This window comes from Carassius auratus, unplaced genomic scaffold, assembly GCF_003368295.1.
Source record: "Carassius auratus strain Wakin unplaced genomic scaffold, ASM336829v1 scaf_tig00017285, whole genome shotgun sequence".
NCBI classification, from domain to species: Eukaryota; Metazoa; Chordata; class Actinopteri; order Cypriniformes; family Cyprinidae; genus Carassius; species Carassius auratus.
In genome coordinates, this window is record NW_020524767.1 from 1 (window position 1) to 65,141 (window position 65,141).

A 65,141-nucleotide genomic window follows, 5' to 3' on the forward strand; every position below is an offset into this window, starting at 1 on the left:
TTCTGGAAATCATAGAGAGACTATTTCTTTTTTTTTTTCATTCCCTTTTTCTCCCGTGGTTTTTAGGCCACCCGTGGTTAGTGCTTCACAACCCCCAGATTAACTGGGCAGAAGGCACCATTCTTTCTTTGGAAATTGTCCTGTCATGTAGATTGTCTGTCTTCTGCTGTGCCCCCTGTCTTGCCCGTAACTGTTTTTCAGGAGGAGCCAGGTGACTTGTCTGGGGTTCCGGAGGAGTATCACGATTTGCGGGAGGTCTTCAGTCGTTCCCGGGCCACTTCTCTCCCCCTCATCGCCCGTATGACTGCAGTATAGATCTCCTCCCAGGTACAACGCCCCCCCGTGGTAGACTATACTCATTATCCGCCCCCGAGAGGGAGGCGCTCGAGAAATACCTTTCTGAATCACTCAATGCGGGTACCATCGTTCCTTCCTCGTCTCCAGCGGGAGCCGGTTCTTCTTTGTTAAGAAGAAGGATGGCTCCCTGCGTCCCTGCATAGACTATCGGGGTTTAAATGATATCACTGTGAAGAATCGTTATCCATTACCCCTGATGTCCTCCGCCTTCGAGATCTTGCAGGGAGCTAAGATATTCACTAAGCTCGACTTGCGTAACGCCTATCACTTAGTACGTATAAAGGAGGGGGATGAATGGAAGACCGCGTTTAATACGCCCCTCGGACACTTTGAATACCGGGTTCTTCCCTTCGGATTGGTTAACGCCCCCGCGTTTTTCAAGCCTTAATCAATGATGTCCTACGAGACATGCTCAATTTTTGTATTCGTCTACCTAGATGACATTCTGATTTTTTCGCCGTCTCTCAGGTGCACGTCCAACATGTTCGTCGTGTTCTTCAGGTCTATATTAGAGAAATCTTTATGTTAAGGCCGAGAAGTGTTCTTTCCATGCTCCCTCAGTTACGTTTCTGGGCTCTATCATCTCGGCAGAGGGGATTAGTATGGACCCTGCTAAGGTCCAGGCTGTTACCGACTGGCCCGTGCCGATTCCCGCCTCGCACTACAACGTTTTCTCGGGTTTGCTAATTTTTATCGTCGTTTTATACGTAATTTTAGTCAAGTAGCCGCACCCCTTACAGCTCTGACTCCGTCAAGTCCCCAGTTTAGATGGTCCGCTTCTGCGCAGACTGCGTTCGACACTCTTAAATTGCTTTTACTACCGCACCTATCCTTCTCACCCCTGACTTCTCTAAACAATTTATAGTCGAGGTCGATGCCTCTGAAGTAGGGGTCGGGGCGGTGCTTATCCCAGCGCTCCTCTGCTGACGGCAAGATACACCCCTGCGCCTTTTTCTCCCACCGTCTTTCTCCTGCTGAGCGCAATTACGACGTAGGCAACCGCGAACTGCTCGCCATCCGTCTAGCGTTAGGCGAATGGCGACAGTGGCTAGAGGGAGCTCCCGTTCCTTTTATCGTCTGGACAGATCACCGAAACCTAGAATATATCCGCAAGGCCAAGAGACTAAATGCTCGTCAGGCCCGCTGGGCGTTATTCTTTACCCGTTCGATTTCACCATCTCGTACCGTCCGGGTACCAAGAACGTCAAGCCTGATGCACTATCCCGTCTTTTTGACTCCTCTGCTTCTTCTGAGCCTGAGGAGATTATTCCCCCGGGTCATGTTATTGGCACGGCCGTCTTGGGGAATAGAGAGGCTGGTTAAGCGTACCCTTTCTCGTGTCATAGTTCCGCGCAACTGCCCTAGGGGCTGCTTTTTGTCCCTGTGTCAGCGCGTCGGGCCAGTCCTTCATGGGGACATACCTCTAGATTGACAGTCCATCCCGGCGTCCGGGGCACCATCGCTTTTATCCGTCAGCGTTTTTGGTGGGCCTCTTTAGAACGGGACGTGCGACGATTTATTGCCTCCTGCAATACGTGCGCTCAAACTAAGACTGACAGTTCTCCTCCGGCCGGTCTACTTCGTCCGCTACCGGTTCCGTCTCGACCGTGGTCTCACTTAGCACTCGACTTTATCACCGGTCTTCCTCCCTCAGGGGGTAACACCGTTGTTCTAACCGTGGTAGATCGTTTTTCTAAGTCGGGCCCATTTTATTCCTCTCGCCAAACTCCCTTCTGCCAAAGAGACCGCCCAGATCATGGTTGATCATGTTTTTAAGCTTCATGGGTTACCCACTGATATTGTGTCTGATAGAGGCCCCCAATTTTCTTCTCAATTTTGGAAAGAGTTTTGTCGTCTGATTGGGGCATCCGTTAGCCTTTCGTCTGGGTTTCATCCCCAGACGAACGGTCTAGCTGAACGGACCAATCAAATTGTCGCCCGTATGCTCCGCAGTCTCACCCATCAGAATCCCGCGTCATGGTCACAGCAACTCTCTTGGGCCGAATACGCCCATAATTCGCTCCCCTCCTCTGCTACGGGTCTTTCGCCCTTTCATTGCTGTCTCGGTTATCAACCTCCGATATTTGCGTCCCAAGACTCTGAATCTAATGTTCCGTCCGTGCAAGCTTTTATTAGCCGATGCAAACGCACCTGGAGGAGAGTGCGATCTGCTCTCTGTCGAGCTAGAAGACGCATGACTGTTACGGCCAATAGGCGCAGAGTTAAGAGCCCTCGTTACGTTTGCGGCCAGAGAGTGTGGTTGTCCACTTCAAATTTACCTCTCCGGTCCGATTCACGTAAATTGTCTCCCCGCTTTATTGGACCATTTCGCATTGTAAGAGTCATTAACCCCGTCGCAGTAAAACTTCACCTTCCGCCTAATCTGCGCCGGGTCCACCCCGTGTTTCACGTCTCTTGCGTTAAACCAGTCATCCGTCCCCCTTCTCGCCCTGTGCGCGTCCCTAGTCTTGTCGATGATACCCCTGTCTACAGGGTTCGCCGCATCCTCGACATGCGCCGTCGGGGACGCGGTCGTCAATATCTGGTCGATTGGGAGGGGTATGGTCCTGAGGAGAGAAGTTGGGTTCCCTCCCGGGATGTCCTGGATCCTTCACTCATCGATGATTTCCTCCGGTCCCGCCAGTTGCCCTCAGGAGCGCCAGGAGGCGCTCGTTGAGAGAGGGGTACTGTCATGATCCTGGTCTTTTCCTCTGTCTCTGTCTCCCTCTTGTGATCACTTACTCACTCTATCACGCACACTCCTCCGCTCATTATCACTTTCAGCTGTCTCCCCTTCCATTCCCTCACCTGTCCCTCTTTTGCCCTTGATTGTCTCTGCTTCTTATTCTCTCTTTCTAGCCCTGTCTCATTGTCGGATTATTCGATGACCTTTCGTGAGACACGTCTGTTTCCTAGTCCTGTCCTGTCTTGTCCGTGGATTGTTTAGTCTTTATTGCAACTGTGAGTTATACTGTCATTGGACTGTTTATTATCCGGCTGTGCCTGTTTGCAGAGAACCTGTGCAGCACCTGCCCTTGGCTTTTCACACCGTCAGCGGTCTTCTCTGTTTTGGACTGGGAGTTGGCATCCCGGGATCCCTGCCTCTCCTCTCATGGAGATCTATTGAAAGACTATTTTCTTTATTAAAGACTGTCAATTGCACCCCGCCCTGGTCTACCATCGTTCTTACCTCCTAACACTGGTGGTACCGTTTTGGCCCACTCATACATGGCGCTGTATGCCCTTAAGTGGACCCAATCTGGACCCAGTCCATTACCCTGTAGGGACCTGCCACAGGTTTATGTGGCTGCCATATCTGCTGAGCATTACCCATAGAAGTGTTTTAGAGGGATGTCACTGTAACAATATACAAATCTCCATATTCATCGGGAAGAAGGAGGCGGGAACCGGCGCACAATCAAAACTCATTTTAATATTCAAAAGTAAATACAAAACGGCGCACCAGCCCCTCACGGACAACTGGTGTGCATAAATAAAAAGCAAACATAAAATAATATCCCAGGCCTGGTCCTCTCTCATCCTTCACGGTCGTCGCTCCAGTTTTATATCCTTACATCTCCTACGTGGGACTCAAGACCGGCGGTGGGGGCGCAGGTGTAGCTCATCTCCAATCACTACACCTGGCCTCACTCCTCGTTCCCACGCCTCTCGGCCCCGCCCCACTCGCCACAGTCACCCTTTGGTTTCCCATTTATACAGGGACGAGACAGCTTAGGCCTTTCCACCGAGCACAGATCCTTTTTTGGACTTATTTTGGTTGAAAGGCCTGGCAGCCCATCCATTTGAGCTGTTTAAGTCTTTCAGATAACTTTGAAATTGTCCTATTCTCTATTAGACGTATGAGGATCTGTAGGCTCTGTCAGCTCCTCTTGTATGGACTGTTCCCCAAGATTGGTTAAGTCTTACTGCTTCCTAGGACTAGTATATCCTAAGGCTGCTTCGACACTGTTTGCTTTCAGCAAGTGGTTGGAGGTTTTCTCCCTTGCTATGCGGGGTAAGATAGTACTATATCTTTAGCCTATGAGGCACATGGTGTGACTTCGCCTCTAAGGTGCATGCTTGTTTTATGAAAGCAATGGCTTCTTCTCATGCTCTCTTTAAATAGTTTTTGATGGGAAATGTCTGTGCTGTGGCAGGTTAGTCCTCTACTAGCACTTTCATCAAGTTCTACTTGTCTGAATGTGAGACTGGCTCTTGGCTTCCGGGTCTCTTCCGCTTGAGCAGACTCTTTCCTTGGTCCCAGCTATCTTAGGTACGTCTGGCATTATGGTATATCATTCCCAAAGTGATGACGTCATTGCAGATTTGAAGTGAACCTAAGAAAGGGAACATTTCGGTTACATATATAACCTTGGTTCCCTGAATAGGAAACGAGATGCTGCGATGCTGGCTGTTCCGTAGCTTCGATAGCGCTTCCTTCGTCATAGTGTAAAATCGGATTAAATAGTGTGCAGCACACATTCATGATCATACGTACGTATGTTCGGGGCGGTGCTAAGTGCTATTGGCCGATTAATTGGTGTGATTGTAAAAGGGCTTCAGACATTCATCACACCGGAAGTGTTCCCAAAGCAATGACGTCATCGATGCATCTAGTTCCCTTCACATTTATCTGAAATTGTAACAATGCAAACAGGTTTTTTGTAAGAGGTAGGTTTAAGGTTTGGTTAAGGGATAAAAAATATTGGTTTATCAGAAAAGTTTAAAAGTAATCAAAGTCTATGGAAAGTCCCCAGAATTCACAGAAACAAATGTGTGTGTGTGTGTATGTGCCAGTGAGTGCAAAGCTCTACTTCCGTCTCAGACACAGAAACTAATAATATAGATTTTTTTATGATGATGTTTTGTGCTCCATGGCATTTTAGATCTCAGTCCAATGATTTATCAAACATGGATTTGTGCTTATTTCGGTTTATACTTTCTTTTAAATAATGGATTTACTGTTAAACTGATCTGATCCGAGAGAGTGAAGAGTGTGTCATTTGTTCTCTACAGGTTGAGTAAGTGTGGTATAACAGGTGAAGGTTGTGCTGCTCTGGCTTCAGCTCTGAGATCAAACCCTGAACACCTGAGACAATTGGATCTGACTGGGAATAAACTAAGAGATTCAGGAGTCATGCCACTGTCTGTTGTAATACAGAATCCTTTGTGTAAACTGGAGATACTGTGGTAAGATCAAGACTCTCAGACATGGAACACAATGTAAAATATTTTTAAGTGTTCAGCCTCATTCTGCTGCTGTGAGTTCAGCTCATTGAGCTGTAAATTCAGACTGACAGCAGAAGGTATGGGAACCTTGGATGCTTTAATGGTCAAAGAACACTCAAAAGGCCATGTGATTGACATAAAGCAGACAATCAGGTTTCGTTTTATTCCACATCATGTTTAGGGGCATGCAAATGTTTCCACAATAAAAGGATGGTGTGTAAATCTTTTGGACTATGTCATGAATTTTAAATATTTCACCTGCATTCAAATATAGACACACATCTGCTGTTCAAAGCAAGTAACAGTGAGTAAAACAATGGTAATGTGTGTTAATAGAGCATTAGCAATGTTTGCGAGATTAGCGGCAACCATGCTGGCGATGCTAATGGACTATAAGCTAATAGTGGACTCTGGTAATCAAAATAAAACTATTGATAAAGCACTTTGTGTTTGTTGTAGAATATTATAGGCAAGGCAAGGCAAGTTTATTTATATAGCACATTTCGTACACAATGGTAATTCAAAGTGCTTTACATAAAAGAAAGTAAAATAATCATGAAGAAAAATAATAACAAAAATAAAACAAGCAATTTTAAAACTTTTAAAATGATTAAAACTTTTAAAAACAGTTAGAAAATGATTTTACATAAAAAATAAATAAATAAAATAAAACAGTGAAAATATAGTGCAATCAGTTCGGACAGTGCTCATTCAATAAATGCATTGTGGGATATATCCACACCTTATAGAAATTAAAATGATGGTGTGTAAAAATTATTTTAAGATAAAAAAAATAGAAGATAAAGAAGTAACTTGACGTAGCTCAAACTAAAAAACATGGCAGCAACAAACAGGAAGTGACGTCATGTGAGCCCTGTCTGGCACGTATAAAAAACAGGCTAGCACTAGCCCGACTGTGGAAAAGCAGATAATGTAACAAACTTTCACAAACAATCAACATTTCAGTCTCTTGATCTTAAACAGGCTCGAGTTCAACACAGTCAGAAGAATGTACTAGATTAATTCTCATTTTTAATCACATTTATCTTTCAGCAGTGACTCTTTTTAAAATATTGTTTTAACGGTGCAAAATCACACTCATCACTTCTCCAACACTTTATTCCTGTGATTTCAAAGCAATGACAATTTTTTTTTTGCATCATTACTCCAGTAACATGATCCTTCAGAAATCATTCTAATATTCTGATTTGCTGCTCAAAAACATTATTATGTTGAAAACAGCTGAGTATATTTTTTTTTTAGGTTTCGTTGACGAATAGAAAATGTAGCTCCATTTATCTGAAATATAATTGTTTTGTAACATTATAAAAGTCTTTATCATCAGTTTTGATCAATTTAATGCATACTTGCTAAATAGAAGTATACATTTCTATAAATTCTTAAAGTATTCAACTTTTAAATATTGATAATAATCATAATAATGTTTCTTGAACAGAAAATCAGTTTATTAAAATGATTTATGAATGAGCAAATTATTTCTGATGGATCATATGACACTGAAGACTAGAGTAATGATGCTGAAAATTCCTTTGTTCACAGGAAATAAATTACATTTTAAAATATATTTAAATAGAAAGCAGTTATTTTAAATAGTACAAATATTTCACAATATCACTCCTTTTGCTGTACTTTGGATTAAATTAATGCAGGCTTAGTGAGCAGAAGAGAATTCTTTAAAAAACATTAAAAAGCTTACTGTTGAAAAACTTTTGACTGGTAGTGTAAAAGTTTTATGATCATGTTTTGTGCTCTGTGAGATTTTAGACCTCAGTTCAATGATTCTTAAAACATTGATTTGTGCTTTAAGTTTGTACACTCTATTTAAAGGGCTCTTATGATGCGATTGAACATTTTCCTTTCTATGAGGAGTGTTACAAGCTTTTGGTGCATAAAGAAGATCTGTAAAGTTGCAAAAACTGAAGTTTAATATCCAAAGAGAAAATCTTTATAAAAGTTAAGTCATCCACGCCTGGCTATAACGGCTCATTCTAACATGCCCCCACATGTCTACGTCACGATGTGGGAAGATTTGTATAAAGCCACCCAAATGTTCACACAAAGAAAGAAGATGGATTTTTTATTCTCGCTGTTACTGCTGGCGCCATGTTGTGGAGACACCGTAAGCTTCAGTCTGGTGCTTCTTGAGTTTAGAGCAGTGTAGAGAAGTGCTTGTTGTTTGTTGTTTCTCCGATCACAAATGCAGACATGGTTTTATGTTTATGCAGCGCGATATGTAACAGTATGTTAAGGGGTGTAACATTTCCGTCATGCGCTTGAGGCATTCTGCCAATCACAATGCACTGGATAGCTGGCCAAGCAGCATACATTTCACTTTTTCAGGATTTTTGGTTTAAAAAAAAAAAATGTTTGAGTGTACGCTTTGTCTCCTCGTTCTTCGCTACTTGCTGTAGTACACGTGTGACAATTACACCAAATAAACAAAATAATGTTAATCTTTTTAGCAACGTCATATGACCCCTTTTATAATGTATTTAACAAATCTGATCTGATCTGAAAGAAGACTGTGTCATTGTTCTCTACAGGTTGAATGAGTGTGCTCTCACAGATGAAGATTGTGCTGCTTTGGCTTCAGCTCTGAGATCAAACCCTGAACACCTGAGACAACTGGATCTGTCTGGGAATAAACTAGTAGATTCAAGCATGAAGCTGATCTCTGCTGTGTTGGCGAATCCTCATTGTAAAGTGGAAAAGCTGTGGTAAGATCATATACTATATAACACAATGTAAGAACAAAAAGCAGTAAATCATAGGCGCTATGGCAAAAACAAAATTACTCCTACCTGAAAAGGAATTGTTGGCAAATGGAATACTTGCCACTGATTGGGTAAGACATCTTACAATTAAGATATACTGAAAGTCAAAAAATTGTGACCAGCTTTGTTTCTTATACACAATGGACTTCTATCTACACATTAAAACAGTTTTTCTTTTCAATAGCAAAACATTCAAACATATTATCTGTGTACATCCAGTGAACCAATCTGAGTACGAATCTGTCTTTTCCTGAACCCCTTCTTCTCACTTTTTCCTTTGCATATTAGCTCAGAGAGGCATTTCTTTTAAAATAAAAATGTAGAAAATATTTATAAAAATGCAAATACAGTGTTTAATGGGTATTTAATGGGAAATAAATGTCAAAAGACTAAAAACTAATAAGATCAAGTATTCATTTTACAATGGACATTTTATTAGGTCTTAATAACACTATCCATACAGTATTAAGATACTTTGTCTTATTAAAGAGCTTAAAAGACATAATTGCAAGCATCAAGGTGACATGGTGACAGTCAGTGCAGTTACATTGTTTTTATGAGTGAGTAATTAAACAGTTCATTCATGAATGAATGACAAGATGTTGAAATTAAATTAACTTTGAGCACCACTTTACAAGGCTCAAACAAGAGCAACGCATCACCTGGGTAAAACCTGGGACTTGACATGAAGAAGGACAGATGTAGGTATTCGCACATGATTCAGTTTCACTGCATTTCACTGAGTGTGTGTAGATGTCAGTCCAATGTTTCACAAACACTGATTTTAAGTTTAGACCTTCTCTTAAATAATGGAATTAGTGCTGAACTAATCTGATCTGAGAGAATGAAGAGTGCATCATTGTTCTTTACAGGTTGGTTGAATGTTGCATCACAGATGAAGGTTGTGCTGCTCTGGCTTCAGCTTTAAGATCAAACCCTGAACATCTGAGACAACTGGATCTGTCTGGGAATAAACTAAGAGATTCCAGCTTGAAGTGTCTTTCGACTGTACTGGTGAATTACTGCTGTAAACTCGAAAAACTGTGGTAAGATCACACAGTAACACAATATGAAGTATTGAAAAGTAGTAAATCATAAGCACAATAGCAAACCTTGCCGCTGATTGGATGAGAATCTGCCTTTTCCCTATTCCATTTTTCTTTTTTACATCACATATTAGTTTAGAGACGCATTCATTGTGAAGAAAATTTAAGGATATTAAAAAAATGGAAATACAATGTCTAAAGTCTATTAATTATTGGGAATAAAATGTTAAATGAGTATGTAATAGGCCTACAATTGAATTGGATGTGGTAATATCACATTGATCAGATGGGCTGCACAGCAACCATGTGCAGCTCACTTTGTTTCAACTCTCAAAACCATGACCCCCTTCCTGGACCTTCACTGACACCTTTACTCATCAGCAGGATCAATATGGTTTGGTTTATTAGAAGCAGGTATTGGGCAGGACTTCTGGCATAGCGACAAGAAAGATCTCAATAAGGCAGCATCTGAATATTTTTAGAAATATATAATCATATACAGAGAATGTTATAACATACTGTTTTGTAATGCAAGTAGTATTCACAATCAGCATTTCAATCTCTTGACTTTAAATGGACTCAAGCTCAACACAATCAGAAGTGAGAACAGTGCAGTTGTGTTCTTAAAGATAAAAATAGGGAATGCTGTTTTTCAGTGCAGTATAACAATAATGAGTTTTAAGAAATTAGACTTTGAAATACTGAAAATAAAAAAAGAGAAAAGTGGAAATATTTTGGTGTAGAGGAAATGATTTTCAAAATATCAGCAACATAGAGAATGAATGTCAGATTTGAGAAACAACTACTGTAAGTGCTGACTCAGCTGAGAAAGAGTCCTCTGACTCGTCAGCTGTGAGTCACATGAAGAGAGATATAGTAGAAAAGTCAGTCTACTAAGGAGGTTCACTTTTCTGATCATTATTTTCTGATTTTCATTGATTCAAGTCAAGTCACCTTTATTTATATAGCGCATTAAACAAAATACATTGTGTCAAAGCAACTGAACAACATTCATTAGGAAAACAGTGTGTCAATAATTCAACAAGATTTTTAATGAGATTAAGAATGGTGGAGATTTTCTATCTTCGATTGAACCATCAGAAAAAATGTTCAAATATGCGATGCTCAAATAACTAAAGGAAATTCAAATGTCTAGTTTGCTTTATTCTCTCCTTTCAGTGACTTGTTTCAAAATCTCTCAAGATCTGTGGTCTGTGGCATTTTAGATCTCAGTCCAATGATTCATTAAACTTTGATTTGTGCTTTAAGTTTTACTTTCTGTTTAAAGGGGGGGGGGGGGTGAAATGCTCGTTTTCACTCAATATCCTGTTAATCTTGAGTACATATAGAGTAGTACTGCATCCTTCATAAATCCAAAAAGTCTTTAGTTTTATTATATTCATAAGAGAAAGATAGTCTGTACCGATTTTTCCCGGAAAAACATGACCGACTGGAGGCGTGACGTGTGGGCGGAGCTAAAGAATCACGAGCATGAATAGGCTTTTGCGTTGAGAGCATGTGGAAGCTGTGACATTACCGTGAGGAAAAACCCATCCTCCAAAACAAACCATGGCTAACAGTCAGATTCAGCCGTTTATTTATGATCCAGAATCAGATCCAGAGGCTGAAACTGAACGAAAGCAGCAGCAGCAACGACTCGCTCCGAGCGGGGCTCGAACCCGGGTCTTTGGCATGGGAGGGGACGCACTAACAAGGAGGCAGAGATATTTGAAGCAGTTTTACTCACCGCCTGCGGTTCCAACACACGATCGTGACCCTTTTTCCTTGGGACTGCATCATCCTTAAGAAATAAACGATACGCAAATCCATCGTCAAACTGGGCCTTGTTTATAAAACAAGCATCTTCGAAATGCAGGGAACAAACACAAACACTTGCACAACTCCGTTGATGCTCTGTAAAAATAAACTCCATCCACTGGTCCCTTAATGCTGTTTCTCTTTTGGTAATCTGTGCAGGGTTGTCTTGCCCTGGCAACCAAAAACACACTTCTTTTGTGACTTTTCGCGACGCTCTCGCTCTGATCAGTGAAGTCTGTTGTGCTCTCAGTGCTCTGCTATACGGGAGCGCGCGCTCTTCCGGCAGAAGTGCCTCAGGACCCATATAAGGAAATTCAGCTCCATCTAACGTCACACAGAGCCATACTCGAAAAAAACTTTTCCGAAACTTGTGACAAACCGGAAGTAGTATTTTGGGAACAAAAATACTCCTTCAAATGTACAACTTAATTTTTGAAACTTTGTCCATGTTTAGCATGGGAATCCAACTCTTTAACAGTGTAAAAAACTCAGTATGCTCAGTGTGTCCTTGTTCTTTACAGGTTGGGTTATTGTGGTTTCACAGATGAAGGTTGTGCTGCTCTGATTTCAGCTCTGAGATCAAACCCTGAACACCTGAGAGAACTGGATCTGTCTGGAAATAAACTAGGAAAGTTTGATTTGAGGCTTCTTGCTGCTTTACTGGCAAATCCTCAGTGTAAAATCGAGATACTGTGGTAAGATCATCACTCTAACATTCTTATAAGTAAATGTGTCCTTTAATGTCAATTTTAGGACTAAAATTAGCATTACAAAATAAATGTTCAGTTAACAATAAATCTCAGCATATACGGCACTTATGACATCTCCAACCTATCACATGACCTGCTGCTCCTGTTTGAGCCACCAGTGATTTACTGGAGCTTCAGTTACTTCCTAAGCCTCTCTGACGTACCTCTGACATCCAATAAGGAGATGGCGAGTCATTTCTTTCATTACCTTAATTTATGGATATCTAAAATATAAAAATAAGGAAAAGCCTAAAACATGCCTAATTATAATTTGCATTTTATTATATAATTCCTTACAATTAAAAAATAAAACATAAATTATAATGTCATATATAGGCTATGTAAAACTTTGTCCTATAATTGTATACTGTACTGTAGCTGCTTTTTCAGATTTTTTTATTGTTGCTCTGTTCTGAATACCTTAACACGTAAAGGATTTTCTGCAACCTGGATTAATGTGATTATTACGTTTTTAATATGGATATTTTTCTTACAAAAATGCATCGATTACACTACAGGAGGCCTTTGTTCAGGAGGCCAATTTTTTAATTGATTGTGCTTTTTATTATGAACTTTTATTGACTTCTCATGAACCGATGTAGTGCAACAGCCGCTTAGTTGCATCAAACAGCTTGAAAGATTAAAAACATTTTTTTTTTAAATAACTCTGACTGGATTAGAAATTCATATACGCCTAGGATGACTTCAAGTTGAGTCATTTATGGGCTAATTTTCATTTTTGGGTGAACTAACCCTTTGATGAAAGGGAAAGCCCCTTATACTGGAGAGCAGCCACTTACAGTATGAATTGTTTCTAGGAGGTTATAGTACATTGAAGAATAAATATATGACTTTTTACATATATTTGTGTGATATATCTATAGGAGTTTTAGCACAATTGACAGGTTTCCATTTATGTATTTTCAATTTGCAATTTGAAGGTTATGGAAACACAACAGTGGTGCATTTTTAACTTAAATGGTGTATTAAATAAAATATTTTATAAAATGTGTCTTATTTTATTTTTTATAAAATGTATTTTATTTTACATTTTATATGCAAATAACTGGCCCATAAATATTTTTTAGAACAATAAATGAACAATACAAGATGACTGCTGTGTGACACGCTTAAAACTAGCAAAATCAACATATATATAGAAAGACGTATCTGTAAGAATTAGCACAGAAGAGTTTCAGTCCTTCATCCGCAGTTTACTGTTCCTCTTATATCCTGAATAAAACATGATTTAAGGAAAGGAAAGTTGATCGAAGTGGTAACTTACATTTCTAATCAGTTCAGAAACTGCCAAATGGAAAATCATGAACTTGGTGTTTAAGGACAAGAGTTAATAAATAACATTTTAATGGGAAATGTGGGTCCGTGTAAATCAAATACCCTCCTGTAGGTTTTTAGTAGAAGTTACAGCAAAAAAAAAAAATAATAATTATCCGTCTTAAATCACTATTGAATAGTATCTTACATTCAGCTTTGTGTGTCTGTTCAGTTTCTGGAAGCACATGACAGTTTGAAACCGCACCACTGAGCATCAACATGCATATACATCTCATTCTATCAGCAGCAGCATTTAGCAATGTGTTATATGTTGTTATATCTCCTCTCCTGCTCTGAGACCAGAGTTAATAACAAACTACAGACACCTGAACTACAATTCACATCATGTCATTGTTGTCTACAGGTTAAGAGATTGTGATCTAACAGGTGAAGGTTGTCCTTCTCTGACTTCGGCTGTGAGATCAAACCCCTCACACCTGAGAGAACTGAACCTGTCTTGGAATATACTATCAAAATCTGATGTGAAATCTCTCTTGGATCTGAAAGATGATCCACATTGTAAACTGGAAAGACTAAAGTATGAATCGTGAGTATTTATTTAAAGCTTTGTATTGGATCAAGTTTAGTTACAGACCTCATAAGTGTGTATTGAAAATATAAGATAATATTTCAGCTCCACTTCAGTCTCTGTACCTTAAACTTTGTAAAATAATAGTTTAATTCTGCGATGTGACTGATTTATAAATATATGAATATTACTTATTATGAATATATGAATAAGTGTCTATGTGTGAAAAGAGTTGTTGATCATTTACTGATATTATTCTATGATCAGTTTTTCATTTTTATTCTGAAATGGATCTGCTGATGTGATGTGTCCGCAGTAATGTCTCATATGTGACTGTCTGTGTGTTTTACTAGGACTACCAGTAGCTAGTCTTTAGACATCAGGTCCGTTTCCTGTGAATCAGCCGATGGTGAATAAGGAACTGATAAAGAGACACATAGTCACACAATCAGAAGACTCAAGACTTTGTTGGTCTGTTCTTTTGAATTAAAATTTTGGTGTGAACTAACCCTTTAAGTGACAAAAGTAAGAGTGCTTTCACACTAGCACTTTTGGTGCGCACCCGGATTCGATTGATGTCAGAGTTCGGTTCATTTGGATGATGAGAACGCTGTCTTCTGTACTCGGATGCGCACCCGTGAACCGTACCCGAGTCCGCTTAAAAACGGTGGTCTGGGGTACGCTTCATTTGAACTCTGGCTACTTATGTGAACGCAATCCTAAATCGCGGAATTGAACCGCTATTAATGACATATTATTTGATGAAAATGTGTGTTTGTGTGTGTGTTTCACTCACTTTCCTGATGAATGTGACTGACGTGCTGCAAGCAGAGAACTGTACATTTAATTTCTGTTCGCCTTCAATGTTCTTTAGAGCATTTTCAGTACATTTGTAAGACAGACGCAAGTGCCGTTATGTACCGAAGCTTTATAAACAAAACGAACAGTTCAAAAACGTAATACATAAAAGTGCAGAGAGTAATGTTGTGCATTTGCCGCCTTCTCCTGCCAAGCAACGGGGTAAACAGCTGCTGGCTTGATGACGCAAGCTAACCGCGGTTTGGACTCAAATATTATAATATGAACACAGTCCAGCGGGGGCAGGGGAAGGGGGGAGCATCCGAACTCGGGTTCGGACCATGCAAGTGAACCAAGTGTGAAAGCATCTTAAAACGCATTTCAATTACCAAGCCATAGACTCTATAGGATATGTATTGTATACTATAGACAACTTCAATTATGGGAGAAAGAGTTTAATTTAAGTATAATACTTTCAGTTTACATAATACTTTTAGGGTACATTTAGTGTAAGGTGACATGTTTTAAATTAGAGAGCATCAAGTGCCTGACTACCAAAAAGAAGTCAGGAAATCTATAATATTATATTATTTACCTATTATTTTTGCCTGTGTTTTAATTAAGACAAGTAAAACTTTCATAACTAAACATTGTCCTTTATAACAGACACATTTACATTTTGGAATCTGAAAATTTAACTTGTAAATTACATAAAATATACACTTGTAAATAACATATCTCTACATTCAATAAAACAGCTTTTTTCTCTATATTCCTATTCATGTATTATATTGCATTATTAAATTTTTATTTTTTTCTTATGGTGTTATATTTAATCTATACTGTGTAATTCCTACAGTATGCATATCTGCACTATAATGTATGTTTGCACTATGTCTGTACTTTCTTCTGCAATGGAAGCTCCTGTCATCAAGTCAAATTCCTTGTGTGTGTACTTGCCAATAAAGTACATTTAAGTACAAAAATAAAACATACTTGCCAATAAAGCTCATTCTGATTCTGATTGTATTTTATATATGACAGTATATCTAAATTATCTTTTAAAATGGACAGATGGCCGAAGTTTATATTCCTTTTTTCCTATTTTTATTTTTTAATTCTGCTTGCTAAAGTGGAATCTTCTGCATGCTCTGCAAGTGGAGTCTATTATGTTCCCTTCCTTTTTCTGGCAAGACAATAATATATATATATATATATTTATATATATATATATATATATATATAAATATATATATATATATATATATATATATATATATATATACATAGTATTTTTAAATTATTTGATAAACTTGATCATTTATTTATATATATATATATATATATATATATATATATATATATATATATATATATATTGTATATGAAAAATATCAGATTTAATGAAAAAGTTTTCATCAAATAATAAAAAAATACTGTATGACCTGTAAGAATCTCTTTTAGCCTTTTTTTTTTTTTTTTTTTTTGAGATTGGAAGAAGAACAGAAGATCCAGCATTTCATAGAACGCACCTTTTGGTTCATAGTTTTATATACTTTCGCTTTCCTTTTAGATTTTTGAACAATTCAGCTTTAGGTCATGATGTGATGAATCGCCCAAAAGTCTGCTTTGTGTGAAACTGTGAAACAATTTAAAAGCATATAACGAATAAAAAAAAAAAACATGAACAAAGCTTCATTTGTTAAATTAATTTATTATTATTATTTTTGTATTCATAATTTGATACAAATATTATAATAATCATAATGCTTACGTATGCAGGCCACAGAGCAACAAAATATCCCTAAAAGAAGAATATCAAAAATATCCACAAATAGTGAGTTTGAAATATTTTTTGAGTGTAAATCCAGTCTAATCAACATTCAGCCTTTGACAAAAAGACCGTTAATAAAAGATACAAATGTGTGTCATATGACTTTACGTTTTAGTCGGACTCTTATTTTGAAATTACATTGTATTGAGCGTCAACCGGAAATACTCAGAGCAGCCGGTAAACATGCTTTACGACACAGATTTTTAATGCAGTTGGAGTTCGTTTCGCTACAAATTATTTAATTTAGGGAACTTGAATGGATGAAATTCCGTTTACATAGTTTTAAATGCATTTGGTAACTTTGTAAGTAGACTTAAAATGTCTTCGCCATGTTTGTCTTCTGAAAATAACAGCTGCTGCAGTTAATTTGTATTTTCAGTGGATTAAAAGTCCAGTATTAATTATATATTTATCACTTAATCTTTTAATTGATGACATTTTATTACATTTCTCAAAGTATTTTGTATCGGAGAACGTTAATATCTGATAGTCATAAACAACCTCATCACAAAAGTCAATCATTGGCCTTTATTTGATATGATAAATCTATTATATCGTATTATTATTTCTGTATGTGATGTTTATATACATGTCATGTTTTAACCCCATTCAGGTGCTCTTCTATAGACCAAAATGGGTAAAAAGAAGGGGAAAGACAGAAGTCCTCGAGCAGACAGCAGCACTGATTCAGCAGGTAACTTACTGTACATGTTTGACAGCTGCCCTGAACAATGAGATCCTGACAGTGATTTTAATCAAATGCTTCTCCTAATGCTTTGTTAGGGGTGTCCTGCACTCACATCCGTAAAGGAACAGAGCACAACTTGCTGAAGAAAGCCGGTCTGGATGAGCAGTGGAGCTCGTGTCAAGACTGTGAGCCGAACAAACCTGTTGAGCAGCAGATCTCAGAGGATGATACTGACAGAGAAAGCCCAGCTGTGTGGATGTGCCTGAAATGCGGCCACAGAGTAAGTGCTCAGCTGACTTATGACACATTGCTTTAGGCCAACTGCATATAAACAATGTTATGATCCTCATCAGGGCTGCGGAAGATCAGGAAATCAGCATGCAATCAAGCACTACGAGACGCCTCGCTCTGAGCCACACTGTTTAGTGCTCAGTCTGGACGTCTGGAGCGTCTGGTGAGTGACACACATCCACCTCTACACTGAAATGTGACCAGGTCTGTGTGTTCAGACCTCTTACCTTCTGCTCCAATGTGCTGCAGGTGTTACATCTGTGATGATGAAGTTCAGTATTCCAGCACGGGGCAGCTGGCGCAGCTGATAACACACATAAGAAAACAAGTGCTCACAGATCCTGGCAAGAGGAACTTCAACAGAAGTAGGTGTTTTAGAGCTTTTAGGGCCATTCACACTTATATAATGTTGTAGAAGCAAAATATCCACTCTCAAAATTGACCAGTGCATGAAATAGTAGCATGTTTTTGCCTGGAGTGTCTTTCCTTTAACAAAAGCATACGTTTGCATTCATACTCCACAGAAAGTAAGAAGGAAGAGATCTTGGAGATAAATCCTGCAGAGCAAACGCTGGATGAAGAGAAAGAGGGCGAGGAGAAGCAGAAGCAGAAGAGCAGCTCAAAACATGATGACAGTCCCAAAAGACAGAAAGCAGCAGCCGCAGGAAGCTCTGGTGTCGTGAGCGTCAGGGGTCTCAGTAATCTGGGCAACACATGCTTCTTCAATTCAGTCATTCAGGTACAGAGTCAGAGTTTGAGGTGCTTCACGTGAGAAAACATGTAAGTTCTGCAAACCCTGATGTTCTCGTCTTCCTCTCAGAATTTATTACAGACGCAGTTTTTGCGAGAACTGCTGAACCAGATCAGGGATGAGAAGAGCTGCTTCACCATCACACCTGCACTGTCTTCTGAGCTGGTACTGATGCTGAGACACATGATTTTCTTCTGGCATAAAAGCTTCATGTAACGATGTTTTCACATTATCATTATAATTTCAGGAACCTCTTCAGATCCAGCTGGAAAGACCCGGGTCGCTCACGCTGGCTATGTGTCATTTTATGAAAGAAGTTCAGGGGTCCAAAAAAAATGTTGTGACCCCTAATGATCTCTTCACACAAGTATGTAAAAAGTAGGTATCCAAAAAAAGTGTTCCCAGCACAGAAGCCTCATATAAGAAGAAAAGTTCTGTCCTTAAAAGATTTTATTGCATATGTTTAGTCTTTTGGTTGCTAGTTTGATTCACTTTTACAATAGATAAAATGACAGAAAGCCTCCAGAAATAATTAAAACGAATTCTACTGTTTTGAGTTTTCCATTCACCAAATAATTCTGAAAATGATCTCAAATCAGCATATTAAAATTATGTTTAATGATGCTGAAAATTCAGATTTCCATCAGAAGACAAAATTACATTTTAGAATACATTAAAATGGAAACATTTGCAATTGCAATAATATTTTACAATATTCATTAAATGTTATCTGTTGACAGAGCTCCACGCTTTAAAGGCTTTCAGCAGCAGGACAGTCAGGAGCTTCTGCGTTACCTTCTGGATGGCATGAGGGGAGAAGAAGTGAAGGTACGAACCTCTACAGGACATGAACATAGACCACCAGACGAAATGTTCATCATCTTAGCAGTGGACTCATGTCTGCTTGTTTTCTGTCCATTCCTGTGGTAGTAAAGAATGTTGGAGAAATGTTAGTGTAACCGAGTCCTTCTGCTGTTTGTTTATTCCCTGTATTTTCCAGAGAGTTAATTCTGGAATTCTGGAGGCTTTGAAAAACTCTGGCAAAAGCTTAGAGGCTGAGCAGATGAAGAAGGTTCTTAAAGGTACAAGTCATTGTCAGATTACCAAATTTAAATTTATATGTTTTAATGTAATGCTTAAAGCATGATTAAACACAAACTATAAGTAAAATGATATCTGTAACTTTCTCTTGCATCATTTTCACCAGAGTACGAGAAAAACGGTACGCCCAAGAACTTTGTGGACCGAGTGTTTGGTGGACAGATGAGCAGCACAGTGATGTGTAAAGAGTGCAGAACTGTGTCTCTGGTGACAGAGATGTTTCTGGATCTTTCTCTTCCTGTAGCTGATGAGGTGAGCTTCAATAGCCGCTTTACCCCTGATGTGAATATTCTGGGGAAGTGATCTGATTTGAGTGTTTCCTCCAGGCCCACAGGAAGAAGAACCAGAAGAAAGTCACGCAGTATCGCAGCAGCGTCAGTGATGATGGAGACCGAGAAAACACAGCATCTCTGGCCAATGGGAATGAAGACATGCCTACAGGAACAGGAAGCAAGTACCAGCAGAAGAAAGCAAAGAAACAGGCCAAGAAACAAGCCAAGGTGAAGACACACACACACACACAAACACAATATACAACATACATTTTAAATAAAATGTAAATAAAAGTTTAATTTAACCATTTATTAGTAATTTATTTGACCGGTTAATGCACAATTTCACATTTTAGCGTTTTTTTTTTTTTTTTTTGAGAATTTTGAGTACATTGGTAAATTATATGCTATAAAGTAGAATCCAGACCATTTGCGAAACCGATGTATTTTTTTTTTCTTTTATGTGCATAGACTCAGAGACGTCAGCAGAAACTGGGCAGTAAAGTCATTTTGGACGCTCTGACCAATCAGAGTACGGCTAGCAGCACTAATCTACCAGATGCCTCCAATCAAAGTCTATCAGTAAATGGCAGCGCTGATGAAGAACCAGGCGAAAACAACCAGGAGAATTTGAGCCCTGAGAAACCTCCTTCTCTCTCACAAAACGAGGATGAAGATGACCAGGAATCCGAGCAAGAACATGCTACCTCTGTCAACAACCGCTTTAACGCCTTATCTGAAGACCAGGCCTCTGAAGATGTGTCTGTAGAGGGAGAAAAAGCACAGGATGTGAATGCAATTGAGGAAGATGATGCTGCTGACCGGCTTTGTGCAGAAGAGGATCAGTTAACAGAAGAAATGAATACTCTGTCACTAAAAACAGAAAGTGAGATGGAGAATGGAGATGAGGGCTCAGACGATGTGAAGGAATACACAGTAGTAAATCAAGACCCTGAACTGGCCTTTCAGTCCCTGGCCAGCAGGACGGCGCCAGAGAAGCAGGAGTGTTCGCTGGAGTCCTGTCTGTATCAGTTCACTGAGGTGGAACATCTCACAGAGAACAACAGACTGATGTGTGTCACCTGCACTAAACACCAGGCTGGACATAAAGCCACAGACGGTACTCTGCTCAACTTTTATCATATCAACCATAAACTAGACTCAGATTAATAAACTAGACATAAAATATTTACTTGAAAAATATTGAGTTACTTAGAATTTCTCCAATTTAATAATATTGGTATTGTTAATGATATTGGATAATAGTTGCATGACATGCGAGTGAAAATAAGATATTACTTTTTTGTTTCTGCATGCCTTATATATTGTGATTTTGTCATATTATGATTTCTACATATATTCACTGCTGCGACATCCAGACAAAAACAACAAAGATTTGGTTATTAATGGAAATATGAACTTTTAATGGGTTTTTGGTTTAATCTCTTGAATAAGAAAAAAAAATATTATGACAAAAAAAGTTACAATACAAATATTTATTCTTCCACTTCAAATGCTCAAACCCTTGAGATTTTAGTTTAAATTATAATGCAAATTTTAATATTTTGTGGTATAAATGTTAATATGTTTATTTATATTTATTATATATAATGTATAATTTATTAAAATATCGCACAGTATTCTCTGGAGCACATTAGCATTTATTGCATAGGGATTAATTCATGCCTGACCAATTTCATATTTGAAATTGACAAAAAAAATCATTGTGCATCTTTTTCTCCGTATTTGCTGCTGTGCATTTTTTTTTTTTTTTTTTTTTTTTTTTTTTTTGATCTCCTGAAATGAGCTGTTTTTAGTGATTTAACACAACACTTCAGAAACCTCATCTGTGAAAGCAGATGGTCTAGACAGATTTTGTTGTTGTTGTCAGGTAAGAAAGCTGTTTACAGAGATGCTCTGAAGCAGATGCTGATCTCTGATCCTCCAGCAGTGCTCACGCTCCACCTGAAGAGATTCCAGCAGGTAAAACACCTTGTTCAGAAACTCATCTAACACCATAAACTCGAACAAGAGCCTTTATTTAGTCATTTCTTTGCCTGTAGGTTGGATACAGTGTTTGTAAGGTGAACAGACATGTGCAGTTCCCTCAGATCCTGGATCTGGCTCCATTCTGCTCAGTAAACTGCAAGGTGAGCAAATGATTGTTGGTTTTCACAACACTTCTCTCCATCTTTACATCACTCCTTGTGTTCAGAGTTTAGTAAACTTACTCAAAACTGGTTCAAACTCGCAGATCAGCAGTTACCCAGATGTGTGTTTGTGTTTTTAGGGAGTGAAGGAGGGCGAGATGCGAGTGCTGTATGGTCTTTATGGTATAGTGGAACACAGCGGCACCATGCGGTCTGGACATTATACAGCCTATGTCAAATCACGACCCTATACACGCAGTTATATAGAAAATGGACTCGATGCTGTCTGTGAGTATCTGTGCTGCTGAGCTGGAGTTTTTTCGATGACTTTATGGATTCATGTGAACATGCATTAATATCAGAGGCCCAAAAAATCTGTTTGTCTGTGCGTAATCCAAATTGCATTATAAAATGACATTTTGATTATTATCTATTTCTAACCGTCATCTCGTAGCAGGTCACGCCGAGGCCAGTAAAGGATCATGGTTTCACATCAGCGACAGCAGTGTTCATCCGGTTCCAGAGGCCAAAGTGCAGAGTTCCCAAGCCTACCTCCTGTTCTACGAGAAGATCTCATAACTCAAATAAGGAATAATCTTCAAAACAAAGGGCTGCTGCTGCTGCTTCATTCCGACTCGGTTGCTGCTGCACTGGGAAATCCTGTTTCAACACACTGCAAATGAATTTAAAACTTGAATCAAAGTCGTTTCTATGAGCATCATCTTTTATTTTTTTCTCTGTTATCTGCTGTTGTTCAAGGTAAATTTTAATTCATCCATAAGATACAGAACTTACTTGGGATCTGTTTTTTAATAGAGTTAATAATTTGCAGTGGTGATTCAAAAGCGATGAGATATTTTTCTTCCCTCTAGATCATGATGGAACGGTTTGATGAGGCTTTGGTGTGGTTCTTTGCCTCATACAGCGTTTCTCAAATGCCAATACTGATAGTCATTTTGCATGAATCTCACGAAGAAAAGTCATATTCCACCCCAACATTAAAGGTATATATAATTAATGTTCATTATAATAAAGAATTTTTTTTTTTTTTTTTTTTTTTTTAGGTTTAGTAAATGATCATGGATACATTAAGTGTTAAATCTGTGTATTTAAAAATGACACGATCAAAATAATGTTTTTAAGAATAGGCATTTTTATATGCAAAATATTCTTACTATATATTCGTTTTAATTTGGGGTGAAATATGACATTATTACAGAGATTAATCTTTTTTATTTCTTAAATGTAAAACTTAATTGAAATATATATTGGTACAATTTTATATTGCAATAAATACCTTAATGTCCTAAATGACAAATATAATGGCAAATGTTTCGTTTCATAACATTCTAAGAAGGCTTCAAATAAAAATAACAATTTCAGTTCTCAAAAGCGTTTGGGCGTCTTTTGTCAAAACAATACTATGTCTTGTAAAAGGAAACAGAATATTATCGGAAGGCACCATTTACTGCGCATTAATAACATATTAAAATTTTGCTTCCTCAAGGGGGCGCTTGATGGCTCAACAATCGTAGCTGTGCTCAAATATTAAGACGTTTTACGTTACTTAGAACAAACTTGTGTGCTAAAACTTTTGTTTTATCTGATAAATAATTTATAATGTACACCGATATCTGGAGCATCAATCTATGTAAAATTATATACTAAAAAACGTATCCTTTCATCAAAAACGACTGATTTTTATTAAAGGGATAGTTCACCCATACACTCTAATTTTGTCATTAATTACTTAAATTACTCGTTTCAAACCCGTAAGACCTTGGATCCTCTTCGGAACACAAATTAAGATATTTCTGATGGGATCCGAGAACTGTCTGACCCTGGATATAAATTGAGCTTTGCATTGTAAGGTCATTAATAAAACGACTGTGAAAAGTAGCAAAACCCACGTGGCATAGCTATTCTCTCAGCAGTAGTATGAATAAATATTTACACCAGAATAATGATTTTGAGACGTTGAAAAGCTACTAAAACACACAGTGAATAATTTAAATTAAACTGTTAATTTGTATCGTCTCATACCTGACCAATCAGATAGAACATCCGGGCCACTACGCCCCGCTTCATTTTTCCGCTCTAGTTTCGTTTTCTTTCGCTGTGGCGGGAGTTTAGAACAGCGCACGAGAGGGAACGGTCTCCACGGTAACCATCTAAGCCGGAAGTGCTGGGCTCACTCGTAAGCAACAACAACAGATAAAAACAAATGAAATCGACTCTCTATTCAGTTAATATAAACAAGCATCAAGCCTCAGCCTCAGCGTGTGACGAAAATGCAAAGGTGTTGTCAATGAGATTCACCGACGTCAAGTAACGTTACCGGTGAGTTTCTGTCTTATGCACTGATTTAAATTTCCATGTAAATAAATATATATAAATATATTGCAGGTCTTTTACCTGGCCAAAAACATGTAAATGTTATTCAATTACGATTTAGCCAAAATAAAGGTTTAAGAATACTTTGTTTTCTATCTATCTATCTATCTATCTATCTGTCTGTCTGTCTGTCTGTCTGTCTGTCTATCTATCTATCTATCTATCTATCTATCTATCTATCTATCTATATGTTTCCTATCTGTCCGTCTGTCTGTCTATTCCCTGTCTGTCCGTCTCTCTCTTTCGCACCCTCCCTCCCTCCCCCTTCTCTCTCTCTCTCTCTCTCTCTCTTGTCTCTCTCTCTTGTCTTTCTCCTTCTCAGTAATGTCCAGGTCAGTGATCTGTCCCTTGAGTGCAGGGGCCACGGCTCCGGAGTCTCTCTCCGTCTTACAGCAGCGTCTTCAGACAGCGGAGCAGCAGACGGAGGAGTTAGTGAGGAGTCTGGGCTCTGTGGGAGCGTCTGCAGATCAGCTGCTCGTCACCTCTTCAGACGGGAGCTCCTCTAAGCGTCCCATCAGTCCTGTGAACATCCACCGGGCCCTGAGTGCCGCAGGAGAGGGTTTGCTGTGGAGACAGTGTGAAACGCTGGTCGCTCGTGTGTGCAGATTAGAAAGTGTTTTGCACGCTCTGAAACTCACCACCTTCCGTCTGGAGACGGACAGACAGCTCAATCCATCCAACATGGGTCCGTTTTCAGTGGTGCATGTGAATCTAAATGTGAATTATGCATCACAGCAGTATGATAAAAGGATATTTGAGATGTGCAATACATTACATTTAACAGTGTTATTAAATTAAATGACTTTAGAAGAGCATTAGATGACAATAGAGGATGCACAATACAATGTCCAATAAAAAAAAAAAAATGTTTTATATATATATATATATATATATATATATATATATATATATATATATATATATATATATGCTGATAAGTATTGTGGTACAAATATAACATCCCTGTTATTTTTTATCTCTTTAAAAACGTTTTGCTGTTACTTAGTTAGCTTTGAAGGTTTATTAAACTTTATTATAAAGGTTTATTAAACATTTCAGAAATGGATTTTATATCACAATAAATACCTTTAGTAACAATTTTACTGTTCGAGATGTGAGCAAAAGCTAACAAATTGTTTCAAAACTTTCCAAAACCTACTTTTATAATGTAAAAAGAGTATAATCCCTTTTTTTAGTATTTTTTATATGTATATATATATATATATATATATATATATATATATATATATATATATATATATATATATATATATATATTAGAATAGTTATAGTATAGTTAACAACTAGCTGTATATAAAAACAATGAAAAGTCTATGCAATGTCCCCATTAGGATGACTAAGCCAACTTGTGTGTTTTAGACTCATTTTGTCAGCGAGCATCTGTGGGAGCAGTTTCTCTCTGTGTGTAGTGCATCTGCAGGAGAGGTTAACCACACTGCAGGAGCAGCACGAGGAGGAGCAGCGCTCTTCACGGCGGGAGGTGCTGCAGTTACAGGATGAGCTGCAGCAGGCCTGTGAGCAGAGACAGGAGGCGGAGCGGGAGGTGCTCAGACTCAGGGAGGCGCTGGAGAACACCACCTCTGCTCAAGTAAAACAGCTTATGGGCTCATGTTAATTAAGAGACTGCATGAAATGTTTGTGTGTAAAAATTTATAAATGAACCCATTCAGTTTTCAGGTGAAATGGTAACTAGTATTTATTTATATTTTTAAATTAATATGTAAACATCACATTTTAAGCAGTGTTTTTAGTGTCATGTATATGCTATTATAGTTTTACTAATTAATTCTTAATTAATTAATTAATTAATTATTAATTAATTATTTTTAAATTCATTTATATTTTATTTTTACATTTACATTTACATTTACATTTTTACACTTTTTGTTATTCTGTTATGTGCATTTGCCATTTCTTTCCCTAAATATTTTAATATTAGTTTTTATTTTTATTTTATTTCAGTTAGTAATTTTAGAACTACAAGGTAATATTAAAAAAGTTTTTTTTTTATTTTCACTTAATCAGCCTAATTTCACTTTCAGATTTTTTTTTTTATTTAATTAACAGAAATGTTTTATGATAAAAACAATTTTCAAATCGAGTGTATTTTAATGTTTTTCCCAGTTAAAACAATGAATCTTTATAATGTCATAAGTAAAACAGCTATTTCTATATCAATTGATAGTTCTTGACCTCTGAAACTGTTCGCAGAAGGCGCAGGAGACCACAGCACTCTTGGAGGCTGAGCAATCCCACAATGCACTGCTGCGGAGAGTGGAGGAGATGGAGAGAGTGGTGGAGAGGGAGAGACGAGAGGTAAATCATATGTCTTGTTCAGAAGAGGCTGCTTCTAAATGATCAGACCTTCACCTGATGGATGATAATCCGGGCCAAAAACAAATCAAGACATTTAAAAAAAAGAGGCTAATTTAGGCTTTCTGCCCACTGTTTGCTGGTGTCTTGTCAGGTGGAGGTTCTTCAAGCAGACTGTCACTCCTTACGTACTGATGGACAGGCAAACAGAGCAGAGCTAAAGAAGAGGGAGGAGCAAATTCTGGGCCTGGAAAGAGAGTGTCGTGAGCTTCGAGAACAATCCGGTCAGAAACACTGAATTATGGGACATTTTAAACTATGTCTATGATACAGCACGTCTGTTGGTAGTGAAATGAAAGTGTTTTGTTTCCTCTCAGGAGTGAAAGAGACTCTGATTTCACAGCTGAACAAAGAGATGAAGGTACGAGAACATGTGAGGGGGACACTGACAGCGGGAATGAGACGTCTCATGATGTTTGTGTGTGTTTAGAGTGTAAAGACGGCTCTGCAGAAACAGCAGCAGGAGAACAGCAGACTCATCAGAGACGGACGAGACCTCAGAGCAGCTGCAGATCAAGTCCAGGTACACATACACACACTCACATTGCATCGACGAAATGGTTTATATAATGTCCAAACTGCATTTTCTATCATCATACACCAACCCTAAACCTAACCTACCCCTTACAGAAGGACAAGGATTTTCAGATATTTGCCATCTTTGTGGGGACATTTTGTTCCCGTATTGTAGGGTTTACTAGGACCAAACACACACACATACACACACTCCATCATCATCTATTTAGCATTATATAATTATATTAGCTCAACAAACCCAAAATACTGCCATTGTACAAATTTGTATTAGAGCAATGGATCCTAATTTTGTTTGGTCACATCTCTGTTTGAAAGTGGTGCTTACCCCACTATAATCTAATTGTCTTGAAAATATTATAATATATATTCTAATACAAGAGGGGACAAGAGAGAGGAATTAAATGAATGCAATAAAAGGAATTAAATTGTAGGTTTGAAAAATGTATGTGAAAGGAAAAAAAAACATTAATATCCTGCAGTTTCTCTAAGATTTTAGTTTTTTCTGACAAATTATGAAAAAATGTTTTGTTGACAAATTCAAAGAAAGACAATTAAAACAGCATATGTTCTTTCAGTTTGTAGTGTTTTGAATAATAAAACATGGGAAGATACTTCACTGGAAGAGAAACTTTTCAGCACTGTTTTTAGTTTTTGCTTTCTTTCTGTGTTGCAAAAAATTTACATAACATATTTTAATTATTTATTGTATATTATACAATATTGTTGTATAAAAATGTTGTTTTGCAATATTATCAGTTATTAAATAAAACAGAATCAACTGAAATGGCTTAGATTGTTCTGTTTATTATTATTTTTTTGTTTATTTTCTGTTGCAAATATTTACATTTTTATAATTTGTAAAAAATGCTTTTTAATTATTAAAAAAATTGGGTTTTACAATATTCTCAAATAAATGAATAAATAAAAACTGCAATATTAATAAAAGAATAAATCGCCCCCAAAAAAAGAAGAAAATAAATTCCTTTCATATGCAAACCCATATGACTTTATCATCTGTGAAACTCAAGGAGGGATGAAAGGATGGTAATTGTAACCGTCAGGTTCCAAAAGCATATAAAAGTACTACTGTATAGTAATCTATATCATTCATTTGTTCTATAACCATTCAAGTAATACGTATGTGTGAAATTCAGACCGTTATTCATCTGGCTCATATGTATCCGTCTATCCAATCCAGATTTGTTTAGCCAAAAAGCATCATAAACTTTGCTCTTCTGATGTAAAAATGTGTGTGCTTGTTATGAATGAGGTTTATTGTAAGAAGTTCACCTCTTTCTTTCTCTCAGGTGTTGAATGAAGAGTTAGAGGGTTCAGTGTTCAGAGCTGAGCAGCGCACTTCATTCATTAACACTGGAAAACACCCGATTACAGACAGAACAGCACTGCAAAATTAAGGTATTTCTATTAGGTTTCAGTTTTAATATCATTTGATAGCGAGAAAACAATTGTTGGAATTGGCAAGGTGTCATAAGAAAGAAAATAAGAATAATAGTAAAAGTTAAACAGAAGCAGAGCAAATTAGCACTAATTAAACAAGTGATTCAGAAAATAATGATAGAGACAGTATTGCTGGGAATGTGTTGTTTGTTCAGGCGGAGCGAGATCGTGTGTCTAAACACCTTCAGGAGCAGGATCTGCTTTTAGACACAGCCAGAAGGAACATCCAGGCTGAACTACAGGGCACCATATCAGAGAAACTCTCCCTGCAGAAAGAGCTGTGAGATACACACACACGTTCACTTCTAGAAGTCATTCACAGCGGGGGATCACGACCCACAGCAGGAAAAAGACAAACACTTCCTGTGTCTTTTGTTGCTGACACCAAACGCACCGTATTTTGACTCAAATTCATCTTTGACTCAAATTCACTTTTTTAGATTTAGGCTGATGGCAACGTGTTGCATGATCCTTGAAAACCAAAAGTAGGCAACATAAAAGAAAATATGAGTGTAAATCACAGTTCTGTCATCAGGTCCTGTGAATGAGATCAGGATTGTAATGTTTGTGATGGTCAGCTCTCTTAATTTCTCTCAAAGGGAGGCTCTGAAAGCGGATCATGCCAAACTGCAGCAGAGTTCCACCGTTGCCCAGGAGACAGCTGTCAATCATCAGCAGCTGCTGGAACGCACCATTCAGAGGCTTCAGGGGGAGCTCAGCTGCGCCATGAAACATGATCAGATAAAGACTGAGGTCAGCTCAAAGTGCTTTTATGAGTTCAAAGAAAAGGACTAAAAACAGATAAACAGAAATTCTGACCGGATGAATCGCATTTTAAACTTTTTTTTAATTTTTATTATTATTATTATTAGTAGTAGTAGAAGTAAAAATATTATATTATATTATATTATACATGTAATTATATATATATATATATATATATATATATATATATATATATATATATATATATATATATATATATATATATATTATATAATGTATTATAATTGCTAGCATGCTTATAATAATAAAATATTGTTTTAAAAAAGTAATATAATTATTAATTGAAATAATTACAGTGACAATAACAAATGTAATAATAATACAAAATTATATTAAATTATACAGAATTTTATATTTAATATACATATTTATATATAATGTTTTATTAATATGATATGTATTTATAAGATATAATATAAACATATTTATAATTAATATACATATGCATATTATACAGTGTATTATAATTATTAGCGTGATTAATTTGATAATACAATTATAGTATTAAAATGTTATTACAATGATAATACAATATTCTATTTATTATACATTATTCACACACACACACACACACACACATTACATAATGTATTGTAATAATTAATATTACTAATTAATTATGTTAATGTATTATTTTTATTCATAATTTCTTTTTTTATCAAAAGCTGCCATTTTAGCAAAGCAATACAGCATCAAATGGTTGTGCACTTTAACAGCTCTTAAAGAAATAGTTCACACTAAAATGTTGTCATCTTTTACTCACCAAAGCTGTATACGTTTCTTTCTTATGTTGAACACAGAAGAAGATGTTTTTAAAGAACCGAAAATTTGCTGGTCCCCATTGACTTCCAAAGTAGGTAAAGCAATACTATGGAAGTCAATGAGGAGCATAAACTGTTTGATTATGACAGGAGAGTGAGTAAATGGTGACAAAAACACTTTTAGGTGAACTCTCCCTTCAACCATCTGTGGCCTATTGCTTTAATGAACTCTTTATTTCCAAATCTCAGATGAACTCTGCAGTCATTTCACTGGAAAAGGAGAAGAACAGTCTGGAAACACAGCTATCGGAGATCAAGGTACTGTACTGCTGACCAAATATGAGGTCACTTTCAGTCTTTCTCTAGTGCCTTCAGGAGGTCAGAATTTTTCAATGAATTTAATTTCTTCTCCTGCATTTGCTGGATATAAAATGGAGCTCATTTCACAGGCTACATCGAATCCACTACAACAGTTACCATAAACATCCTCTTCTTCCCTGTGATTGACAGGTGGAGTTGACCGTGGTGAACTCAGCCCTGCAGAAACAGAAGGAGGAGAACAAGGAGCTGATGGAGAGCCTGGCAGCCTTGGAGCATCAGCAGGTTTGAGATCAGAAGATCAGATGCACGTCAAAGGAAAGAGCGCTTGTTAGTCTCTCTCTCTCTCAGGTAACTCATCGTCAGGTGGAACAGATGCTCTGGGACTTGACAGACAGCAAGAACCAACTGGCCTACGAGAAGGGCAAGTTGCAGGTCTGTTTCACACAGACGCATACGTTTTGTGTGTGTATGGTTTTATTGCACACATTTTGCACAGTGTGACATAAAACGATGCTTGAACAGTCATATGATAAACACACAAAGTGTATGTCTGAAACACACACCAGGCTTCAAATAAACAGGCTGTGCGTGTGTGTGTGTGTGTATACACAGGCGCGAGTGCAGCAGATGGCCGCTGACCTGAAGTCATTGAAAGCAGAATGTACTGGACACTGTCAGAGCAACACTTCACTGCAGAACAGTTATACACAGGTAAACACACACAACAAGCTCTGTGCCACTCAGGTGTGTCAAACTGAACTGCATGAATGCAGAAAAGCAACTGATAAAAGCTGCTAAGAATCCTCAGACTGTTTATTGATTAAAAGGCTCATATCCTGAGGAAGCAGATAGACAGACTTCTTCTGAGATCAAATAGTTTGCTGCATTTCTGCCCCAGTCCAAAAGTACAGCCTTTTATAAATAAACTAAATTATAAATATACTAAGCAACAAAAAGACTTCATTTGGAAATCACAAGTTTTCTGTATTGCCCAAGCCTTTATTACAGTTATGGCTGATACCTGACAAGCCCATAATTATTCTCTTGATATGACTTTAAATTAGATTCAATTAAGAAAACACAAAAAACTCAAATCAGTCGTTTTAAATGCTACATGTGCATGTTAATCATCACAGCATTATAATGTACAGCATGAAAATGAATATTTATTTAGAAGTTACATTTAACTGTGTTATTAAATTATTTGTAATATCGATAATATCTGGCATTAGCTGACATGGTACCATTATAACTTGCATCCTTCGATTCTAGGCATTAGAAAGCAAAACATATGACAATATTTAACATCCATTCTGTTTAGAATTTTAGCCTGCCGAGTCACAACAAAGAAATAAAAGCAGAACGGAGGATATGTGCATCACATTTCAGTTAAACTTTAAGGACTTAAAGAATAAATATGAATATAAATAATGACCCCCTTCAACAAGTCAACTACTGAATATTTCACGCTCTTTCTGCCTCGTTCTCAGGCGCAGAGGGAAAATCAGACATTAAAAGAGCAACTCTTCACACTACAGCAACAGCACAGAGACACGGTGAGGGGTTCAACGAAAGACAACTCAAACCTAAGAGCTGAATTAACAAAAGTTCAAAGGTTTTGATGTTTTTGTGCATAACAGAATGAAGTAGCTCAAACTCTGGAGAAGGTCCTGTCGTCCCACGCTCGTCTGCAGCAGAACACGCAAACCCTGCATGCAGAGCTGAGAGAAAGAGCACAGGAACTACACACACTCAGGAGAGAGAGGTGTGTGTGCGAGACTAAGAGGACACACTTCTGATTAGAGGAAAAGGGTCATTGCAACTTAAAGGGGTACTCATTTTTTAGGTTGCACTGGTAGATCTCTTTGACTTGTGGGATGGATGTAGCATTAGTTCCCAATCCCATTGCAGAAGTGCTGTATACACAGTCAGCCCAAAAATGTACATTTGCTGAAAATTCGAGTTCATCCAAGATACAGTTTCATCATAGCAGATCTGGAGAAATTTAGCATTACATCACTTGTTCACCAATGGATGCTCTCTCTGCAGTGAATGGGTGCCGTCTGAATGAGAGTCCAAACAGCTGATAAAAACATCACAATAATCCACAAGAGCTTCACACCACTCCAGTCCAGCAGTTAACATCCTGTGAAGCTAAAATTTGTTTATAGGAAATAAATAGACACTACACAACTCAAATAACAATTATGAGAGTGCTTAAATATTTGCTAGTTTCTGGAGAACGTCTTGCCCCATAGACTTCCATGATAAGTGCATAACTGTAAACTTGGTCTTTGTATAAGTCAGTGATTGTTTGCAGTCATCTGCATTCCTGTGTGTTGTGTGTTTTTCAGACTGCAGGCTATGAAAGAGATTCAGAGGCTTGAAGCTGAAGTAGAGAATCTTGACGCAAGGAACAACGAAAAGGTTTATTGCACACAAACACTCTGATGACCAAATAGACAAAAGATGAGATCGAGGAGATTAACTGTTCACATGCTCACATTTTTGAAGGTTGAAGCTTTGCAAAAAGCACTTGATGAAGCTCAGCTGGACAACAGGAAACTATCCCAGAGTTTAGAGCAGGCCTTACAGGAAAACCACAATGCACAAGACAAATTAAACGCCCTCAGCGAGAGGTGAGGGAATGTGATTTGATGGTTTATGTCCTCCATGTTTTCTCAAGTTTACATCATACATGACTGCACCAGCAGGGAGGCGGAGCTTAAAGAGGCGAGGGCAGAGATTCGCCGATTGACAGAACTTGTAAATTCACACAAGAGCTTGCTCAAAAGGGAAAAAGACTCTGGGAGAATGTCAGCACAGAGGGTAATGTTAAACAAATGATGTATTTTGGTCATTTTGTAAATTAATTAGGTATGTCCTGCTAGATAGATTTTAATGTACAGCATTTACAAGTATATCTAAATGCTTTATAAATACATTTGAATTTGATTCAGTTTTTACTTTTGATTCCCGTTTTCTATATAGCTGAAGAAGGCGCTGAATGATGCATCGTCAAAGTCAGGTGACCTCTCACGAGCCAATCAGGAGCTTGGAGAGAAGGTGTCTGAGCTGGAGAAGCTTATATCTCATCTGAAGTCTCAACTGAATCAGTATCTGGGCAACAGAACACCACTGAATCACTCTCTGCGAATCAAAGTGTGTCATTTTACTGGATACAGGCTTTCTCACTGTGGTAATAACATCCCAGAATGAGTTTTTACATCGTCTTTGCCTTCCTAACAGGATTTGGAAGCAGAAATTAAAAGTCTTGAAGAAGCGAAGGATGAATATAAGAGAAGGAGTTATGAACAGGTACACGCTTAAACCTGTTTATATACAAAAAAGTGAAAGTGGCCTCTTTAAAGGTTATGCTAAATCAGAAATGTTCAAGATCTAATAGCTGATAGACTACTCCAACAGACTACTCTTTCTTAACCCAATATAGATTTATGTATGCTATTTCATACATGACTTTCTAAGGCCTCAACATAATTTACATAACTCATCTTCTCCCAAAAAAACTTTTTACTGCATGTCTTCTGCCCCCTTGTGGATTATCCATGCAAATTAACTAGTAGAAAAGTTTGCAATATCATTTGTAAATGAGCTGCAATACGTTATTTGCTCGTTAAAGCAATGGAAAAATAAAAATAATTTCATTATTTCTATAAAAAAGTGTTGTATATGCTGTATATGAGGTAATACTTTTTAATAATGTATTTAATAGTGTATTATGTTGAGCACATCAGTGAATTTATATTGAAATTTACTTAGCTATGTTTAGAGTGCTTTTCCAATCTTTATAGTCTTTATGTTATATTATGTAATTATTATTACAAATTACATATTATTAAATATACATATTCCTTGCAAAATAAAATACATTTAAGTCTTATGCATAATAAAAGGAACAGATTTATTAAAAAATGTATTTTAGAATTTTTGTATTTGAGAATTTTTGTCTAGTGTACATCTGAAATGTCTTTTAAAAGCTTTAGTTAATTGTATACTTTGTATAATTTATTCAGAGATTCCCATGAAAATAGCCTTAATGCTGGCATGGCATTACAAAATTTAATAAATAAATATTAAAAGGAACATTTCTCATCCAACTTGATTTGAAGTTTAACCATAATAGTCTTGAAAAGTATTGTTGAAGGCAGAACAATTAGTACACAATCACTGCTTGAGCAGCTTAATTATTATTTTTTTCTAAATTGACCCTTAGAAGCACTGCTGATAAAAATATTAGAACTAAAACCAAAGACTAAATCTAAAGATGATATCTCCGAGTGTGTTCTGTGTGTGTTTCAGTCTCAGTCTTTGCTGCAGCTGCGTTCAGAGATGCTTTCTCTCCAGTCTGAGCTGCAGTGTCTGTCCTCCAGTCAGCAGGGGGAGCTACAGGCCGAAAGAGATCTCAATCACACGCTACAGGAGAAATGTCGGGTCAGCGCTCTCTTGTTCACCTTTACTCTGTGGAGCTGTCCTAAATGTTGACCTCAGCCCTGATAGTTCATGTGCAATTACATCAGGAACTTCCTTTTCTGTCCATGTCCATTTCTTTCTTAGCTTGTGTGCTTTGGGATTCTCTTTCCATATCTCTTTTTTCCCTTCCTCTGTATCTTGCAGTATCAGCAAGCTAGAGTTCCCTTCATCTTCCTGTCTGTTAGGCCCTTCAGGGCATCAATACTGCAAGACCAGTAGAAAGTGCTGGAGAATTGGCATTATGTAAATGAATAATCAGGGGGATTATGCTGAATGCTGGTGTTATGTGTGTGCAGCAGCTGGAAGAGAGTTTGAAACGGCTCCAGGACGAGAGGGATGAGGCAGAAGTGAGACTCAGGGAAGTTTGTCTGGAGTCACAGCAGGTAAACAAACCCCAACAGCGTCCGTTTATACATGAGGAATTATAATAGAGACGATGACAGAATTTTAATCGTCGCTTTTAAACTGAGTCTAAATGCTGTTGTGTTTCCAATGATCGTGTCTCTTGTTCCAACATTGTGAAATTGATGCTGGAAACCGTGTCAGATTTTAGGTTGCCTCCTCCTTCTCTGATCACAGCCAGTGTTGAAATCATGCAAGCTCTCCAGAGGATGCCTCTCATTTTCGCCTTTGATTTGATTCCTTCGTTTCCATCCCACTTCTCTGTTCCTCAGATCACAGAGAGCATGGATGAGGACCACAGAGGGCTCTGCTCTAAATCTGAGAGCTTTAATGGCCAGACAGAAGCACAGAAACGTACAGAGAGCTTGAGCAGTACGGGAAAAGACACCACACGGTCCACTCCAGCTCAGGTAGCACATGAGCATACAAATCATGAACATACTTTATACTGTACTCGTTCGAAATCCATTAAAAAGGCTCCTAAAAATTCAATGATTAATTGTACAGAAGAATTTTAACTTAAGAAAATACATGTTCAAATACTTTTTAAAAAAAATGGAATTTAAAAGACTTATTTATTTGATCCATTTGACAATTTTTCTAAATAAATATATTTTAAGGGATTTTATACTCTTATTCAGCACGGATTCGTTAATTTAATCAAAATTTGTTACTAAAGATTTGTCTTGGTTTCCACAAAAATATTAAGCAACACAACTGTTTTTAACGTTGAGAAAATCAGTATATTAGAATGAGTTCTGAAGGATCATGTGACAATGAAGACTGGAGTAATGATGCTGGAAATTTTACTGTATTTTTATCCAATAAAATCTTTCAATTTTTATTTTTTTATATATATATATATATATATATATATATATATATATATATATATATATATATATATATATATATATAAATGTTTTCCCCATAAAATTCTAGTTTATAATATAGATATAGATATATGTTTGACGAAAGTGTCTATTTTTACATTTAGTCATTTAGCAGATTCATTCAGCTTGTTCTCAATGACATCTGTGGTCTTTCTTTGTGTTTTTATTTCTGACCTGAAGGCTGTTCTCTGTTTTTAGACTCATGTTTGCTTTTTTGACCCTAAACTGGAGCCCTGGGCCTCATCACTACAGCGCTGGGAGATCAAGAAAGAGCTGGGACGCGTCGCCGGCAGTTACAAACCCACAAGACACGTACGTGCGCTGACCACCTGATAACAGCATCCATGGAGAAGCGCATCACAAACTCATAGATCATGCATGTAATCGGCTTGAAAAGATTCAGTTATCTACACTACTGTAGGTGTGTTTGTATGCAAGTACATATCAAGCATATTCAGAACATGTATTTCATTGCTTGAAACTAAAAAGTGCACTAGCAAAAACACTGTGTGTGTGTGTGTGTGTGTGTAGAAAGACTGACCTCATAAAATAAAGTGGAAACAGAGATGCACTTTATGACCACGTGCCCTAATTACTCACAAATTACTCATGTTAAACATGTTTGTTCCCTGCAGCCCGCAACAAAGTTATTCAGTTGCAATAAAATAAGGTCAAACTCTTACACCTACAAAATGAAACTCCAGAAAGTACAAATATGACTGCAAGGGAGGTGAGGTCTTGCTGGAAGAAAGGGACAACCTCTACTTGTCTGTACATTACGTTATTGTATTTATATTAATTGTTTTTACGGTGTATCTTTTTTTTTTATTGGTATATCTTTTTTCGTCATGTCAATAAAGCTATTTTGCGATATAATAGAATTATTTTTCATTTTATTTTTATTTATTATCACCATTCTGTGACATGTACATTTTGCTTAATAAAGTTGATCCAATATCCCCAAAAATAAAAAATAAAAATAAAAAAATACAAATTATTGTGTGTGTGTGTATATAATGAATAATTTTAATAAATTATTATTAAATATTAGCATATAAATATTATTAATTACATTATGGGTTTTAAAATATATTGTGAAGGGAATTCATTAATTCATTACTCAAAATTTTAGTTTTTGTGTCCAGGAACTGAACAGTTACCGTCTCCTCCTAAACTCCGCCCACCAGTGATATGTCAGCCAACCAGAACACGTAAAAAGCCAGCGCTTGTACTTTGGCTTACAACTCCTCTGTTTGTTATTTGTGGTTTACAGAGGCTAGTGCTGTTAGAGCTGTTATTTCTCAATGCACAAATCTGCTATATGTCACGTAAAAAAAATAAAAAATAAAATTGCAGCACTTATTTAAGCCTATGTGTAACAGAACTGTAAAAAAAAAAATCAAAAGAACAGAGCGCTGTAAACACTGTGGTCTGTCGTCTCTGTGTCTCCTTCTATCGGCGGTATGGAGTAACTGCCACTACAAATGTTTCGTTTTTTTTTCATATTTTACCTCGTCTCGTGCCCCCGCAGACAGGGAGAGAGCACGCGCGCTCACGCCTCCTCCTCGGCCCTCCTGCGCTCGAGGCTCCAGCGCTGCCACGTAATCTCGCACGAGCACCCGCTCACTCACTCAAAACCTCCGGGAACCGAGACAGCGACTGCGGAAGATTAGAAAAACAGTGCACGAAAGCCCTCCGGCGGGTGTAGCGGAGCGCAGACTGAAGCGGTAAGCGAAAAGTGCGTGGAAGTGTCCCCACGCGCGCGGCGCGAGCGCACAAGACGCATTCCATATTTAGCGCGAGCGCAAGCAACAGGGCGATCCATGTGTATGAAGTGCAGCCGGATAGTTTTCAAGTCGTTTGCATGCAACAGGTCGTTGATTTGTGGTCGGCAGCAACTCATTTGATTGTAAACACTGGCGCGTCGCAACTTCGATGCAGAAGAGAAAGTGTGCGGCTGTCGCTGTCACGCGCTGGATTTCGAGTATGTTCTGTACTGTATTATCCTGATCTGAGAGCTAGACTGGGACTTTTCTGTTCTCAAAGCCTGTATTAGTGTGTTCTGAGCAGACGTACTGAGGACTGTAACTTTTGTTTTCATGTAGAGAAGTTCAACACAATATATCACACCCACCATGTACAACTGATTCATTATGAATCAACATGAATATACAGTATGACATATCATGTTCGTGTAGTGCTTGGTGCGTTTGGGATGTTGTGTAGTTGTGTTATAGACTGAGTTAAGGTAATCCAATACATTATTAACAAGTTGTCCACCAACAAATCGACTTATATGGTAATGTTTCAAATTAGGACCAGTGTACAGTATATCAGCCAGGTCAAAGATCGAACATACGTGTGTGTCATTGTGAATTAATAAAACATTTCAGTCATAGAGGTTTCTGAATTAAATCACTTTATAGTTTGTGAGCAAATCAACTCATTTGAATTCGTTCTTTTCATTGAATTAGTCAAACAAACTGGCCTGAAGATTATTTAGTCCAGGAATCAGAAATGAAACTCTGTATGAGTTCAAGAATCTGCAGATATTTTGTGAGTAGATTTTGAACAATAATGAACTATTTATATTTTATTTTTATTTATTTGAGCATTTCATATCAGAGTTTACATCTCATTTGTACATATTAAATTGTTCCTAAATTGTATTATATATGTATTAGCATATATATTTATGTCTAGACATCAGTATTTTAGTCACTGATGGACTTCTAGTTAAGTGAACAGACTTACTTGGAGATATATAAAAACACTCTGAAGTAAGAAATGACATATCAGCAGATCTGGTTTTGTTCATAAAAGTGTTTAATTGAACTGTGTTAGGGTCACCCCTCCCCCCCCCAAGTGAGTAGTTCATTATGGGACATGCACAAAATCTTAAGATTCCGGATACAACACCCAGTTCCTGTTTGTCTGGGTGGGAATTGTGTCCGAGGCTGCTGTTCTGCTTCGTTCTGTATGTGTGTGCGCTGCTGCATTTCCACATTCAGATTTCTTACTGCTGGCCTTTGCTCAGTTGCCATGACTACGGGTGGGAAAAAAACTTACTAAAGGTGTGAAGCCACAGATATGGAGCAATATTTCATATTATTTTGTGGGGACAGTATTCTAAAGTGTGACGTTGTACTCAATGTGAAACATGTTTCTATTATTATACATACACAGTTTACATAACATACTTTAAAACTGATTCGTTCACACTTCAGGTCATGTAATAGAAAAAAATATATAATTTATTAATAATATGCTCATATGATAATTTATTAGTAGAGTTTTAATATTCTTAATATACACACCTGGTATCCTCCTTATCAAAATATTAACTTGCTGTGCCTCTGAAACAACTTTTCTGCTGACTTCACAATCCAGTTATTGGATAAAATTAAGTTATTTTACTAATTATTATGGATGTATAATTAATATGATGTATTTAAAAATTTATTTGTTACAGTGCAGCAGCATTCAACAGATAAAAGTCATCAAAAAATGTATCAGTTATTAATAATATATAAATATGATAATTATTAAAAGTATATGTTAATTCTTTTTTTATATACATTCCTGGTAGTGTTGTGCAGAATTCATAAGCACACATTATTACAAAAAAATATAATTGGAATCTAATCAAATTTTACCCTATTTTTTTTCTCATTAACTATTCTGTCTCTCTTAAAAATATGACGACCACAAAAAGCATCTAAAAATAAAATTTTTTGCTACTTAGCCATTAAATACTTTATAAGTACATTGATACAACTTTACAAATGTTTATTTATGTGCTTCAGTTAAAATACTAATAATAATAATTCGTAAATTGCTTGTGTTTTCACAGGAACGTGCATTTTGGTTTTTCATCTGGGATCGCCGGTGACCCGCTGTGTGGAAACACACTGAGCCATGCGGCAGTTGAAGGGCAAGCCCAAGAAGGAGTCTTGGAAGGACAAAAAGGAGCGCAAGCAGGCCATGCAGGAGGCACGGGAGCAGGTGACGACGGTCGTTCTCCCGACGCTCGTCGTGCTCGTGCTGCTCATCGTCCTCTTCGTCTACGTGGCCACAAGACCTGGAGCCATCGAGTAAAGAGACTCCAAACAGCCAAATCTCCCTGGTCCTCGTCTTTCTCTTTCATTTACCCTCGTTCCTTCCCAATGAATGAACTACACACAATCATAAGGATGGATGGATTGATAAAGGAATGGGTTTCAGTGCCATTTTTGGAGTGTGTTAAAGAAGGAGTCTTCCGTTTGGGCTTCTGACAGCGCGCCTCTCCCAGCCACCAGCATTCGTGTCTGTGGCGGCCATGTTGGCTCCAAGTGCATTCACAGGGTTCTAGTTTCACGCCAAAGCACCTGAGACACAGCAGACTTGGACTGACCCAGGAAGCGGGCCAGATCTGATGCCTCTGTGCTCAGTACAAATGAGAAGTGACTGTAGTATTGCATATGTCTGTAGCATGCAAGCTTATACACACACACACACAGTTTCACAAATGAACACTGATGGGATTAATGACTGAAGAGAATGTTACCCAGAATGTATTTTTCTGAATGCTCTACCGAATGCCTCTTAACAAGCAGTTGCTGATGTTTGTGGTTGAAGCGTGTGTGTGTGTGTGTGAGCAGATGCACCATGGGGTGCATGTTTTTATAATACATCTGTGATATACAATCCCGGCGGAAAACATGCTCTTATTTTAAAATGTATTCCAGCAGGACTTGGATCTGAAAATGTGCCTTAACTTTTAATGACGTAACAGCGTTTGAAGTGTTAATAAAGATATAGGAAGCCATGCTGACTGCTTTAAGTATGGTTTTAATAAGACTCTGTGTTTAGATCTTTCAAGTTTTATTCACATCCATCACTTTTGGAAAATTCTCTTGGAAACTTTGTTTTTGCTGACAATTTTTTGTGTTTTCTTGTAAATAGTTTGCATTTACATTTACGTATTTTCTCGCCTCCCATTCTGCATTTTCTTGCAAAACTTTTCACGCTCCTTTACAAAAGTAATACAACTCCCGTAAAACTTTGCATTCATTCACAAAAGCATTGAACCATAGCTTTTACTCCCACTTCATATTTACTCCCACTTCACACAAAATGTTTGCAAATGTTTCTTTTTTAAATACCTTTCTTTGCATTACCATGTCTATTTAAGGGCTCTCTGGCTACATAAGACAAACTACTCTCTTTTTCTGCTTGCAGAAGAAGAACTTTTCAAATTTATTAGCAGTTCAAAAATATTGTTTTGAAGAAAAATGCACTTTTTGAAATTTGCTCATATAAAATAAAATATCTGTATTACTTTAAATAATAAATTATATAACTGCTTAAATGCATAATACAAAATTGCACTACCACACAACAATTTAAATATCACTGGGGTACATGATTATTGTTTTGATATTTACCATTTTGTTTTTTGAATGCTAACACAGTTTTCAGGGGAGAACTTTTTAAGGAGATGGGTAATAAATAAAAAATAAAAAATAATCGGCTACTTGCAAAGCAAAATGTATGGCAAATAGTGAAATATTCTGTATCTGAAATCTTTATGTTGGGGGAAAATGTCAGGAAAATAATTCTGGTGTAGTAAATGCTAAAGCTAACCAGTCAAACTTTAGTCCTGGGGGCAGTTGTGTAAACTTAGCCACCATGTACTTTGTCTTAAGAACTAGTTTGACCAATAGCAGTTGCCAAATTATCTTACTTTTTTTTTCAATACAAATAAGACCAATACTACCTTTTCATAACTGAATTAAAAAGTTGTGACCAGTCTTGAAGAAAAAAAAAAGTCTAACTTTTTAAAACAAGTCTAAACAGTTAATGCAACTGGCCGCAGAGTCATTACTATAAAGGCCAATGCACAGCTGCTGTATTAGTGTCGCGGCCCCTTTAAGGAGCTGCTCCGTCCTGACGCCGGTGACGTGGAGCGCATGGTTTTTGTGTGAGAGCCTGTGATGATGTGCACTGGGTGAATCTCATCCGCTGTGATCTACTACAAATCTCCAGCGGGACTCAATTTCATTGACAAGGGGGCTCCATTCCAATGGCATGCCTTCAGTTTAGGCTTGAGTCATCTGATCGCGCGGGTTGTTCGGTGCGGATGTCGGATCTAGCTCAGGGCCGGTGATGGTCGCACATGAAGCCGGAGAGAGCAACAGAAGATCGGCTGTGATTTCTGCGCTCCTTCGGTAAAGACTTCCACTACTGAACCCATCAATCTGTACAGCTTGTAATGCACTACATAATCAACGTTAACCTCTTTATATTGCTTTATTTTTAAACTGTAAAGTTATTGTTAACCATTTTTTGTGTATTTGTTATATATAATGATGCAATTTATATATTTTAAAGATGGGTTTTTGGTAAACGCATTATTTATTTAACATTTTAAATATATTTCTATTGTATATTGTACGTCCATTTTTAGTAAACACATTGTATTAAAACAATTCAAGTATATAAACTTTTAATGCATTTTTCATTCTAGTTAAAAAATGTCTATTATATATTTAGTATTTTTGCATAATAATTATAGTATTTTATGCATTATATCTACTATTATGCACAAACACATGTATATGTGCTTATATATAAAATAAAAAAATCACATCTTTAAATATATATTGTAACCTTTTTAATAAACACCTTTTATTTTATATTATTTTGTGTATTGTTTGTGTAAATATTACATATATTTTACTATTATGATGATGATTATTAAAGATGTGTCATTTATAATGTATAATATAATGTAATATAATATATTATTCCCATAAATTTGTGTTTAATAGTACATTTGGTCCAAACGTAGTTGCATGCATAGTATTTGCAACAGAATATGCATATTATTTATATGGTTTTTACTGCATAACAATTAGAAGCTGCTTTGACATTTCATTGTTTAATGTAATTACAAAGAAAAGTTAGTTTTAAATGTCACATTAGTGTGAAACCACAGTCAAATGTTATGTAGTTTTGTGCTGTCATGTGTTTTGATTGGAACGAGTGTGTGTCATTGTGTATGTTATCTACTGCTGATTCCCCGTGTGTCAACTCATCAGAGCACTCAACAGACCCGCAACACAATCAGCTTCAGTGGGTTTGAATAAACCTCTTCCAGATGAGCAGCACATGATGCCAGCACCTGAACAACAAGGTAATGATGTATGTTTTGCACCACAGATCACACTTCATTAGTTCATGCATATATCTCTACCCTAACAAAACAGCACAACAGGACTGCCATGTAATTGCATTCTATACAGTAGATTATAGTATATTTGGAACTATTTTAATAAACAACAAAACTTTAACACAATATTTTATTTCAAAATCAAAATAATATTTCAGTGTGTAGTATTGTAGTTTTGTTTTAATAACATGTATTATTATTATTATGCATATTTATGTATTTACTATGCATTTTTTATTTATTAAATGTAACATGAACACATCAATCTATTTATATTCTATAAAAGTGTTTTCTTTACACTTTTTTTTTTTTTTAGGGCATATTTTTGTGGTTGACCTGTTTTATCACCAGATATTCTACTTGGTCTGAAAACACATGCAGACAGACGGTTTTGAGCTGCTCAGGTGTTTCTTAATGAACTGAATAAAGCATCAGGTTGCTGTTTTTTAAGCAGACCTGTTTTTATTTTTTAATTCATGAACTAGATTCGTTAATTAGGCCATGCATTTATTACTGCATTAGATCTAATACCTTTAAGCCTGTGATTTTATTTCAGATATGACCCGGCGCAGACATGGAGGTAATGACCCCTCTGATGGAGGAAGCAGGAGGTGAGGAGGAGGAAGATGTAGACGTAGATGAAGACTCGAAGCACCTGACACAAGGCATCAAGTGAGGGTTTCTTTTGTAGTTTATAGGCGTTTGTTTGCAAACAACAATTTCATCCGTAACAAAAAAAAAAGTGTGTATACATAACCAGCATCATGTTGTGACCTCCTCCATTTCTGACATCTCTCTGCTTGAAATAACAACATTAATGTGGACAAAACGTCTGTTTTCCCTGTTCCTCAGGTTTACTCAAACCCTGCTGCATCTCTTAAAGGGGAACATCGGCACAGGGTTGCTTGGGCTTCCTCTAGCAGTGAAGAATGCTGGGATAGTGGTATTTAACATCTCATCTTCCTCTGTGAAAACGTATGAGTGATAAACCCAGTCTAGATCAAACAGACCCTACCTTTTTTTTTTTTTTTTTTTAATCCAAAACTGACTCTGAATAGGAACACACTTCTAGATTTATGTCCAGGTTTTCAGACTGTTAGTAAAAGCAGATCATGAATCTGACTCCCAGACTCTAAAAACCTGAAAATGCTTGAGGGGAGTAATAAATGTATTTGTTGTTCCCACAAAATACAGTTACAGCTTTATTGCTCCTGTAATTAGATTGGTTTGTTTTCCCCATCGTGTCCTGATCGCCGGATACTGACTCTTAATGGCTGGACAGGTTCAGATGTGAGTTTTAAACAGGTCAGACGGGTTTACAGTCTAAACTGCTGTTGGTTTGTAAACGTGTCAGTCCACAAATGTTATTGCCGTCTTAAAGACCTCTCTGAGAGAGAACGATAAGGCTTTATTGCTCTAGAAGACACTTAAAACCTTTACATTCAGTCATTTAGCAGACACTTTTATCCAAAGTGACTTAAAATGAGGACAATAGAAGCAATCAAAACACACAAAAGAGCAATGATACACAAGTGCTCTAACAAGTCTCAGTTAACTTAACGCAGGGTTTTTTTGCAGTTATATAATAAATAAAATAAAAAAACCGATGGAATACAAAAAGACTAGAGAAGCTAGTGTTAGTTAAAAAAAACACACAAACAAAATTCTGTTTTTTCTCCAGCTCGGTCCAGTTAGTCTGGTTCTGATGTGTGTTCACTGCATGCACGTCCTGGTCAACTGCAGTCATCAGCTCAGTGAGCGGTAAGAACGCACCAATCACAGCCCACCGCCTCACTCACCACAGCCAATCACATTTCAGCTTCTGTTTTTTTTTCTGTTTGAGTCTTGACCTGATGTTTGATGATTTAGTTGTAAAGAACGGAGAAGTGTTTTTTTTGAAAAGCAGAACTAGAACTAGGCATAACTGGTGAATCAGGTTTTATGATCAGTGATTATTTTCTTCACATTAAGCCTTGGTGGTAACATGAACGACCTAGTCAGGGTTATTATAGTTAACTGAAACTGAAACTAAAATTAAAACCTTTTAAAAAAAATTACTTGAATTAAAAAAAAAAAAAACTTTATTTCAAGTAGTTTCAAAAAGCAAAATTGTCATACTAAAATAACTACAACTAGAAGTAAAATTTAAAATTGATAAAAACTGTACAGATAGATAGATAGATAGATAGACAGACAAAAGTATTCTTTAACATTTATTTTGGCTAAATTGTAATAACACTTACATGTTTTGGTCTTAATTATACTAAAACAACACTGACTATTAACATTGGAATTATTGGAAAGTATTTTAAAGTTTTAGCAAATTACGATTTTTCTTTACATGCAACATGATCTATATATTTTTTTTAAATTTCAGTTTTACTTATTTGAGTTAATATAAGTGCAAATGAGAAATATTGTCTTGGCAATTAAAGGACAAATAAGTTTATTAATAAGGTTATTCTTAATGTTTTTTTGTTTGTTTTTTTGTCATTTATTTCTTTAACTTGTTTATTTTTTTTGTCAGATGAACCCCTTTGACATAAAATGCTTAATTGAAGACCCCTTATTTTTTTTTTTCATTTTATTATTGTTTTTTGTATGGTTCTAATTCTATTTTATTGATTGAAATATTATCTTTTTGTCCACTTGTGATCCAGTCTTGCTTCAGTCCCATTCTTCTCTCTGCTTCCTGTCGTTCTTCACTTTAGCAGGATAATAGACAAAAATAACCCCCAAATGCTAAAGTGACATAAAGCAGGTGTTCATCCAAGACTCTACATTAAGCATCACACAATATCTGTTCAAATGAACATCAGTGTCTTAGATTGTTGGTAAAATGATAGTCAAATGTTTTGTTGCAGTCAGCTCAAAGATTTGAAGCGTGCATCTTGTGTATTGTGAGCGCAGCGGTTTCTAGCGTGTAGACGTTCCTGCGGTCTGGATCTCTGTCTGTGCGTGATCAAACGCCTGTCCCTGGGCTCTGACTTCAGTGTTGGAGTGAAGCTCATCAGTGCGCTGTCACACACCTGCCAAGTTATGGCAGTGAGGATATATTATGGACTAGAGAGATCAATATATCGACTAGGCCAATAATTCAGATGATATTTGGCTGTTTGGGGATTATTGCATCAGGGTTATTATAAATAACGAAAGCCTTAAACATTCACACCTGCTTTGTGTGAAAATAGTTAGTTGGTTAGTTTTGTCTGTTATCCTGTTGTGTTTTTATTACTAGATGTACAGTAGTAATAAGTCTGAGACAAGAGTGGATGAAAAGCTAATGTGTGACCCTGGACCACCAACACCAGTCTTAAGTCACTGGGGTATATTTTTGGCAATGGTCAAAAAAACATTATATGGGTCAAAATTATTGATTTTTCTTTAATGCCAAAAATAATTAGGATATTAAGTGAAGATCATGTTCCATGAAGATATTTAGTAAATTTCCTACCGTAAATATATCAGAACGTAATTTTTGATTAGTAATATGCATGGCTAAGAATTCATTTGGACAACTTTAAAGGTGATTTTCTCAATATTTAGATTTTTTTGCTCCCTCAGATTCCAGATTTTCAAATAGGCTAAATATTGTCTGATCCTAAAAACACCATACATCCATGGAAAACTTATTTGAAAAATGTACATTTAAGGCAGGTTTTGTGGTCCAGGGTCACATATTTAATCTGATACATCACCAAAGAGAGTTCTTGTCAGATTTAGCATTAGGGGTCAGTTTTGTCTCCAAACACACACAATATGATGTCATAAGTGATGAACTTTCTTGTCCTTCTTCTTTTATTTTTTTTAAGTGTTTTGACTCTTTCTTCTTTTAGAATTATACAAAAAGCTGTTTTTTTTTTGTTAGTTTTTTTTTTTTTGCGCTGCTTTGTTCTTGAAGAATATGTGCCAGTGTTTCTGTGTCTGTCTCTCCGTCCTCACAGGTTGAAGCGTTCCCCCCTCGGTTACAGCGACATGGTTGCAGTTGCCATGGAGATGAGTTCCTCTCAGTGCCTGAGGAGAGGTGCTCATTTTGGGAGGTGAGCTATCCCATCATGCAGTTCATTGGCATGACATAGCCCCCCCTCAGAGAGAGAGAGAGGGAAGGCAAGAGGGCAAATGTCTGTGCTGGAATGAATATATTGATCAGAGAGTGGAGACACAGGACGCTGCCCGCAGAGATCTGATGTCCCACACACAGAATCTTAAAAAGATGCTGCCTCGTTTTTATCTCTGTCCAAAGATAATATCATGCATACTGAAACATAAACCCCTAATGAAGATGCTACTACTAGTACTTAAAAAAATATTAATAATAATGATAATCATAATAACTATTATTATTATTATTATATTTAAATAATATTAAATTTAATTTTAAAATTAAAAAATAAATAAATAAATAACATTTTATATAGCAGAAAATACTCTCATCGTTTACTGTTTTGAATGATAATATCCGGAAATTCTGTTCTATAAGTACATTATTATACTTTACTAATACTTCATATAAAAAAGTTATAAAAAATATACAAAAAATAATAAAATTCAAACATATAAAAAAAAAAATTATTAATATTTATTATTATTTTAGCAAATAAAGCTATTTATTCTGTCGTCAATGACTCCTCCTCATGTGCTTACAAACCCATAAGATTGTTTGTTTAAAAAAAACCTGAAATCAACTCGCTTTTATTTATTTATTTATTGGCACTTTTTGGTGTTTTGGCATCGTAAAAAAAATGTAATTCATGAAAAAGACCTTGATCTTCAAATGTTCTCTTTTCTTTCTTTTTTTTTTTAATGGGTTTCAAACAGCATAGGTTTGAGTAACTTATGATGGAATTTCAGTATTACTTATTTAATCATTAAACATGTTAGCATTATTTATGTTCTATTATAGTTTATATTAATATTTTAATGTATCTATTTTTTTTAGAAACATTAAATATATTTTATTATTTGTGTATTTATATTCTTATAAAATTTTATTATTTTTATTTAATCTTTTCTTTTGTATTTTTTTATAGATCTAAGTAGTTTTGTTTTTATTTCAGGTATTTATTTCCATTTGATAATTTTTAGGTTTATTATTAATTTAAAATGTTTAATTAAATTAATATAATTAATTATTTCAACATTTCAAGTAGTTGGAAGGTACCTTTTGTAATTCAAATCTATTTAAATTTTATCTTATTTCATCTTTATTTCAATAAAGAAAACTGTGTTTAACAGGTTTAATTTTCACTCAAATCACTATCTTTTCCAGGCACTTGGTGAATTTCTTCCTGGTTTTGACCCAGCTGGGCTTCTGTAGTGTTTATTTTGTGTTCCTGGCTGAGAACATTAAACAGGTATGTGTAAGAGTAGAGCTCCGTAAGTTCATTTTCTTCTTAGATGACCTGATGTTGATTATGTGACGGAGCTGGAGCCAATGAAAATGAATAGAAAGACACATTTCAAGAATGAAGACCTGCAGCTGCCAATCACAGTTCTTCTTTGAATGTAGCAGCCAATCAGACTCTTGAAGTCACAGCCGTGTGTGTGTGTGTGTGTGTGTGTGTGTGTGTGTGTTAGGTTATGGAGGGAGCTCATCTGAACAGCTCTGTGGAGTCTGTGCTGTTATTCTCAGCTCAGAGGGGGGCGCCGTCTCCCCCCAGCTCCTTCTGTTGCTGCGGGGCTGGACCTACAGCTCTACATAGTCTTCCTCCTTCCCTTCATCATCCTTCTGACCTTCATCAGAGACCTGAGGAACATGGCCGCCCTCTCCGCCATCGCCAACCTCTGTATGGCCGTCAGTCTCGTCCTCATCTTCACATATATACTCAACGTAAGTGTGCGTGTGTGAGAGCTGTGCGATACGAGCAAATTTTATTTGTTTTTTCAGATTAAAATTGTGATTACGATTTTAAAATATTAAAATAAATATTTTATAAAACTCCAGGTCTGCTGTTATTATATAGCAATATGACTATAAAATAAAAATGACAGTAATAATAATAATAATAATAATAATAATAATAATAATAATTAATACTACTCCTATTACTAGTATTATGAATACATTTTAATATTTTTATTGTATTATTTTACTGTAAAATCAAGTATTTTACAAAATTCTGTACTAAATAATAATAATTATTATTATTACAATTATTTAAAAAAATTATAAATCAATTAATAAAATTAATATTTAACTGTAAAATTATAAATCAGGCTAATAACCAAATAAAATAATAATAATAATTATTATTACTAAACAAAACCATTACAAGTATTTTAAAATCAATAAATCAATTATTTAAGAAATGTTCAATAAAATAATAATGATGTAATAATAATAATTTAATTTTTAGTAACTTTATTACTACTACTGACTAAACAAGCAATACAAATATTTATATTTTATTTTTAATTATTGTCAAATAATCAACCATTTAACAGAAATAATATAAAAGTACTACTACTCCTACTACTAATTATTATTAAACAAAACTATTAAAATAAAAATATTACTAATGTAATTTCGCTCTAAAATAAAAAATAAATAAAAAACAAGTATTTTCAAAAATAATCAACTTTTACTTTAGAGTCCAACTGCAAAATACAATACTAATATGACAGTTAATTATTGCAGTCTCAATTTCTTCATTTTCAAATGCTTTTATTTTGGCATAACCCTCATGGATCCCTTAAAGCTGCAGTGAGCTTCAGTTGTGATGAGAAGCTGGATTGTAAGCGTTCCACAAAATTGGAAAGATGATGGACGCATGTTGCATTCACAAATGAGTGTTATAAGCAGCTCAAACCGATGCAGACATGAGTTTGTACTGAGCAGCATTTACTGTGAACCGTTGCTCTGTGATGCTGAAAACACTGTGTGTGTGTAAAAGAATCCTCATCGTTCAGCCTAGAAACACGACTGATACAAGCCTATGCATGCAGACGCTCACAAATTGCAAGAAGCCACCAATTCATATTGGAGGCAATTTTCTGTATGCATCTGATTGACAGGGCTGTGGGCGGCTGACACTGGATCTTTACATGCATTGTTCCTGTTACGTGCATGCGTGTGTGTGTGTGTGTGTCTTTCATCCTCTATGCTACAAAGAAAGACTGCAATTATAATCCTGATGTGAAACTATATCATGCCTTTACCGTCTCTGGCTGTGTGTAGGATGTGAGTGATCCCAGACGTGGAGGAAGTTTCCCTTCTTCTTTGGAACAGCTATATTTGCCTTTGAGGGAATTGGAGTGGTGAGATGATGATTCAGCTTTTGTTTATGTGATTTCGATTAGACGTTGCATATGTATGTCTTTTTTTCTTTTTTTTCGCAGTTTTTCCTTTGGTATTGAAACAATTAGGTATAATTATAATAGACTAATTTGAAGTCTTGGTGAGCATAATCGATTTTCCAAACCCAAACTCTTGAAAAATGTGCTTCTTGCTTTTTTTAATCTTTATTTATTTTTTAAACCGAGCTAGTTGCAATGCAGTATTGGATTTTTATTTTATTTACTTTATTATTATTATTATTATTTACAATGACATTAATATAAATGGCAGATGATTTAATCCATTCTATTTTTTTATATATATATTTAAATAACAACAATAATATTTCTAATATATGCATTTCTAATATATAAATAATAAACTTTCCCCATAATCAATCTTTCTATATTTTTTCCTCTGCTGCAAAAAAAGGCAGGGAAAGACAATAATGGATTTTTTCTTTCATCATTAGAATTTTTTTCCCCAAAAGCTCTTGAAAAGGTTATTAAAGTGCATTAAACTAAAGTTCTGATACCTGCAGATTCCCTGATTCATGCATTCCCTGGGAACTGAACGTATGACCTTGCTGTTGCGAGCCTCAGTCTCAGCTGTTTGAGCTACAGGACACATGATTTGTTTCTGAATTTGATCAAAGGAAGTCTTCTTGAAAGCCTGTATCATCTTGCACACTACTTTTTGGACATGTGCATGTGACGCCTTAAGCAAGGCTTCACCGGATTCTATTAAGTCTTCTGTTTTATTCTCTCTCGCTTGCTTTGTGTAGGTTCTTTCATTTGGAGAATCAAATGAGGGAACCGAAGTGATTCCCTCAAGCCCTCAACATCGGCATGGGCGTCATCATCGTCCTTTACGTGACCCTGGCGACGCTGGGATACCTCCGCTTCAGAGACCACATCAAAGGAAGCATCACGCTTTTACCTGGTAAATATGCCACATGTGCACTTAAAAAGTCTGTCGGTCATTAGAGAGGTGATGGGAATTTCTCTGGAAGTTCAAAAGAAATGCGTTTATTCACATTTGAATTATAAATGCATTTATGGTCGATTTACTTTAATGCATCCTTGCTGAATGAAAGTATAATAAAGTAATGTAAATCAGTTGATGCACATTGAACTTTAGTGCTCATGTGGGAAATTGGGTTCAATTCCAGCCTGCATCATGTTCCAACACGACTCTCTCCAAAAGCTGAAAACTAAAAATGTAAAAAGTCCCATCCATCACATCTGAGTGTTAAATCAGTTGAGTTTAGTTATCGCAGCACTCTGCTATAGTGGAGAACTAATATTAAACTCCTGGCTCTTTGAAGCTTCCTCTGCATTCACTGTCAGAAACATCTCGAGTGATTGATTGCAGCTCACAGATCAAATTAGGGAGAAATCAAAACCAGTTGCTTTCAAGTTCAGCTTTAACTAAAGCCTGCCGTTTCCAACTCACTTTCATGGAGACTTTTATCTCATTCGCATCCGTCAGCTGAGGACAATCTGCCACCAGAGCTGATATCTGATTCAACATCTGGTGTGTTGACAGATCCTGCGGTGACGGCAGTGTGACATGCATCTGAAACAGTTTTTTTATTATTATTATTATTATGCATGTAGATTTTTAATGACATCGTACTGTGAGACTGCAGTATTTTATATTTAAAAATGAATTTGGAAAACTGTAGGACTGGTCAAGAAGTCCAAAATGTGTTGAAACAGGAATAAAAACAATGGAACAAAATGCTTTTTTGAATCAATTCATTGAAAAGAATCCGCTCATAAGAGTCATTTGTTCATGAATCAGACTTTACTGATCATGCTGTAAGCTCGTTGTATTTAATATTATTTTTCATCTTGCATTAATAAACATTTATTGTGTATTTCTTTAAATCTTTATGCCATTTTACATATATTATTTCATTTGAATTAATGAAAGTTTGAAGTCTGAGTTTGAGCTCAGTTAAAAAAATATATACTTGTATTTTGTAAGCATGCATTTAATTGATCAGTCAAGTAAAGACAATAAAGACTTTTGTAATGTAAAAAAAAAGTCAAATAAATGTAGTTCTTATAAACTTTGTATTCATCAAAAGAATCAGTTTCCACAAAAATATGAGACAGAAAAACTGTTTTAAACATTGATAATAATCAGAAATGTTTCTTGAGCAGCAAATCATCAAATTAGAATGATTTCTGAAGATCATGTGACACTGAAGACTGGAGTACAGCTTTGATCTCAGAAATAAAACTACATTTTAATAATATATTCAAATAGAAAGTTATTTAAAATTAATAATGATTTATGATATTAGTTTTCATTCATTTTTTTATCAAATATATTCAACCTTAGTGAGCATAAGAGACTTCTTGATAAACAATAAAACATTTTATTCACTCCTAACTTTTGAACATCAATGTCATTATTTTATTACTTGCTATCATTAAGTTACAAAATATTTTTTTTATGGAGTTGTAAACTAGCTCTTATTTTTCCCATCTCTAGTGTTGAAATCAGCATAGTGCGAGTTAATGATTTTTCAACAAACTCTGTGCGTTGAGTTTCCTTTGAAGTCGTGTTGAAATCCTGCATTGCATCATTGACGTTTTTCAACCCTTAATTGCACATTCTGGGCTTTCTGACTGGATCTGTTCCCCGCTTCTCTGCAGCATTCATGTGTGTGTGTGTGTGTGTTGCAGGTCTAATCAGTTGGTGAAGGTCTTGTACTCGTTTGGTGTGTTTGTGAGTTTTGCGGTGCAGTTTTTCGTGCCGGCGGAGATTCTGGTTCTGCCCGTGTGCGAGTTTGTCAGGAAGAGATGGAGACGGGCGGCTGATCTCAGCCTGTGAGCGCTGCTCGTCTGCCTCACCTGTGAGTGAACGCACACACACACACACACACACACACACACACACACACACACACACACACACACACACATGCACATGCTCTCATCCAAAACACTCTGAACCGCCTCGATAAACAGCATTTTAAAGCATCATAGTCATGTCTTTTAAACTGAAAGCAATCCCAGAATGCATTGTCTTAATATCAGTGAAAACAAAAACTGGTGAATCAAAAGAAGTGGAAAGTTGTATTGCAAGCATGCTGGTATTTTATTCAATAAATTCCATTTAATAATCGATTTGCACCATTAGTTTAGTATGTAGGTGGTTCATCTTGGTATGCTCCTTCTTCATCGTCCTCTTTGTTTTCTTGCTGTTTTCTCTGCACTTCTTCCACCCACCCATCCATCCAGACGTTCTGTTCCTTTCTTCCCTCATTTTCTCCCTATTCCTATCTTCTCCTCATCCTAATCCTGCCTCCAGTATTCATTGGTGATGAGAGGAGAGATAGTGGAGGTTTGTTCTCCTCCCAAAATGACGGATGGATGCTGTGAACCATTGTAAACCTGAAGGCTCTTGGATTAGTTTGATATATGTTTTTTATCTTTGGAAAAATTGAGTCGGCCACTGAAGCGTGAACCACCCAGAGACCTAAATTATGAAAATAAATATTTGTTTAACACCGTCAGTCATGCAGGTACGAGTGAACGAGCGTTTGCTATGAAGAAAGAGAATGAGGAAGAGAGAATGTTGCAGGAATGGTGTGCACACACCGGAGAGTGAATGAAAAAGTGAGAGTGTTTTTGTTTTAAAAATGGAGCGAGACTATGAGACACAAACTGTTAAAACAGGATCTACCTATCAGCGCTATTTTAATGTTACTTCTTTACAATTATAGTATTTATTAATATTTTCAATTTTTATATTTTTAATATATTTTCATTATTTATCCATCCATCCATCCAAGTAATCATTCTAGCTATTCATTGTTCTGTCTGTTGATCTGTTTATTATTCCATTCAATGATCATCCCTTCATCCATTCATCTGGCATTCCTTCATTTTCATTTCATCCATCTGTTCATCATTCATTGTTATCTATACATCCATCTACCATTCATTCTATCAGTCTGTCCATCCATCCATCCATTGTTCATTCATTATCCATCCACCGTTCAGTCCATCTATTCTCCATTCCATTCTCTCCATCTGTTCACATCTCTTCATCCGTTGTTCACTCTGTCAGTTTATCATTCATCATTTGTTCCATCCATCTATCCATTGTTCATTTATTGATCCATCTATTCATCAGTCATTCACTCCTTCATCCATCCATCCATTATTTATTCTGCCAGTTCATTCATTCATCCATCATCCATCTATCCAGCCATTGTTTATTTAATCAATCATCCATTTTTCATTTTGTCCATCCATGTCCATCCAATGTTCATTCCTTTTTTCCATCCATCCACTCATTCATTCTATCCATCCATCCATCCATCCATCCATTGTTTATACCTTCGTTCATTAATACATCCATCAATCCATCCACTCGTCCATCCTTTATTCCCTCATCCATCCTTTGTTCATTACTTCATCCATCCATCCATCCACTCTGCCCATCCTTTATTCCTTCATCATCCTTTGTTCATTACTTCATCCATCCATCCATTCTGTCCATCCTTTATTCCTTCATCCATCCTTTGTTCATTACTTCATCCATCCATCCATCCACTCATCCATTCTGTCCATCCTTTATTCCTTCATCCATCCTTTGTTCATTCCTTCATCCATCCATCCATCCATCCACTCATTCCTTCATCCATCCTTTGTTCATTCCTTCATCCATCCATCCACTCATTCATCTTTTATTCCTTTATCCATCTATTCATCCATCGTACATTCCTTCATCCATCCACTCATCCATTATGTCCATCTTTTATTCCTTCATCCATCCATTCTGTCCAACCATCTTTCATTGTTTGAGCGATGCAATCTATCTAACTTTCCTACGGTTCAAACTATTCTTTGAGCTCACTATCAGTCTAACAGTCTATCGTTTCAGTCATTGTAGCTATTTTATCATTCAATCCATTGTTCTAGCTTTAGTTTGAGACATCATATCAGCTATTAGTCTATTATTAAAGCTATTGTTTTAGCTGTTATTAATAGTAACTATCATTCTTCTTCTTGTTCTAACCACCTATTGTTCCATGTATTGTTTTTGCTATTTATCATTGTCGCTATTTTTTTTTTTTAGCAAACTATCTTTCTAGCAATCTACCATTCCAGCAATTGATGTTGTAGCGATCTATCATTCTATGTAGATACAATCGTTCTTGCTTCCTTTCCTCCCCAGTGGCCCTGCTCTCTATTCATTTGTTGGTCTTTTGTTCTCTCCATCTCTCTGGTCTCCTTGAACATATCACTTTCTCCACTTATAAGATTTCTTTCATGATTTTCTTTCTCTCTTTTGTCCTGAGCTCACGGTCACTGGCTTCTCCGTCTCTCTCTTCAAAGTTTCAAGTTGCAGCATGGCGACATGAATGAAACATGGACACCATTATTAAAAGAAAAGAGCTTGGTAGGGTTAGAAACATATTCATGTTCATTCATCGCTAAACCGCAGAATGATTCATTTCTGAGTAAAACGATAGTTGGTGGGAAATAGTGTTGAGTGGAACTCGATTTAATACCATGGAGTGATTGGTTTATTGGCCAAGATATTATTGGTTAATATCATTGTCTCTGCCCACACAGTAGAAAAGTCATTACAGAGGCAGAGAAAGTCATTACATTCTGATGAAAGATTATGAAAAACATTCACAATAAAATCTGCTGGTGAGTTGTGTACAATAAGACCAGGGAAATTTATTATTATTTATAATGAAGGAAAATATCAGGGTTCCCCAATTCTGAAAACACAGAAATTGTTTAAATTAGAAATTGAAACAAAAGTCAAATATATTATTAAAAGGCTGGGAAAAGTCATGAGAATAAATCCAATTTAGAATTTCTTCATGCTTCATGAGAAAATTGCTCTTTTTTTCAAGGCAGTCTATAAAATCTTATTCAGCACAAATGCCTGAAAAAGTAATGGCTTTCAGCTGACATTAATTATACTTAATTTTAAATTCAAATTATATAAAATCAAAATATTACGATATATATATATATATATATATATGTGTATATAATATTTCAATTATATATGGAATTATTATTATTATTTTTTTTATCTTCAAAAAATTTCATAGGTCAAAAGGTGTGTGTTTCTTTAAATATATTTTTTAGAGAGATGATTCTAATAATTATATATAATATTTGAATACAGAGTTTAAAATTGTAAAATAAAGTAAAATAAATAAATACAAAAACTACTAATTTAATTATTTAACATTTATCTTTAAATATTACATGCATCATGTAGGTCTGCTGGAGCATTATATGTTGTATGCAGCTCTTCTGAGGAAGTTCTAGAAGAGGCCCGTGGAAGTGCTGTTGATCGGTGGTAATGAGCTCTGAAGGTTGCAGGTCTGTGGCCCGTGGTCCGTGTTAGTAGATAAAAAGATGAAGTTCTCATTCTGTCACTCGTTTTTGCTGTCTTTTATCTCTCTCTGTGTTCTTTCTGCCTGATGTGCTTCCTCCCTTTCCCTGGCCCAAGGCCGTCACCCCTCTGAGTGCTGTGATAGATTGGTGGGCGTGTTGCGTGTATGGGTATACGTGTGTGTGTGTGCTGTTTTATATAGTGTGTTTGTGGCCGTGTATGTCTTTTATGGTGTGTGTGAGAGCTGGGGCAGAGTTGAGGGACTCATTCAGTGTCTTCTCATTTATCTCCGTCTTCCTGAGGCTCTGTGAATTATTACCTGCCTGCCTACGGAGACAGGCCCATCATGGAGCTCTCCGCTGAGGCCTGTTGCAGAGCTCCGTGATAGGGCTTATCATGCTCCTGCATGCTAAGGCCCTTTGTTTTGAGACATTCTTCAAGAAGCTCTGGCTTTGAGGTGTTTGTTTAGGAAGTTCAGTGGTTAAGGCTCAGCGGTAACCCAAAGATTGCCGATTCAATCAGTTCAATGAGCAAGCTATGAATTATGTGGTTTTCATTGTTGTTATTATAGTCTTTGTATTAATATTTTGAATTTGGTTTTATTTTTGCATTTTCCTTAGCAATTCTTTTGTGCATTTTTTTTATTGATTTATTTACTATTTTTAATATTATTATTGTTATTATTATTATTATTATTATTATCTTGTTTGTAACAACAATGAGTTTTACATAGTAATTAACTCAAATGATATATAGGGAATTTGAATAATTAATCAAGAATTTGATTAATATATATCTCAGATGACAGTTACATTTAATTTTATTGATTATGAAAAATAGCTCAATTGCCAATACCAATACTAATCACAGGGCACTGTAATTTACTCATTAATATGTCAATATTACATTCTTCATATCAATTATTGTGATATCTCTTACTGTAAATTATTGCAGATCAAACCGTGGTATGTCCAGCACACCACTATAGACCTATCAATTTTCAATAAAGTTATCACGCCTTATAATTCAAGGAAAAGTATTCTCTGGCCATGAAAATATTATCCTATCCTTATGATAAATTTAGTTTCTAAATTTAGAGCTTGTAGCTAAAGATCAGACACATCTCAGTGACTCGTAATGTGAGTGGGGTGGAGTCCAAAGCCAATCATTTTATATATGAGTTTTTAATAATTAAAATAGTAATACATCAAACTACAAATCACACAGAGTAAATATGCGTACGACAATACAAACAGTAAGCTTTATACAATACATAACGAATCCAAATAAAAGAGAGAGAAAGAGAGAGAGAGAGAGAGAAAATAGAATGGAATCACATAAGGAGCTCAGGTATGAAAATCATAGTCAGTAACTTTTAGAAGCCAACAACAAATCAGATCATAACAACACTTTAAAGCAGCATTTAAATCTCCATAGAGAAAGTGATACTTGCAAAAGGTGTCCCATGTGAGTGTGGCGTGAGATCGGCGTCGAGCTTGTGAGCTTTGCGCGTTGAAACAGCCATGTGCCATGAAACGGAGGCCATGTGACGCGCGTGCACGCTGCGCTTGGCGTGAGCGTGGAGCACGTGGTCCTTTGTTCTGTCCTCGCGCGGTATTTGAAAGGTTCAACAAACATTGTTCCAGAATTCGTCTTCCTTGCGTGGGAGAGGCGAATAGTTTAATAAACTTAGTAAAGAAAAGAAAACAAAACAACGAAAATGAAAGTTTCCAAATGAGCCATGAAAATGGCTTTCCTCTCCTCAGTCCGTGTGCTGAGGGGGGGAGGAGAACTAAGCGCGGCCCGAGGCCGCGCGGAGCGACGTGTCCGAGAACGGAGAACGGGAAGAAGAGCAAGAAGAGCGACGAAGAACCAAGAGAGAGGCGGACCTTGTTCGGTCGACTCTTATAGCTTGAGATGTTCACGCCTCTTTTCGCGTGAACCACCCAATGAACATCCGCGATCTGAAGCGGCGGGAAAGTTCCTTTGTCTCTGTCGAGACAACCCCCTGATGATTTAGGGCCTGTCCGATTTCATCAGGAATATTAAAGCAAGTTCATTATTCCAGATTAAATACATTTTTCATTACTTTGCTCTAGATAAATGGGTCTGTCAAAGCATGACGATTAGAACAAGACTAGACATAATATATATATGACCAAAGATCTAATTTTTAGATCGAATTACACATTTAAAGATTTGTTTAACACATGATAACACTGCAGATATTCCCAATTTATATGGGAAACCTCTAATGTACCGCAAAAACAATACTATACACATTAAGACTACATTTGAGTACATTCTATCATTCTTTTGTAAGGATTAGGTTTCCTGTCCTGTGAGCTCGTAAAATTTTACGAGCTACCAAGGAGTGTGGGGGTTGCAGAACATTTGTTTTTGAGAAAGTATAAGATTGAAATCAAGCATTTCCACTTATAAGTCAGCACTTTAACCATTTACCCAGGATTAACCATTTTATGCAATACACAAACATATAAAATACATATTTAATAAAGGACTTACAAAAGTAAGGAACAAAAAGAAAGGTTTCTTTTTGCGTGTGTGTGTGTGTGTTAAGGAATTTGGTTTCAGGTATCCTTTGAGGCTCGCATGGGTATCGTAAAGTAATATAAGTCCAGCCAGGCTGGCATTTAGTACCAACAGTCTGAATTTATAAAACAGAATTTAACCCATGAATCGCTGACCTGCATATCTGTTACATCTCCCCCTTTACGTCAGATGAAGTCCCTGTGTGGACATCATCGGACGGCAATCATCCGGATGGGCAGATGAATCGTGATGGTCATGCAGCAGGTGGGTCATGATGACAGGTGGTTCCTGAAGCTGAGGATTCAGCTTGGTGAGGTTCGGTATTGTCTTTGACTTTGCGTCCCTTTTCCGGGGATTCCATCGGAGACCTCCAGCCACAGTTGTCGTGAGTTTGGCTGTAGAGGTTTGCATCTCGTTGAGTATCCTGTATAGGATGAAGGTCACGCCAAGAGTAAGGGCGGGACCAATGACGGTGGAGATGCACCGTGCAGTGTCGGCAGCAGTCCAGGCTAGGACCGCAGATGACTGGTTCAGAATGGGCTGTCGAGACATTGCTTGGAGGGCTGTATCGACAGGAGTAATGTCAATGTGTTGGGTGGTACCTTTCAGTACTTGGTCCAGCAGGTTGGCACGGGTGGCGGTGTCATGCTGGTCGTAGGTCAGCATAGCTGAGCGCACAGGAGTGTTGACGAGCCATCTGTTACCCACAATCTCTGCTTGCGTTTCTGTGACTTGTGTACGAGGCTTGGCTTCGGCAGGGCAGCGCGTATCGCTGACCCAGGGTTGCAGCTCGCAGATTCCTTCAGAGTTGTGTCTGAGGAAGGGTTTGCTAAGGCAGAGATAATGAATGTCTTTGGTTAAAGTACACATGTGCATGTTTGGGGCCAGGTACAGCTGTGTGTTGCTGTCGTGGTAGGCCACCACATTTGGAATGTGTGTTTTGGTGTGGGTGTTGCTCTTCCACATCCTGACACTGACAATGTCTTTAGGTCTGTAGACTTGGTTTGACTCGCTGATGAGTTGGTTCAGGAGCACGTTCACTTCTCTCTGTTTGGGGTTTACGTGCCGTAGGAAGGCGCTATTCAGAGAGTTGGCCAGGTGCATTCGTAGCAGGTCAGCTGGCCTGGTGATGGTGTAAGACAACACAGTTAACACGAGGCTTAAGGGTATCATGTATGGTGGGGTTTTACTCGTGGTTAGGCTGTCATTGGAGGAGCTAACCTCCCACAGCATGTCTGTTGTTAACGCTGTAAGCAGCTGAGTCTGGGTAAAGTTCTTCTGGAAGACAGTAAACAGTGGTTTCAAGGAGTTTACAGTCTGGTTCGCTGCATTGACACTGGACATAACAATGTTAAACATTCTGGCGGCAGCAGCGGCTCTAAGCAAAGCTCCCGGGAACTGTTTGGAGCGGTGGTGGTGTCCACCTAACTCCATTTGTGTAACCGTCACTTTCTCATGTTGGCTGAACAGGTGTTTGACATCGGCCTCAGTGTGAGTGAGGGAGTCCTCTCTCCATCGGAACCTTGTACAGCTGTATTCGGTTACAGTGCTGGGGTAGTGTGCCCTGTCATCGGTAGTCAGGAGTCTCAGCGGTTTTCTCGGTGGCAGCTGTCCTCTCTTTGGCTGACAGCACGGCATGGCAAACCACAGCAGCATCCTGGTACAGATAATAGGGAGAGAGAGAGAGAAAGGGGAGAAAGAAACAAACAAGGCCTGTCTTTGGTTGGACAGGACAGTCTCTTTGCTTCGTGGGCGGCGACTGGGTTTAGCTCGCCCTCGCCCATGTTTTGCCACATCTTGCTGCTGGCATGACGCTTGCCTCAGTGTTGTGTCAGTGGCTCTGGTGCTGCGTGGTGCAGCACATGCTGCGTCATGGAAATATATTGGCAGTATCCCCCTTTTGCTCCGTGGCATTACACGCCCTGGCATTGTGATGTCAGACGGTGCACAACCCACAATATTGTTCTGTGCACGCAGCATGGTTTGTGTATCATGCAGTGGTCTGGGGCTTTGGTTGTCAGTGACTGTAGAGTGGTTGTCAGGGTGGATGGAGGGGTCTGAGAGGTGGTAAAGTCATTATCAAGGTTTCAGAAGCCCGCATGTCCGCTATGTTGGTCTGTGTAGACAACGGAGCCTGCGTAAGCGATTCTGAGGTAGGCAGTTTAGCTAGTAAAGTTCTTGTGCTGTGTGTAATCACTTCAACCTTGAATGTGGGTGGGTGGGTTGGGAGTGACCACAGAATGTTGTTTAGTGTGCCAGTTTTGGCAAGGGTGTCAGTGTGATCTTTAAAGTCCTCGTCTAGACTTGGTAACTTTGAGTGTCCTTTTTCCTTCTTCCAGTACACGATCACATTGTGTGTTTTTGTGATGTTATCACATTGCTGGAACAGGTGTTGGTGTTTGACATGCTTGTTTGCAAGTGTGAGTCCGAGTTCCACACATTCAGGTGAGGATTGGAAGAAACCCAGCGTGTGGTGTAAGGTTTGACCACCTTGCAGGTTGAGCCGAACAGCGACCCTTTGGTGTAAGCTGGTACCACCGTACCCTGTTTGTTGACTAAGGTACAGAGGCTTGAACTTGGGCCTGTTGTTAGGGCGTTGTACTCATGGCTGGCTGCTGGGGTTCCCGTGACCTCTGTGACCTGACCGTCTGGCTCTGTGGGAGTTCCCGTGACCTCTGCGACCTGACAGTCTGGCTCTAGCAACCTGTGTGGCTGGAGAGAAAGAGGTTCTCGCACTTGAGCAAAGTCTTTTAGCTGTTTGAAGTTCAGAAAAGGGTCAAAGTGTTCTAGCAGGTCTTTGTCGATGAGCAATGTATGAGTGTTCATTGGTGGGACATACATGGGATGTATTAGACTCATCGGAACGAATGTCAGGTGAATGGAAACAACCTGTTCAAACTGGATGTCATCCTGTCTGTACACCTGTACATTCAGTTCATAAGTTTGAGGTGTAAGAGTTCGATCTTGTCTCTTAGCTTCAAATTGGAGTCTTTTGAAAAGGTAAGATGAGATCACCGTCAGGTTTAATCCTGTGTCGATCAGGTCTTCCCTGTTGACTCCTTTTTGACCCACCCCCTTTTTGACAGGGCTGCCCAGGAATGTTGGCATTAGGGCAGGTGGGACGATCGGTGGGTGATGAGGACCGGTCTTGTGTAGCTCGCTGCAAAGGCAGGTAGTCAAAACAGCATTTTCTGGTACCTTGTGTTTGTGGTACCTGGTGTGAGGACCTGTGCTGTCTCGTTCAGTTAGCTGTAGCTGTTGACTGTGGAGCTCGGGCAGTGTTCTGGGTGCTTGGCTCATCTTCCTTGCGAGTATTCATGTGAAGAAGATCTTTCAGCACCCTCAGGATCTCTGCTGTCTCAGACGTGGCTGCACTGTGTTGCCCTCTGCTGGCTTGGAATGGTATTGACTCTCTGTAAAGATGTCTGTGACTGTGGTGTTGTAGAGCGCCATCTAGGGTTAACTCCAAGCAGTGCTCAGAGACAGAGACGTTGGGGTTTTTCACAGTCTTTTCACAAATAGTCTTTTGCTTGGTGCAAGCTTTGTGGGCTAAGTTCCGTAACTCTTGTGTAGTTCTGTTACGGGGACACGCTGGGACTCTGAGATGAAAACTCCAACTGGCATGTAGGTTTGGGAGGAACAGAGTTTTTAAGTTGAAATCCTGTTCCATACCTGGTTCGTTGCATGCTCCGAAGTAGGTGTTTCGTAGCTGACTACAGAAAGTCTGTGGGTTTTCAAAATCGGCCCTGTTTGAGGTCCATAGCAATAAGGAGCCCATGATCTGAGTTTGGATCAGAGAATTCAAGAATCAAAGTCTGTAGCAGTTGCTGGTAGTACGCTTTGACAGTCTCTGGTTGACGATCCAGAAAGCAATGCACATCACGGCTGGCCGTGATTTTTAACAGGTACAATGTGTTCACATCTGTCACGTTGGCGACAGTTTGCAAATGAAAGTCAATGGCTTGTAAAGAAGCATGAACATCATGTCCTCCTGCAGGATCTGGAATGAATGTAGAGATGCTTCTGGCTAGCTTGTGAAGTTCTCTGTGAGCAGTGCAGGGTTTGGTGACATGCGTTCTCTGGAAGGGTTCTCTTCCCTCCGTTATTGACAGATGTTCTTGTAAGCTGGCTGGTGATTTCCTTAGAAGGGAGACTACACCCCTTTTCCAGCTCTGGGTTCTTGGCTGAAAGGGTTGGAGTGGCGGCCCGGGAGAAATTTTGTGGTGTGCGTTTCTCCGATCCAGCCACTCTGTAATCTGTGAAATTGTCTCAGTTCTGGGTGAACAGTGTAAAGTTCATCTTGGAGCTTGTCTCTCTGCAGAGTAAGCTTGTTGAATTTAGCTTGGGCCGCTTGCAAGTGTGTTTTGCAGGCCCAGGTTTTATAGTCTTTTTCTTTTTTTTTTTTAGTTCAGTCTCTGCTCTGTTTTTAGTAGAGCGTCGCCTTGCTGGAGTTTTTTGTTGAGTTCTTTTCTGGCTTCTCTCTCCAGATGTTCTCTTTGATCTGTGTCGAGGCGAAGATCTTGCAGGGCATTGTGAAGTCTTTCAACTCCTTTCTGTAGCCTCTGGATCTGTGTCGTCCTCTTTCTCGCGCTGGTTCTGGGTCTCGAGGAGAAGCTGATCAAGATGACTCTGGGTTGGGGCCTTGTCCTTCCAGGCCTCCTCCGCGATGTTGCTCCCGTTCACTGAGCGGTGCCTGGGCGACGAGGAATGGGAACTAGGCTTCCGAAGATCCTGGCGAGTTCTCTGTAGTAGTCGCTTTGGTTTGGATCACGTGCCATCAGTTCATCTAGCTCGGTGTCTAGTTGCTCTGGGTGCTGCAGGTTAATGGCATCCTTGGGCAGGAAGGGGGTCGTCACTGCTTTCAACCCATGTCGAGAGGTGGCCCCCGTGGACTGCTGGACTGGATGCCTGGAACATCCTGATTCTCTGTCGGCGAGAGAAGCACAGCACACACACACACAAAAAGACCAATGCAAGTTCGTTCTACGTTTAACGAGCTATATTCATACGGCTGTGCCGTTTATGAGAATTTTGGGGCTGACTGATGCAAACAGTCAGACAGTTAAGTAGCCAATTAACTTGGGTCAACGAAGGACCTGAAATGGAGATTTGACAGGCAGTAGCCTAGCGGGTCGTGTGATGACACCGGCTGCTGGTTGTCGCTCTAGCTATTTAACTTCGTTGGTGGCTCCCAGGTTACTGTCTCTATGTGAAATGAAAGAAACAAATCACAACAGAACAGAGGGTAGAAAAGATCAAAGTGAAACAACACTTGAAATGAGATACAAACAATAGAAACACAGTGTGTTAGTGAGAATGAGGAGGCCTAAGCCTACTGCTAGGTTTTTAAGATAGGGCCAACAGGTGAGTGGGGCTATCTGGGTAGGAAACCTAGAAATATGGTGTGGCTTAAAGAAGCAAAAGGGTCAAACACTTAAAATATATCCGGGGGGAATATCTAAATATTCTGTGGCTTATAATAAGTGGATGGGGTTTCTAAATCACTTGGGTTCACCTGGGTGAATTGAA

The 65,141-nt window shown here is 37.6% G+C and overlaps 3 protein-coding genes and 1 pseudogene across 5 annotated transcripts; all 4 read left to right on the forward strand.

Moving 5' to 3' along the window:
- The first annotated feature begins 5,396 nt into the window (after positions 1–5,396).
- Positions 5,397–14,805, forward strand: LOC113075615 (ribonuclease inhibitor-like). Its single transcript, XM_026248298.1, has 6 exons — positions 5,397–5,547; positions 8,151–8,324; positions 9,254–9,427; positions 11,767–11,940; positions 13,694–13,876; positions 14,212–14,805. The coding sequence occupies exons 1-6, from the start codon at positions 5,495–5,497 to the stop codon at positions 14,225–14,227; spliced, it is 774 nt and encodes a 257-aa protein (XP_026104083.1). The 5' UTR covers positions 5,397–5,494; the 3' UTR covers positions 14,228–14,805.
- A 1,834-nt stretch (positions 14,806–16,639) lies between these two features.
- On the forward strand, positions 16,640–22,762 carry LOC113075612 (ubiquitin carboxyl-terminal hydrolase 16-like). 3 transcript variants are annotated; one of them, XM_026248294.1, is made up of 17 exons: positions 16,640–16,667; positions 17,104–17,184; positions 17,274–17,458; positions 17,532–17,632; positions 17,719–17,834; positions 17,994–18,208; positions 18,290–18,385; positions 18,468–18,598; positions 18,961–19,048; positions 19,221–19,302; positions 19,428–19,573; positions 19,648–19,821; positions 20,065–20,713; positions 21,485–21,576; positions 21,657–21,743; positions 21,884–22,031; positions 22,198–22,762. In XM_026248294.1, the coding sequence occupies exons 2-17, from the start codon at positions 17,124–17,126 to the stop codon at positions 22,320–22,322; spliced, it is 2,496 nt and encodes an 831-aa protein (XP_026104079.1). In that variant the 5' UTR covers positions 16,640–16,667; positions 17,104–17,123; the 3' UTR covers positions 22,323–22,762. The 3 variants fall into 3 exon arrangements, with proteins under 3 accessions (XP_026104079.1, XP_026104078.1, XP_026104080.1); XM_026248293.1 differs by having other exon boundaries at positions 16,655–16,793; XM_026248295.1 differs by having other exon boundaries at positions 16,655–16,793; positions 22,201–22,762.
- A 530-nt stretch (positions 22,763–23,292) lies between these two features.
- Positions 23,293–37,137, forward strand: LOC113075613 (coiled-coil domain-containing protein 150-like). Its single transcript, XM_026248296.1, is given in 26 exon segments — positions 23,293–24,083; positions 24,460–24,822; positions 25,568–25,746; positions 26,370–26,474; positions 26,626–26,755; positions 26,849–26,892; positions 26,962–27,054; positions 28,376–28,396; positions 28,398–28,484; positions 28,682–28,806; positions 29,126–29,279; positions 30,323–30,391; positions 30,584–30,676; positions 30,743–30,826; positions 31,007–31,105; positions 31,885–31,950; positions 32,035–32,159; positions 32,749–32,821; positions 32,909–33,033; positions 33,106–33,223; positions 33,386–33,556; positions 33,644–33,712; positions 34,715–34,846; positions 35,182–35,268; positions 35,560–35,697; positions 36,379–37,137. Coding segments are annotated over 25 exon segments (2,883 nt in total). The 5' UTR covers positions 23,293–24,083; positions 24,460–24,461; the 3' UTR covers positions 36,514–37,137.
- A 4,756-nt stretch (positions 37,138–41,893) lies between these two features.
- Positions 41,894–53,533, forward strand: LOC113075614 (proton-coupled amino acid transporter 4-like; annotated as a pseudogene).
- The last annotated feature ends 11,608 nt before the right edge of the window (positions 53,534–65,141 follow it).

Excerpts from the sequence above, each read along its gene's own strand:
- LOC113075612 (XM_026248294.1), top strand. The coding sequence starts at position 17,124 with ATGGGTAAAAAGAAGGGGAAAGACAGAAGTCCTCGAGCAGACAGCAGC. Across the intron at positions 17,459-17,531 it reads GCCTGAAATGCGGCCACAGA|GGCTGCGGAAGATCAGGAAA; the intron begins GTAAGTGCTCAG and ends GATCCTCATCAG. Across the intron at positions 20,714-21,484 it reads TGGACATAAAGCCACAGACG|GTAAGAAAGCTGTTTACAGA; the intron begins GTACTCTGCTCA and ends TGTTGTTGTCAG.
- LOC113075615 (XM_026248298.1), top strand. The coding sequence starts at position 5,495 with ATGCCACTGTCTGTTGTAATACAGAATCCTTTGTGTAAACTGGAGATA. Across the intron at positions 8,325-9,253 it reads TGTAAAGTGGAAAAGCTGTG|GTTGGTTGAATGTTGCATCA; the intron begins GTAAGATCATAT and ends TGTTCTTTACAG. Across the intron at positions 11,941-13,693 it reads TGTAAAATCGAGATACTGTG|GTTAAGAGATTGTGATCTAA; the intron begins GTAAGATCATCA and ends TGTTGTCTACAG.